The sequence below is a fragment of the Urocitellus parryii genome, chromosome 1, assembly GCF_045843805.1.
Source record: "Urocitellus parryii isolate mUroPar1 chromosome 1, mUroPar1.hap1, whole genome shotgun sequence".
NCBI classification, from domain to species: Eukaryota; Metazoa; Chordata; class Mammalia; order Rodentia; family Sciuridae; genus Urocitellus; species Urocitellus parryii.
Window position 1 is genome coordinate 166,567,005 of NC_135531.1, and position 72,089 is coordinate 166,639,093.

General features: G+C 43.3%; 1 pseudogene across 1 annotated transcript; it reads right to left on the reverse strand.

Annotated features, from left to right (window-relative positions):
• Positions 1-20,715: 20,715 nt before the first annotated feature.
• LOC113177577 (uncharacterized) lies at positions 20,716-52,467 on the reverse strand (annotated as a pseudogene). The gene is made up of 5 exons (XR_013343552.1): positions 52,321-52,467; positions 25,761-25,900; positions 22,591-22,717; positions 22,068-22,113; positions 20,716-21,545 (listed from the first exon to the last, which is right to left on the reverse strand). The product of XR_013343552.1 is annotated as an uncharacterized LOC113177577 (transcript).
• Between the last annotated feature and the right edge of the window lie 19,622 nt (positions 52,468-72,089).

Below are 72,089 nucleotides of genomic sequence, written 5' to 3' on the forward strand. Positions count from 1 at the left end.
AAGCCTTGCCTTCTTTACTTTAACCTTATTTTTAAGCCTTGATCTTAATCATCCAGCAAGCCAGTCTCATCAGTAAAAGTACTGGGTTTTAACTTCAATGTCTATAACTTTATTGTCTTTTATCCCTTTTATTTAATTGGGGTCTGCCCTGTAGGTGATGGCTTATTATCTCAAATTAATCTAGGTTGTGTGTTCTTGAAGTAGTACCTCTGAAAAACCTTAAGAGTCAGCAGTTATTGAGTTTACAAGGAAAATAAAGAATGAAATTACAAGAGAAAAACATGTTCATGGCTGTTAGGGTCTGTAAACAAGTCAGGATGGCGCCTGGCATTTTGCCAGAGGGAGTGGTTTGTGAAGTAACTCCAGTGAGCCATTAAGTGTGGAGATTCCTTATTGGTTGACTGCTGTATCTAGTTTATGTTAATTAAGATAAGCTGTGTGTAATGTATATATACCCCTCCTGTGCTACAATAAACGGCTCCCATTCCTGCTGTATCAATCTACACAAGTTGCTCGTCATCCCCCTGTTATTTTGCTGCAGCTGGACTGCGGCATGCCTGGGCATGGTGGCACACACCAGTAATTCCAGAGGTTTGGGCAGCTGAGACAGGAGGATTGCAAGTTCAAAGCCAGCCTCAGCAACAGGGAGGCACTAGGCAACTCAGTGAGACTGTCTCTAATAATCATTGGGCTGGGAATGTGGCTCAGTGGTTGAGAGTCCCTGAGGTCAATTCTCTGTACCAAAAAAAAGGGTAAAAACATGTTCAGTATATATACTATCTCTCTTGAACTTTGGCTGCCTTATACTTTATATCCCTGTTTGAGACCACGGTAATCTTTGTAAGAAGCATCAATCTTCAGAATGCAACCTTAAATGAACAGAAGTTTGGTCTGTTTTGGAGCCATTGCAACATGTAATAAGGTGGAAGGCAAGGCCTTAACTCAGGTAAGGTATGGCTCTTGATAAATTTTAGGTAAAATGTTTTAGTTCTGAAGCTGATTTTGTCTCTTTCTTAAATGTCATTTTACAAAGTTTGTACATATTGTTTATTGAGTCTATATGACCATTAGTTAGCATAACATTATATTTAAAACATGAATTAGAGAAAGACTAAGAGAGCTTTAACTTTCCTTTTGTGTGGATATGTGCATTAATATTTTCATGTTTTACATTACCTTTAAACAGATTATGCTCTCCATATTATCTTTTAAAAATGCATTTTAATACCAATTCCAGTGTGAAGAGTAACACAAAATTGTGTATATAATGTATTGATAACAGTTTACTTAATCCAGCTATAAAACATTAAATGAGATGAATTAATATCAATCCACTTTGTTTTTTCTATATAAGTGTGAGATTTTTGTTACAGATAATTTTGGTTCGGAGAATATTAATGTGGCAATGTGTTCTCCTAAGCCTTACACTTAATTAAGTTTAACTTTCAAAGCACAATTTAGAATTTAGAGAGTATGGTAACAATAATCATGGGTCTGCATGGATTAACAAAAATCAAAAGATACCCTGAAGTTTCTTATACATTTAGGAAACAGTGTTAATGATTAGAAATTGATTTAGTCAAAGTAAACTGATATAAGACAGATTGTCAAATAACAGTGTGGCCTTTTTATGGCCATGTGTAAAAGAAAGTACTTAGGGTTATCTGGTAAACTTAGTGCCTGACTGTTTAGACTCTGTAACATATAATTGAATAAATATCTGTACACATAGAATTTCTTTCATATATTTTACTTTGGACAGACCAATCTTAATTGTAACATTATATATTTATACAGAGGATTGTTTAAAGATGAGATAGTGAAACATCTTTCTATTAGACAGGTTTTTACTTATAGGTGGCCCATTCAATCAGATATTTAAGAGACTGCTGATAAGATCAATGTAATATAACTCTCATCCAAAAGGGCCAGTAACAGATATGAAAAACAGATAAATAAGAAAGGATTACCAAACCCAGTGCTTACAGGCAAGAGAATGTGAAACAAGAAATTGTACATGATGTTTTCCTTAGCTTAGATAGTGAAGGATACAGGGCATGTGGAGGAGTGGGTGCCACTGCACCTGGCTCAGATACCCCTTGCCCATTGTTGGCATGATTCCAAGTCAGGAGTTCAGGAGTGTTGACCTTCAGGAGCCTAAAGTCTGGTGACATTGGATCCAAATAAAACAGTATCCTATCATCCTGAGAGTATTTTAGAACATGCATGAAAGTAGAATTTTAACCCATGCTTTCAGTGAAGACCAGAAACAAAGCAATCTTAAGCAACAATTTTAAAAACCATACTTATGATGTTTGTCCCATTTATGTTAATCTGATTTATTCACTTTTAACTTAGATTACTCATGAAAACCAAGTTTATCTAACATTTTAAGCCACCTTTTGATTCTGGGAAGGAGCACAGGTATATCTAGAAACCACAGCAGGGAAGTCTAGAGGGATTAAAAGTGGAACTTGTCAACATTAGCCTCCCCATCTCAAGTCTGTGCCTATAACTAGAGTTTCCCTGGGTTCAGACCATGATCTGGAATACTTTAGTTAAGGGACTCAAGTCTTTGATTGCACTAACACTGGTATTGGGCCCATTCTCAAAGGGAGGTCTGGAGCATGCCTCTGTGACTGTCAAACCATATCTTGTACCATGCAGATCTGGTTCTCTGTACATGCCCATGGGATTTCTCCAGAATTCCAACGGACCTGTGGGAAAGCTAAGAGAAAAGTTAGAGATAATAACCCCATTACTGCAGTTCCAAAGGCCACAACCAGTGGGCATCTCCTCACTTCTCCCTGCCTGACACTAGTTTCTTTTCATCCTCAGATATCACCTGTTGGTCTCTGTTGTTACTTAGTGGTATAATCTAAGCCATGGTCCATTTCCTAGGAGTGCTGTTCTATTTCCATTCAGTCTCAATTGTTCAATAGAGCACAAAGACACACATAAACAGGTCATAAGTGGTATGATTCTTTCCTTGCACCCATTCTGTGATCAGTTCTACCATGTCCTAGATGAGATGTCTAATTTCTCAACTTTATGGTCCCTAGACACAGGGAGTCCAAGATGTTCTGTAAACACTTGTAGCCTGTGCTTCATTGAGGCCCTTACTGTATCCCTTGATAAAAGTGCATTCCCTATGGGTACCCAGGTTTCACAACAGTGCAGATCCCAGACTTGTGGATATAGGCTTCTTTGTTTTCTTAAATTATTTATTTATTCAAATTTGTTATATATGATGGCAGAATGTAATTCATTTTATATTACACATATAGAGCACAATTTTTCAAGTCACTGGTTGTACACAAAGTATTTTCACACCATTCATTTCTTCATACATGTACTTAGGGTAATGGTGTCTAACTCATTCCACCATCTTTCCTACCCCATGCCCCCTCCCTTCCCCTCCATCCCCTTTGTCCCATCTAAAGTTCCCCCATTCCTCCCATGCTCCCCCTCACCATTGCCATTGTGAGTCACCATCCTCATATGAAAGAAAACATTCGGCCTTTGGTTTTATGGGATTGGCTAACGTCACTTAGCATTATCTTCTCTAACTCCATCAATTTACCTGCATATGCCATGATTTTATTCTCTTTTAATGCTGAGTAATATTCCATTGTGTATAGATACCAATGTTTCCCTATCCATTCATCTACTGGAGGGCATCTGGGTTGGTTCCACAATTTAGCTAATGTGAATTGTGCTGCTATAAACATTGATGTGACAGTGTCCCTGTAGTATGCTGTTTTTAAGTTTATTTGGTATAAACTGAGGAGAGGGATAGCTGGGTCAAATGGTGGTTCCATTGCAAGTTTTCCAAGGAATCTCCATACTGCTTTTCAGATTGTCTGCACCAATTTTCAATCCCACCAGCATTGTATGAGTGTGCCTTTTCCCCACATCCTCACCAACACTTATTGTTGTTTGTATTCTTGGTAGCTGCCATTCTGACTGGAGTGAGATGAAATCTTAGAGTAGTTTTGATTTGCATTTCTCTAATTGCTAGAGATGTTGAACATTTTTTAATATATTTGTTGATTGCATATCCTCTTCTGAGAAGTGTTCGTTCAGTTCCTTGACCCATTTGTTATTGGGTTTTGGTTTTGGGGTTTTTTTTTTTTTTTTGTGTGTGTGTGTGTGTGTGTGTGTTAAGATATTTGAGTGCTTTATATTTTTGGTGCTCTATCTGATGTGCTTGTGGTAAAGATTTGCTCCCATATTGTAGGCTTTCTATTCACCTCACTGGTTGTTTCTTTTGTCAAGAAGAAATTTTTAGGTAGAATCCATCCAGTTTATTGATTCTTGGTTTTAATTCTTGTGTTATAGGGGTCTATTAAGGAAGTTGGGGCCTAGTCCCACATGATGAAGATTTAGGCCTACTTTTTCTTCTATTAGGAGCAAGGTCTATGGTTTAATTCCTAGGTCCTTGATCCACTTGGAGTTGAGTTTTGTGCATGGTGAGAGATAGAGGTTTGATTTCATTTTGTCACATGGGATTTCCAGTTTTCCCAGCACCATTTGTTAAAGAGGCTACCTTTTCCCCAATATATGTTTTTGGCACCTTTGTCTAATATGAGATACTGAAATTATGGGGTTTGTCTCTGTCCTCTATTCTGTATCATTGGTCTACAGGTCTATTTTGGTGCCAATACCATGCTGTTCTGTTATTGCTCTGTAATATAGTTTAAGGTCTAGTATAGCAATGCCACCAGCTTCACTCTTCTTGCTAAGAATTGCTTTGGCTATTCTGGGTCTCTTGTTTTTCCAGATGAATTTCATGACTGCTTTTTCTATTTCTGTGAGGAATGTCATTGGGATTTTGATTGGGATTGCATTGAATCTGTATAGTGTTTTTGGTAGTATGGTCATTTTGATAATATTAATTCTACCTATCTAAGAACAAGGTAGATATTTCCATTTTCTGAAGCCTTCTTTAATTTCTTTCTTTAGCATTCTGTAGTTTTCATTGTCGAGGTGTTTCATGTAAGGAATAATAATAAAGAGAGACAGAGACAAGATGAAGAGGCAGGGAAGATGGCAGAGTGGCCGGGAGACCAAGCAGCCAAACTTTCTTTACATCAATAGGTTACATTAGGTCATTAGTACCATAACCACATTATTGTTTAGAGTATCAGTAAGGTTGCTTATTTTGTAGTTACATTTCACAGTTATAATATGCAATGTTAGGAGCTTTGTGCAGTTCTCAAGAAAGTCCATTGTCTGAAGTCACTGTTAGGTGGGCAGATCCAGGAGCAGCAGAGCTTGGTGAAACATTGTAATTATCAAGCAAGTAAATTCCTTTATTCCCAGGACCTATGTGCTGAAGATTAAGGTGGAAGCTGATAAGACTCCAGTATAGAGGGCATTACCATAGCAACTGGGCATCCTTTGCCTTTGCACAGAAACTTTCCCAGGCACCAAGCATGCCACAGCCCTAAAGTCATCAGGGACCCCAATCCCAAACACAGAACCCCTATAATTTCACCTCTTTCATTAAGTTGATTCCCAAGTTGTTGTTGTTGTTGTTGTTGAGGCTATTCTAAATAGGGTGGTCTTTCCAGTTTCTCTTTCTGAGGATTTGTCACTAATGGACAGAAATGCCTTTGATTTATGGGTGTTGATTTTGTATCCTGCTACTTTGCTGAATTGATTTATTAGTTCTAGAAGATTTCTGGTGGAATTTTTTGGGTCTTCCATGTATAGAAACTTATCATTGGCAAATAGTGATAATTTGAGTTCTTCTTTTCCTATCTGTATACTTTTAATTTCTTTCATCTAATTTCTCTGGCTAGAGTTTCAATAACTATGTTAAAGAGAAGTGGTGAAAGAGGGCATTCCTGTCTTGTTCCAGTTTTTAGAGGGAATGCTTTCAATTTTTCTCCATTTAGAATGATGTTGGCCTGAGGCTTTGCATAGATAGGTTTTACAATGTTGAGGTAGGTTCCTGTTATCCCTAGTTTTTCTAGCGTTTTGAACATGAAGGGGTGCTGTATGTTTTCAAATGCTTTCTCTGCATCTATTGAGGTGATCGTATGATTTTTATCTTTCAGTCTATTGATGTGATGAATTACATGGATTTCCATATTTTGAACCAAACTTGCATCCCTGGGATTAACTGTACTTGATTATGATGCACTATCTTTTTGAAGTTTTTGTATTCAATTTGCCAGAAATTTATTGAGAATTTTTGCATCTATGTTCATTAATGATATTGGTCTGAAGTTTTATTTCTTTGATGTATCTTTGTTTGGTTTTGGAATCAGGGTAACACTGGCTTCATAGAATGTGTTTGAAAGTATCCCTTTTTTCTATTTCATGAAATAGTTTAAGGAGTATTGGTGTTAGTTCTTCTTTAAAGGTCTTGTGGAACTCAGCTGTGTGTCCATCCAGTCCTGGGCTTTTCTTGGTTGGTAGGCTTCTGATGGCATCTTCTATTACATAACTTGAAATTGATCTGTTTAAATTGTAATATATCATCCTGATTCAATTTGGACGAATCATATGATTCTAGAACTTTGTCGATGCCTTCAATATTTTCTATTTTTTTTGTTTTCAAAAAAAATTCTAATTATCTCCTGTATTTCTGTTTTGTCTGATGTAATATTTCCTTTTTCATCATAAGTGTTATTAATTTGAGTTTTTTCCTCTCTCCTTCTCTTCACTAGCAATGGCTAAGAGTCTATTTTATTTATTTTTTCAAATAACCTCCTTTTTGTTTTGTCATTTTTTTCAATTGTTTCTTTTGTTTCAATTTCATTGATTTCAGCTCTGGTTTTAATTATTTCCTGTTTTCTGTTGCTTTGGGGGTTGATTTGTTCTTATTTATTTAGGTCTTTGGGAGGTGAGGTTAGATCATTTATTGGTTGACTTTTTCTTCTTTGAAGGAATGTACTCCATGCAATGAACTTTCCTCATAGAATGGTCTTCATAGTGTCCCAGAGATTTTGCGATGCTGTATCAGATTAATTCAGGAAGGAATAAAATTCTTTCTGTCTAACAAAAGTCTTATATAAAAATCTTCAAATATTTTTCAATATTTTATTAGACTTAAAAACAGATAAAAATGAGTCCTGGCTCCAAAATCTTCAAGAATAAAATATTTCTTCTGTTTCCTTCTTGTATTTCTGCTGGGTCAAAATGTCTAAATTCACAAATCAAGAAATAGCTTTAGGTCTGGGAATATAGCTCAGTTGATACAGTGCTTGCTTGCCTTGCATGCACAGGCCCTGGGATCAATCCCCAGCACCACCACCCCCCACCCCCCCACACACACATAGTTTTATGTTCTCTTATAAAGGAAAGATTAAATTTATTTATTATAAGGTAAAAGGGAAGGTTTCTCTGCAGAGATTTATAATATTTTCAGACATCTTAAAGCAAATCTGAAGAATTACTCTATACAAGTATAAGATCTTTTCCTACCCACAGATTGCTTTACCAGCCCAGGTCACACTATTTTCTAAGAGTCATTAAAGATGAACAAATTATATTCCATGCTTTCATAATTATGTCAAATTGAGTCCTATTGTTATGTATAACATAAAAAAATTAAACTTACCCCGATCCAGAGAAAGTTCTCTTCATGTCTTACTTCATGCCCACAGTAGAGCCAACAATATGAAAACTGATTCACTGAAGCATTTTCTCTCCGGGGCTGCAGCTCTCATGTTTTCTGTGAAGCACCTCTGTGAATTCTGCTTCTCCTGAACCTTATTCAGGTGAAAATTTTCAGCAGGACTCTTCCTTGAAAATGTGACTTCAGATCAGGGGATGAAACTATCATAAATTGTTACTTGCCAAAAACTCAGATGATAAAAAAAATTACCATTGCCTCGATGACACTGGTTGCAAAGACAGGTGTTCTCCAAACATCAGAGATGGGTGGGGAGGAAATGAAACCAATATCCTTCTTACTGTGGGACCACAGGACTTTCTTTCTACACTGAATTAAAAGGCAGGTTTAGATGAATACATTGAGTGCTTCACTGCCCTGGTCTCAAAGGCTGTGGTGAGAAACAAGTTTAGGATTACAAAACAAATGTAATCTGGGGCATAAGAAAATGCAGGAATTCTGGCCATCAGCCAAGCACTTCCTGGCAAGGTCCCTTCTAGGGGTTCTCACTGACAAAAAATATGAGAATGGAGCCTGGGGAAGAGGTAAAGGAGAAAACAGGGAAAATTTCAAACAGGTTCTTAAAAGGAAAATATTTTGAATGCATGTGTCCACATTCAAAGCAGGTTGAGAATAAGTTTGCGACAGCTGTTTAGTCATAGTTTGGAAGTCAGAACTTCCAGGTCTTTGCCAACATTGGTCTGAGAGTTCAAGCTGTTTGGGTCTGGGGTGGTAGACAGGTGACTACTAGGCTAGTGTGGTCAGTTCTGAAGGGGTCAAGCTAGTCATGTTTCTAAGGCAGGTTAGTCCAACTTGTAAACAGTGGGAATCTGTGTGTAGTGGCACATGCCTGTAATCTCAGCTACTTCCAACTGTGCAGGAGGCCGAGGCAGGGGGATCAAAAGTTGGAGGCCAATTGAGTAACTTAGTAAGACTCTTTCTCAAAACAAAAAATAAAAACCTTTGGGTCTATAACTCAGTGGTAATAAAATGTCTGTCTATCATGTACAAGGCCCTTATCTAATCCCTAGTAATGCAAAGAAAAAGATAAAGCTGCAACAGGAAAAGATGAGGAATCTAGATAGGAGGGGTGGGTGAGGAGAGGAAGACTTAGAGAAGAAGGACAGACCTCAAAGAAAGCCAGTGTCACCTGACACTTAAACCAAAAGGCAGAGCCACTACTTTCGAGTGAACAGCTCGGGCTTGTTCTGAATGAGCACCGACCTGCCACAGGCCTTAGCACCAAACCAGATGCCTCTAAGTCCCCAGTGGATTTTGTTTCTGCCTGGGATTCTTCCAGTGTCCCCCGATGATTAGGGAACATGGTATCATGGCTGGGAGGTGGGAAGAAGTGAAGGAGGCTGAGGGCAGAAGGACCCACCTTTGACACAGGTATTGTTTCTCAGCTGATAGCTCTGAGGGCAGTCACACATCAGGTCCCCAGAAGGGAGAACACTGCTGGCCACTCCCACTGGACACCTGCAGCTTCTACTTCTGTTGGCCTTGGGCAGGCACAGCAGGCTGCAGGGCCTGGACACAAAGGCATTGCCTCCAGGTGAGAAGATACACAGCAGTATGCTGGGTTAGAACACGGCATGCTGTGCCTCCTCTCCCTACAGATGGGCGTCTCCCCTTCTCAGGACCCTGGGTCAGGACCTGACCCACACAGCCCTGGTTTCTCCAGACTTCCCTACCACATCAGCTCCACTGCACTACCCAAGCCATGCATGCAGCACATGTTTCTCCTGGGAAAATGGAATTGGGCCTTTAAAAGCATAGAAAGCCATTAGGCATCCAGAGCTGGAAGAAGGGATACAGAGTAGGTGTCAAAATCTCTCAAGCCAAAGCACTCTGGAGAAGCACTCTGGCCTATAGATAGGAGACTTATGGGGAGAAAAGGGAACACCAGGGCCTCAGGAAAAGAGCATGGCTTTGCCACTCCCAGCTTCGGTTCCTCTAAGGCTCCCCTACATCTCCCATCTTCGGTTCCTTACTGCCTCCCTTGATTCTGCCAATAACATTTTCCACTTGAGCTATGTTGAGTGGGTTCCTTCGGATGCAAAGGCCCTTCATTAGAACAAGCACGTGGGTAATTCTGGGGCCTGGACAGAATTCCAGGTTGCCCTTCTCAACTCCTTTGTGCCAGAGCACAGCTGAGGAACTAAATGAAGAACCAGCCAAAGTACTCATTAGCCACCATCAAACAAACCCACAAAAGGACTAGAGTTGATCTACTTTAATATGTCCAATTTTTCCCCCTGGTTCAGCTTAGCAAATAGAGGGACATTTCACAAAAATTCCATCACTGCACTTGAGAGAGGCTATGTGAATAAACAAAAATGGCAAAGGTATTTTCTGCTCCCTACACCTTTCCAGAAGGTAAAGTAGGGAGACTGCATAACCCACTTTAACAATTGGAAACATGACACAACTATGGGACAACACAGAAGCCAAAGACTTGTGAAATGTATGTTGCTTTATTTTGAGTTTTCATGTTAATAATGAAAACAAGAAAATAAACATTAAAACTTTGATAAAACTCAACTGCCAGTTGTTCCATTGTCAGATCTAGTCAGACACCCCAACACCACCTTTATCATACAACCAAGTAATCTGCTTCCATCCAGTCAAGATATTCCAAATAAGCCCTGCCCAAAGAGTGAATGACAATATGGGTGATGATATGGGTAATGATACATTTGATAGCTTTGGATGTGTTGATTTTAAGTGACATTACAAATAAAAGCAGCAAAGTCACTTTGATTCTAAGACAGTAAGAGACATTGCTAAATAGATAAAATAAGCACATTCAGATAAAGAGAGAGATCCATGTGAAGAAACATTCAAAAAACCTTCAGCAAATAACTGAGTCAATCATAAAAACACAATTACCATAATAGAATATCCAAGTGACCAGAGTAGAAGTACCAGTCAGCAGCTCTCCCTGGTAGTTGGTGAGCATCAACTGCTCTTTAGCTCAAATCACAAACCCATGGCTATAAAGGGGGATTCAAAATTGACTCTGAGCCACTACTAATGAGAAACAACTAAAAAGGGACGTGGAACATGTTCTTTGTATTCAGAGACAACATACCACTCAATTTTCCAAGACAATGAACCACAACAAAATATGATGCTATTTAAACATACTCAATTGTAGGATGATATTTTCATGTGGACTGCATCTCTAAACTAATGTGATTAACATTTTCACATGCAGAGCAAATGTTCCTACGAAAACAAGGAATCGCTAAAAGCACAGAACCCAAAATGGGGTGACCTATTTCAGGAGGCCAATCCCGGCCAAGTTGAATGACACTGCAGGCTGTGAGGCAGTATCCAGAGGCAAATGCCAAACCAAGCCCTGCAAGAGATCAGCAGGGAAGGAGCACCTCAGCTACTATGAACCACAGAATAGAAAATTTGAGTGTGAAATTGGAGAGAATGTGGCAGAGGATGGAAGAATTCAGCAGAGTCCCACTGCAGCCACAGACCCTTCTACAGGATGCCAACTGCCCCAGGTAAGCAAGGTATGCAGTCTGAAAACCCCTGTCCTCATGGGAAGAATGCACAGGTGAGAACTACGATCTTTAACTATGTCCCCATAGGAGACCACACAGCTCCAGGTGTCTTCATGGGCATCTTCAGTACGTTTTCAGATTTCTCTGGTGGAAAATTCCTCCTGAACCAGTTTTGGAGCCAAAAATGCTATTCTCTCACTTAAGTATCTGAACACTTGGCAATTATCAAAATCAAATCTACACCAAATAATGAATATTCACCCTTATTACTAATGCTTAAAAGCCTGTAGTATCTGAAGAATTACAAGGTCTCCAAAATACCATAAGATATTGCAGCATTGATTTAATATATCAAAAATTGTACAAAATAACCTCTTTAAAGAGAAAATTACTTTTTACAAATAATAAATTCCACTGACACTCCTTGAAAATTAATCCAGGATCAAGACAAGAAATGTATTCACTATTAATCAAATATCTCAAGTTAATGAGTGTTCCAAGTCAACAAATATTTTATCACAAACCAGAATCAAGCAAAATGTAGTATTCTAATTTACTGTCACATTGCCAGAGTACTGCTGTTCCAGCCACAGACAGTAGAGGGACAGAGCCTGATGGTTTCAGTGAAGTTCAAGTTTTGAGGTCAACTAGGTCACGGCTCAAATCTTACTGAGGGTGTGACCTGGACAGGTTACTAAACCTGACTTTTATGCCCTCATCTATAAAATGGGAATATTCAGAATACATAAGGACTTGGGGAAGACTGAAAAAGCCCCCAATGAACACCAGTAGGTACATATGAAAGCAGTCCCTTGATGAATGTGTTTATAATTATTTTACACTTGGCTAATAGAAAACCCTATATTAGGAGCAGATACCAAAAATAATATAGAAGGACTGGCGTTGGGGTGACCAGTATGCATCATGAATATGCGGTCAGTCCCCTCTGGGTGTCTGAAAAAGGCAGGCAGGTTAGAGCAAGCAGCTGGAGGCCGAGAGGCACCCCATGTACTCGGCAGCACTGACAGCCAGGGGCTGCTGCAGCAGGTGGCTTCACGCAGACTGCCTGTCTCAGGGCCTAGACACTTGTTTCTCTGGCCTTGTGTGCCGGTGTCCTGGAAGCCTCCTGCTCACAACCAAAGGAAAAGAGAATTGCGAAGGAGGTGAAGACAGGAGTAGAGATGCAGTCACTGGCACTGGGCCAAAGGGACCAGCCTCAGCTGGCACACAGCACCAAATGTGGCCCACCTCCAGCACACATTTCCCTTTGAATCAGTCTTTTCTCGATCCAGGTGCTATCCTAACCCACAGAATTGTTGTGGGGAGTGTAAATGAAGGTGAATCTTGAGGGTCAATCACACCTAAGCTGAGATTCCGACCTGTCTGTCCAGCACCAGGAGATCACATCTGTACCTGCTCAGAGCATACACTCCCTCTCCTGCCACTCCTGGGTGCTGGGTGTGACACATGTCAGCTGGACATAGCTGGGATGAAATGGTCATCAAGAGGGAGGATGGCAGGAACAAACTCCAAGCCAAGCCAATCAGGTCCCTGCCTAAGAGAGGTCAGCAGGCAGGAGCACCCCAGGGACCAGGAACTTCACCTGAACATCGTGCTGCAGAAGCTGCTGTGTCACATCAAACACACGTTTACAAGCCGGTGGAAATGGAGCCTCCTTCTTCTGCACTAGGTGACAACTTAGAGAAATGCAGGCCCGGGAGGCAGAGCAACAGGACTGGCTTCCTCTCTTAGACAGAGGCCCAGAGATTTTAGTCATGGCAACTGAAAAGCAAGATTCCTGCATCTCCTCCAACTCTAAAACTGGTGTTGCTTCCATTTAGCAGCACAAATGTAACAAAGCCCTGCTCCTATACTAGGAGAATGCTTTCAGAAAGCTAATGTTATAGGTAAGGTTTCATTTTCTCACTTACAGACCACCGATTGGGATACCAGCACTCCCCACCTCCCAGGTCGGTTGTGAAGATACACCAGGGAGACAGACGTACATCAGGAGGGCACTTGATAGTCTCCAAAGGGTGTTCCTGTGCAGGCTTCCTTGGTCCCAGAGGGATAATAATAATACCTATAATCTTATTATTTTCCTTGTCAATTTTCTCTTAGTACAGGATAAGCCAAGACCCATAAAACATTAACAATCCAGTTAAAAACAGAAAACCTAGAATTTTGTCCATGAAGGAAAGTCAAGATGTTACTTAATCCTATAGAGCCAAGAGGGATGACTTAAAGGGACTGATATTCTCAGGAATGTCCTGATCTTTATACCCAGCATCATCAGTATGGCTGGAGATAAGCAAAGCTAAAGGGTGGATGAGGAAGGCAAGAGCCTTCATCCTAGGAGTCTCAGCCTCCAGTGCCAGCAGGTGAAAGCTTCATTTAGCAGCTCCTAAAACCCTGACCGACAGGTCATGAAGACAGCAACCATCTCCACCCATGGTAGCTCTCCCCTGTCCTGCTCCTCCTATCTTTCAACAAATGTGAGTTGAGCACCTACTAAGGGCTAGTCACTGCTGCTACACAAAGAAAAAAAAAAAACAGACACAATCTTTTCCTTCATGGGGTTTAGAAGTTGAGGGTGGGGTACAGGGGTGGCAGCAACCCAGAATGACATTTAGCATCACAACAGAGGTAGGGGGCTCAATGGGTATGCGACTGTCTGAGCCCCCAGCCAGCGCTGCTCCCTGGACGTGTGCCAAGTGGGATCAAGCCCACGCTGGCTCTCCCAGCTGCCACAGAAGCCACGCCACCAATCAGTGAGGGGCTGAGGGCAGGAGGAGGGTGTATTTACCCACCAAGCACCAGCACTCTAGGCAGGAAAAGAAATTTGGGGCTGGGGATGTGGCTCAAGCAGTATCGCACTCGCCTGGCATGCGTGCGGCCCCGGTTCGATCCTCAGCACCACATACCAACAAAGATGTTGTGTCCGCCGAATACTGAAAAATAAATATTAAAAAATTCTCTCTCTCTCTCCCTCTGTCTCCCTCTCTCTTTAAAAAAAAAAAGAAATTAAGATGTCATCAGGAAGAAATTAAATAATGTGTATATTGTCATGACAGCAAAGATGCAGGCTGCCAGGTCCTGCTCTGAGTGAGATTGCCCACACATAGGCCCTTTCCTGAGATCAGCGCTGGGGAGACCAAGGAAAAGACTATGCCTGACCAGTGTTCTTCCTCTTGTAGAAAGTCTTCATGTTCCTCCACCCTGTGAGCTGGCTTGCCAGAACCTCCATTTGGGACCTGCTGTCTTTGGAAGTTCAGAATATTCTGAGCTGTAACCAGTTATCCCAGTAAGTTTCATTCTAGAAAGAAAGCCTTTCCCTGTTATTCCAGCTCTTTGGTGTTTATTCTGAAGCCTCTAAAAGGACAGGAGCTCCCCTATCCAAGGAACAGCTAACAGTTATTGTCTGAATGACTGGTCTGATCAAAATTCCACTTGAATGCAAGCATCAGGGTTTTATGCAAACCTCACCAAATCCACAAAAGAAACTCTCAGAGAAGCATTCAAGTTTGGCCATAGCCAATCTGCTCAGTTCCAAACCTGCTTCCCAAGGATAGACAGAACTCTTCTGTCCTCTAGAGTGAAAAGAGACCTGAAAGGCAACATGTGTCAGGGCACTCATCTCCAGTCAGTAGGGAATGAAGTGAGCAAACTAACAAGTCATGGAGAGACAGAGCCAAGCTGAGGATCCCAGCACTGGAGGCCAAGCTTGGAACAGTCCTGAGAAATTACCTAAACTCTCAGCCTTTTGAATTGTGAAGAGTGGTAACGGCCAGGACTCTAGCACCTCTATCTGGTATGAGCTGAAGTAAATTATTTCAAATTTAGGAAAGAACAGACTTCCTAGGAGTCCCCAGCTCTGGACCTTAGTAGGCTCTTTACCCTCTCTGGCAGATTGCCTGACAGTGGAATAAATAAGGTCTCGCCCTGAAGACAGCAATGGCATGTGAGTTGAGCACCTACTAAGGGTGTGGGAGGTGGTCCAGAATGACTGAGTGCTGCTGGCCACTGAAAGTAGTCCATTCAATGCAGTCCAGGTAGGCACCCATCCAGTAGATCCATTCGTCATCCACAGAGATGCTGTGGGGCCACTTCACATCCTCTGAAATGAGACGATGAGCAGCAGAGCCATCCATGTTGCTCTGATAAATCTCAGGCTTCAGGTCCCCCCAGTCAGTCCAGAACATTACCCTGGTCAAATTAAGGATAAACCACATAGCTCATTAAAATGGGAGAGAGGGGAGCTCAAATACTACTCTCCATACAGGTAAGAGCTTCCTCTAGAACAATCATTATTTAGTTATCAGTGATCATAATATTTGAAACCACCTAATTTCTTGACCAAGAAATTCCTCTACTAGAATTCACTTATAGTCAAATTAGGCAAAGATAATGCACAAAGAAATGTACATGTACGTATATTGATCTAAGTGTTGATTGGTGCAGGAAGTGATACAGTACACACTATAGAACACTATGAAACCTGGAAATCTATGTGTTCACACCAAACTATCTTCAGAACATATGCTTTTTAAAAGTCACGAAACAGCAAATATACTGATTCTATTTGGTACACAAATGTGCAGCAGGTGGGGGAGCCTGTGACTTAAGGAAAAAGCTTGTACATGGGTAAAGTTATTCTAAACCATACATAAGAGACTACTAAACATCACCATCCCTAGTAGGTATAAAAGGGCGAGGGATTAAAAAGAACAGAGAAACTAGGTACAGTGCATTCTGACTGGAAATCAAGGCAGGTTTCCCAGATGGCCTAGAACCAGAGTCATGAAGATGCAGAGGGTGCCTCTGTGGGCAGAGGCTGATAGAGGACTTGGCAATGTGGGTCTCCTAAGAAGCTCAGAGCCATTCTAGCACCTCGAAGACTTCTAGCTACACATAAGTAAACAAAGGACAGAAATGGCAATATCAAAACCACTGAGGGGGCTGGGGATGAGGCTCAAGCGGTAGCGCGCTCCCCTGGCATGCGTGCGGCCCAGGTTCGATCCTCAGCACCACGTACAAACAAAGATGTTGTGTCTGCCGAAAACTAAAAAATAAATATTGAAATTCTCTCTCTCTTAAAAAAAAAAAAAAAAAAAAAAACACTGAGGTAGCACTTGGTAGGCTCCAGGCCCTCCGCATCGTGTTTACTTCTGTCAGAGTCCCTATGAGGGACACACTGTAACCATCTCCTCTACAGCCAGGCTGAGCTCAGATGCCACAGCCTTCCTTCCCAGCCATGTAGTCACACCACCTGCACTTACATTCTGTGACACTCATCACAACAGAACTGGTTTCTTTATTTATCACTTTGGTCCTCACGGAAACTTAAGGTCTATCAGAACAGGAACTTGCAGGTCTCGCTCAATGCATATCATTAGAACCTGAGAGCTGCCACATATCATGCACCAAAGCACTTGTCAAATAGCTGAGTTAATAAATTAGTCTTCACTTGACACATGGAGAAACTGAAGCTGAGGAAGAGAGTCCCTTGCACCAGAGCACTTAGCTGGCAGGGTCGAGCTTGAACTTGGAGCTCCTCTCAGGGTTTCTTTGGTCTCATAACTTCACCTGGTTCTGCATCTTTCTGCTTCTACTGTACTTCCCACTCTGAGAGCCTGTGAGCTATACTTCCCATGTAGCACCAGTACGATGAGCGACAGAGGCAGCGCCCTAGCCTCAGCACTTCCTTCAGGAATTGGTGCACCTATGTTCCTCAACCCAATGGTCCATGTCCCCCACTGCTGTGCTGGACCAACAGAGGTGATCCAGCTCCACAACACATGGTGACAATTATTTGCATATTCATGACAACTTGACCTCAAGGGTTATAATCCTCCAAGAGGGCAGGCTCTTTATTCTGTAATCAATGACAAGCCAAATGCCTGCACAGGGGCCTAGTCATGAAGTCCAGCTACTCAGGAGGATGGAGTGAGCCCAGGAGTTCGAGGCCAGTCCTGGAATACCAGTGTCAACCTGGGCAACTTAATGAGAACTTGTAAAGTAAAATAAAATAGCCTGGAGGTGTAGCTCAGTGGCAGAGCACTTTCCTACTTTTCAGTCTCAAACACCTCAAAAAAAATCACTGGACCCCAGGCATGTCACACAGAGGTGTCTCCAGAGAAAGGTCCTAAGAGATCCTTAGTAAAGGGAGAACATGACTCAGGACCAGTAGGGCTCTTGGCACCCAATCAGAGGCACAGAATGAGGTTTATTTAGGAAGTAGAGACACATTCAAGGGAGAATCTGGACTACCTCCAGGGTGAGAGACATGACGTGGGGGTTCCTGGCTCTTCTTTTAAAGAATACTTGGTGAGGGGTGGTGTGTAGAATTGATATTATCATGGCGATCTCGGGACACTGTCTGGTGGTCTGGCCAATCTCAGAATCCTCAGGCTCACAGTGTCTTCATTCTCTCATTAAAGTTCCCTAAATTGTAGGTTCTTCAAGATATGTATCTGACTTTGCTTAATCTGTTTGTTGGAGATTAATCAGTAGTGCACAGAAATTTCCCAGGAATTTGGGAACAACAGGCTTGGAGGAGACAGGCTTAGGGATTACAAGGTTGGGAAAAGGATGCAGAAGTTCTGAATTAAATTCTCATTCTCTTGTCCTTCCTTTTGTCTCCTTTCCACCAATTTCTTGTTTCTTCTATTCTGCCTCATATAACCCTGGGTAATTTAGCAAGAGCCTGTCTCAAATAAAGTTTTTTTTTTTTTTTAAACAAAGGGCTGGGGATGTAGTTCACCTGCAGAGCACTTGCTTAGCAATGCACAAGGCCCTGGTTCAATCACTAGCAAGGCAAAAAAAGAAAAAGAAAAATCATGAAGAGGAATCACCAGTGGCACCCAAAGAGCTCCTGATGCGTTCAAGGAGAAGGAAGCAAGCCATGGGCCAGACATGCACACCTTGTGATGCTGTGAAAGGGTAAACCCGGGCATGTCATGCACACACCCACTAAGGAAGCTGGCAGAGGCTAGCAAGCTGCTCATCTTGTCCACTGCTCTGCTCAGTGCTGTGAACAGAACCATACTCAAAAAAGCACGCCCCCAAAACCCAAACAGAGGCAAAGAATTTATCTAGAAAGATGCACACCAAATTCTGGAGGGGACCAACGATAAGATCATCAACCATTCACCTGTAGTGGAGGGGGCATGTGCACATCAGCAATCAGCACAAGCCTGGTAAGGTTTTGCATCTTGTTTGCTTTCTCAATCCCAACTCAGTACCCAGAGGTGGAAGAAAGAAGAGGAAGAGGGGCCAATCCTGGTGATGTGCACCTGCAATCCAGCAACTCAGGAGACGGAGACATGAGGATCTAAAGTTCTGAGCAACTAGGGAGACCCTGTCTCAAAAAAAACAAAAAGTGATAAGGATTTTGCTCAGTGGTAAAGCAGCCCTGGATTCAATCCCCAGTACAAAGAAAAGGAAGGAAGAGGAGGAGGGGGAGAGGGAGGCAGAGGAAGAGGTGGAGGAAGAGGAGAAAGGGGTCAGATGAGGAGGATGGAGGGGTAGGGAAGAGGGGAAGTGGGGGATGAGGAAGAGCAGAGAGTGGAGGGGGCTGGAGGAGTGCTGGAGGTGGGGGTACCTGAGGAGAGGTGAGGGAGAAGAGAGCCGGGGAGGAGGACAGAGAGAACGGCTGGGTAAGGTACTCCTCCTTCGTTTCTTGCAGGCCAATCCCTTTCTCAGTGTGCAGAAGCCAACTCTCCAGGAGAGAACGCAGGACAGAAGCCTCGGCCTTGCCCAACTGAAATCAGTGCTATACCCCCGAGTGACAGCCAAGCCAGGAGCCCGGCGTGGTCCACCCCCCGCCCCCGTAACCCCAGCGCCCGTGGTTTAACTCCCCCAACTAAATAAACCAATAAAGTCAAGCAAAAGCTGCCCAGTGCCGGGCAGCGCGGTACAGGGATGTTACCGCCACCTGCTGCCACACTGGATGGACTGGCACAGCTGGCGTCCCCAGCAGGTGCCCTGCAATAGGCACAGGGAGGACCAGGAGCCATGGGGTGGGGCGCTGGGCGATCAGGGTTGGGCGAGCAGACCTCAGACTAGGAGCGCATGGACTGGGCCCTGGGTGAGTGTCGGGGGGCTGGACTTCCCAGCCAGACACCTTGAGAGGGAACGGGAGGCAGGGGAAGCCAATGTGGGCTCGAGGGTCACCATGGCGTGGGCCTCGCCGCCCTCTGGGGGTGATAGCCACCTAGCACGGGTGGGAAATGCCCCTGCCCTGAATTCCGCGTCGTTGGAGAGGAGCGCAGGGGCCTCTTGGAGGAAAATACATGGCCTGGGATAAGTCTGCACTCTTATCGCTCTCAGGTCGCTTCATCACAGAATCTGCTGGTTCCCTTTCATCACTGTGATGGACGCATCTTGGAAACCCCTGCGGGGCATGGACACCTCTGGAGTCCGGAGCCCGGTCTAGGCACATGGAACCGTCTGTCTCACTGGGTTCCCGCCACCACTTCTAGGACCTCTGCAGGAGCAGCCCCAGCACCCTCCTACCTTTTAGCCCTGGATTTCTTCAGTCAACCTTTAGAAAAAAAATCTAGACATGGTGGTTTAACTGGGATCCTCACAAAATCCCTCTTTCACAATTCATGTTCCATAAATGCTCTGCAAGACCTCTGAGGCTTCATGACCTGTTTAAATCTGCAACTTGCTACTTATGCCGGAAGTTTTGCCCTGTATGCCTCTGCCCCTCCAGGAACAATCCATCATTCTACATTAGGTTTATGTGGAGATGTAAACACACACACACACACATACACACACACACACACTCTCTCAACAACTTTTCCATGAATACTTTCATGTTATTGAAGGTGACTGAGAATATTAAATTATTTCTCTTTGTCTCTTTATTTATTTATTTATTTATTTATTTATTTGCATTCAATGGGCTTTTCTACAATACAATTACTCTCAGGTTTAAAACAGAACCCCAAAATCAAGTCATTTCATATTTTTTTCTTTAGTAAGGATTTTTTCCTGTATAAGTTGTTTGATGTTTTAAGATGTTACTGTATCAAACAAAGGCTTTCCTACATTGTTTACATTCACAAGGCCTCTCTCCAGCATGAGTTCTTTCAAGTAAATAAAAGTGACTCAATGTAGTGAAGGATTTCCCACACTGCTTCCATTAGAAAGGCTTCTCTCTAATATGAGTTAATTCACACATTTTAAGGTAAGCAGAAGTATTGAAGGCCTTCCCACATTGTTTATGACCACAAAGCTTTTCTCTTTTATGAAATTGTTCATGTATGTGAAGGCAAGAGGAACTACTGAAGGCTTTCCCACATTGTTTACATCCATCAGGCTTTTCTGAAGAATGAGGTCTTTCATGTCTGTGAAGGTGAGAAGATCTATAGAAGGCTTTCTTCCATTATTTACACGTACCATAGGTTTTTTTTCCTTTATGAGTTCGTTCATGTGAATGAAGCTGACTGGATCTACCAAAGACTTTTTTACATTGTTTACATTCATAGGGTTTTTCTCAAGTTTGAGTTTGTTTCTGTATTTAAATGTAAAGGAAGTAGTGAAGGCTTTTCCCAATTATTTACATTAATAGGGCTTCTCGACAGTATCACTTTGTTTACGTCTTTGAAGATAAGAAGATATAGTGAAGGCTTTACCACATTACTTACATTCATAGGGCTTCTATCCAGTATGAGTTCGTTTATGTCTTTGAAGATAACAGGAACGACTGAAGGCTTTCCCACACTGCTTACATTCATAGGGCTTCTCTCCAGTATGAATTCGTTTATGTGTCTGAAGTTGAGAGGACTGAGTAAAGGCTTTTCCACATTGCATACATTCATAAGGCTTCTCTCCAGTATGAATTCGTTTGTTGCCAAAGAGAAGCAGAATAAACAAAGACTTTCCCACATTGTTTACATTCATAGGGCTTCTCTCCAGTATGAATTCGTTTATGTTGCCAAAGAGAAGTAGAATAAACAAAGACTTTCCCACATTGTTTACATTCATAGGGCCTCTCTCCAGTATGAGTTCGTTTATGTCTATGAAGGTAAGAGGAACAACTGAAGGCTTTCCCACATTGTTTACATTCATAGGGCCTCTCTCCAGTATGAATTCGTTTATGTACTTGAAGGTAAGAGGAATGACTGAAGGCTTTCCCACACTGATTACATCTGTAGGTTACCTCTCCAGTATGAGATTGTTGGTATTTTTGAAAATATATGGAACAACTGCATTCTTTTCCACATGTCAGACATTCATAAGATTCATTTACACTGTGCACTGATGCTTGTCTTTGAACACTTGTACAAGAAATTAAAGATGTTTTGTTCAGTTTAAGTTTATATGGCTTCCCTCCATTGTCCTCATTCTTAAATGCTTTCTTTGCACAGTGAGATATAACATGCCTATTGAGGAAAAAGAGATATATAAAGACTTGTCCAAATTCTGGTGATGACTAGGCTTTGGAATCTCACTAAAAGTTCTTCCACAATAAGTACCTGTTTATATTTTTCCAGAACCTACCATATGACTTCTGTAAAAACATTATATGGAAATATTATATGGCTCATTAATGCTTTTATATTCATTAGTTGATTTTCCACTTACACTATTACCAGTGTCAGGAAAAGTATTACTTTTCTGTCATGTCCAAACTGTTTGAAACTAAATGTAATGATGACTTTGTAACATTGATTCTCACAGCTAGTACCAAAATAATGGTATCAGGACAGCATTTTTCAACATTGTCAACAAACTATTTATTTTTGAAAACACTAAACATGTATCTTACATTAAAGTTCATATTTATGGTTAAATAAAAATAACTATAATTCATATCATGGGTATTTTATCTACTTGTTTGTAAAATTATAGGACATGTTACAATTCCCTCCAGACACTCTGTTTCCTCTAGCGGACAGAATTACCTTAGATCTCTCCTGGGATTTCTGTTCTCATCTTCCCATTTGTCTCCTAAAATGTAGACATGAAACAATCATTATGAATTATCAAGATTTCAGAAGAAAATTATGAGGTTAAAACTATATACAAACCTAATGCAAAAATGAAAATGAAGAAAAAGGAAAAAGAATATGGGATTTATGCTGCAGAGTGCAAGACATTAGGCCCAATATATTCCCCATGCATTATCATTCCACATTCTAAATTCATGAGAATAGAACTCCCACTTGCCAGGCCCTGGGGCCAATGCCTGTAATTCCAGCAGCTTGGGAGGCAGAGGAAGAAGGGTCTCAAATTCAAAGCCACCCTCAGAAACTGATGGAGGCCTTGTCTCTAAATACAGTGCAAAAAAAGGGATATGGATGTGGGTCAGTGATTGAACACCCATGGGTTCAATCCTTGATTTGGGAAAAAAACAATAACAACAACAAAACAATCTCCCAATTACTCAGTGTTTGGTTATATGATGAAAAAAAAAAACATCCTTACGTATAGAAGCCAGGTTGCTAAGGACTTCCTGCATCACATCTCTGTAGAGATTTTTCTGGGAAGGATCCAGCAAAGCCCACTCCTCCTGGGTGAAGTTCATAGCCACATCCTCAAAGGCCACCGAATTCTAAAGTATTCCAGAAAAGTGTAGTGCAGGCCAGGAGAGATTGACAGCATTAGGGCTCTATTCTCATCATGTAGGATATTCTCACACTTCTGTGGTCTCCAAATATTTATTCCATGATTTTGTCATCAAAACATGTACTCTTATAGTGCACTCACTTGCCCAAACAGAGGGATTCCAATTTAAGGCCTGAACTATACAGAAAAGCATCAGCAGAGCAAACACACCCTTCTTGTTGTAGAGTCCAGTGAGTAAGGCATGCTGCTGGTCACCCCTAAATCCTCTGCAGGTTATCTAATACATGGAATATTGAAGGTCTCCTACTTCATGTGCAGAGAAGATCTAACATTAGTATCCTGAGAGTACCTACCCTAAGAAGTCCCTACTGATAAAGCTGGGCTTTTTTTCTAATAGAGAGAGCTAAGGACGTGGAAGGCATCCCACCAAACTAAGCAGTAACATTGGTCATAGTGCTGAGACTGTAGGTAAACATACTCGTTACTGAACCTCCGCCTTCCTTCAGAAATCTTATTATTTTGTTCCACTGTTACCTTAGAACCTAAAGAATCACCCATCTGAAAATAAACAAGTGAAAAAACAAACCCTATACTCAAGGAGATTTGGAGCTTCCTAGTAGACAATATTTTTTTTTTAAGAGAGAGTGAGAGAAGAGAGAGAAAGAGAGAGAGAGAGAGAGAGAGAATTTTTTTTTCCTACCTTTCCGTCAAGGCCTTTCTAACTAAGCATGCCTTAACATTTTTTCATTTTCACACTGAGGTTTATTATATACCCTTGTTGAAAGCCACAGGTGAAGGGGAGAATTTTTTTTTAATATTTATTTTTTTTAGTTCTCGGCAGATACAACATCTTTGTTGGTATGTGGTGCTGAGGATCAAACCCGGGCCGCACGCATGCCAGGCGAGCGCGCTACCGCTTGAGCCACATCCCCAGCCCTCCTAGTAGACAATATTTAATCCAGGTAGTCACAATGTGTTCACTGGGGACTGAGAAAAATTAGAAGACCGCAACTTGTTTACTCCAGACCAAGTCTAAGCAAGCAGCACACAGAACAATAATTCTTAAACAACAAATTTTTAATAATACTAATAATATCAAAGCAGAATAGGGTAAATAGAAAGATGCATGTGTTGTAGGAATAACTCAGGGTCAACAAAGGTCACCTCTTTCAAATGATAGCCTTACAGAATTTTAGAAATCTCCAAAATAGACTTCATAGTGGTCAAAAAGTAATTTGCCAAGCCTAGTAGGTATAAAAAAATGTGTAACAATTGTCAACATTGTCTGAATCAGAGACTGCTGGTTTTCTAACACACAGTGAGGAGCCACACAAAAATGTTTTCTTCACAAACATGTTTGGTCACATAGGCCACACATACAGGGTTGTCTGTAGTAAGGGGACTCTGTGTGTGCAGTGATGCTGGTATAAAAAACCTAATGCACTGTCAACTGCTGGGGAGGTTTGTGGCCCAGGAACCACTGATACCACAGAGCCTAGGTGTGTAAGAGGCTGTGCCATCCAGGATCATGTGAATAGAGAGATGATTGTGCAATCATGAGGTGGCCTGGTGGAGGTCCACAGCAATCAGCAGAGTGTCTTCTGTGTCCCACCTCTGGAGGGACACAAAGCCAAAGAGTTCTCAATATGTCTCAAAATATAATGAAGTCTAAATTGAAATTCAGCAAGAGTTTTCATCAACTTGGCATGTTTTTACTATAAATAACTCTAATGTCTTTTTTCTTTTTTTGGTACTTGGTGTTGAATCCGGGGAAACTTATCCACTCAGGCACATCCCCAGAACTTTTTAATATTTAGAGAGGAACTGTTGAATAAAATGGAACAAACTATATTATATGCTGTATAAATACATCACAATGAATTCCAATATTGCATTTATCTATAAAGCAGATTATTTTAAAGTGAGAAAAACAGATAGGGTTGGTGCTGAGGGAACACAGACATGTTGGGCTCAAGGGGCAGGTAAGTTTCCTGCAGCTGGGGATCCTCCCACCTGGTCCTGCTCACTGATAGTCTCCATGATCACCCTCCCAGGAGACCTTGATTCCACTGTGTGAAGCTTTTCAGGTTTGCATAGCACTGCACTGGGGTGGGTGATTCAGTTTTTGATCCTTCACAACTTGTGATAGAAATCACTGCTCACCTGGCTCCTCAGTACCAGCATCTACAGGCTGTCTACCTGTCTCCAAGAAAGCAGAACAGGGCTCTGAGGAGACAATGTCCCAAGGAGGCAGCAGTCTAGATGAGGCCTGTTACAGGAGATTCCTCAATTCCAAGGCCCCCAGCTGCTCCTCTGAGAGGCTGCACCCCAAAACTCATGCTGTCCTCTAGGAGGAGCTGACCCAGGCTGAAATTCCCTGCACCTGCAGGACACAGGCCAACTGTGGGCACCTTGTGGCAGCCCCAGGAAAGGCCAGGATAGCGGCTCAGGACACAAGCCTTTGCAAAGTGTCCAAAGAGAACCTGTGCCCAAAGATATTAAGGTATCTGTCCTGGGAAAACCAAGGACAGACCCAAGAATTTCCACAGTTGAGCTCCACAAGACTTTTCTACTTTGCCCTCGTGGCAGATATTCACAAACAAGAAAGAAATTTTCAGTGAAAAATTGATAATTAAAATACTATGCCCACTTGAATGTAGTGAGGGAACAGATGATGATGCTGTGAACTGGAGGAGGAGCTGGAGTCTGGAAAGGCGTAGACAGGGTACAAGATTAGGGGTCTACCACCAGCCCTAAGAGGGGCTAGGCTGTGAGAGGAAAGGGAACTTGAGACCCTGTTTTCCACACATGTGGAAGATGGGGTGGGAAAGGTGAGTGACTCCTGGGGTAAAAGTGGGGACAGTGACCCCCTCGACCAATAACTTTGCACATAGAAAGCCCATCCCCAAGTCAAAATCCCCTGAAAATTGCCTGCCTTCATTGCACACTGACAGAGTCCAGCCCCAGCTGGTTCCCACCAGTTCTAACCAGCCCACCCTCCCTAAGCAGTCCTGGCCCCACACACTCACCATTTCCTGCCTTCTGGGGAGTCCTGACTTCCTTCCTGTGGACCTCATAGCATCTTCAGGTCACAGGGAGACAGATCTGAGCCAGAGCCACTTGGGCCTCACACAGCAGAGAAGACACAGTCCTGGAGATGGATTCTGACCTGCGCAGGGTGAGAGATGAAGGCCTCTGAGACTGTGGAAGGCCCCCTCTCCCACCAGCTGCCTGCTGACTGGCCAGGGCTCCACAAGACCCCTCTCTCACCCCAGCCACATATGCACATATGGGGTTGTGAGTGATAGAAGATGTCGCAGACTCCTGGATAAAGAAACCCAGAAAAACTGAATCTTGGCAAAAGCCCTTTTCAGGAAAATTTCCTCACTGCAAAGGGACCTATCCTAGTGAGGGGCGGGGGAAATATCCTTTTAGGCAGAAGTGACCCTGGCTTTCCAAACCAGGCCCTGTTTTCTCTCTGCTCTCAGGAGGCCCTTTCTGCATCTTGTGATGGACACAGTCACAAGCTTGTGTGAGGAATTACATACTTGGTGTGAAGACAGCCAACCTTACTGACCTAGGAGAAGATGGGTGTCAGGTCAGGCCTGACTGGAAATGAAGCAGAGAGACTTGCATCACTTGGGAAGAGCCTGCAGCTACATGGCCAAGGCTACCTCCCATTTTAACTCTGTCAATTCATTTTTCCATCAAGAAAATTGAAATAGAACAAGGAAATATAATTAAGTGCATGCAAAATTTGGTATATGGCAATAAAAGCAATTAAGATTAAAGAGCAAACGATTAAACTAGCTCAGATAAGGAGCCTGCTTCACCCATAGTTCAGAATAAACCCTACTTGCAGTGGGGTAAACACATTCCCATGTTGGGAGCCAGACTGATTGCTGAAATATGGTCCTGACCGAACACACCAAGGACACTCACTGCCACAGGGCCACGGCACATTCCCCAAATCCAATCCCTCCTCTGTGCTCCTCCTTCACTGATCAGACACCATCACTCAGACTCTAGGGTGAGAACTGTTAGTAAAATGCCCAGGTTCCCTTTATTTGCATAGTAAGCCTTTACTAGCCTGTTTGGGATATCCCCATGACCGTTCCTGTGCTCAATGTATTTTTTTTAAAGCTGTAAGAGGGAGGCATTTTTTTTTTTAATCAACCCCTTCAACAAACTTTTCCAGGAAAAAGGGCATTTTCTACCTAATAACCATTTGATGATGTTCCCTTACCCTCCAGTGATTCTTAAATCCACAGAACAGAGGAGTGTACAGGTGTTTTGTTTTGGTTTGGTTTGGTTTGGTTTTGGGTTTTTTTTTTTCCCATCTTCTTCTTCTTCCACCCCCTTTTGGTCGGTTTTCAGAATTAGAAAATATATAGTGCAGTGAGAAGATCAGTAAATGCCCTTAACTCTGAATTCTCCTGGGTCTCTGGCACAGTGCAACTGAGAACTCTAGGACCTGCCACTCCAGCCACCATGAGGATTGGCAGGTCCAGGTGTTGAGAGTTGATGTGACAGATTGACAGAAGCTCATGGAGAGAGGTCTCCAAAAACCCAGATGGAAGGAAGCTTCGATCTCAACAGTATTGCCAGGTTCATCACTAGTTTGCATCCTGGGAATTAAGATAAGTTTGACCCACAGATGATCAAGAAAAAGGGCTGGGCTGGGGATGTGGTTCAAGCGGTAGGTAGTGCGCTCGCCTGGCATGCTTGCGGCCCAGGTTCAATCCTCAGCACCACATACAAACAAAGATGTTGTGTCTGCCGAAAACTGAAAAATAAATATTAAAAATTTTTTTAAAAGATGGGAGAGAAGATGTCGGCGAATGGAGTGCTTCACCCCAGTGTACCGCATCACTGTGCGGGTGAATGACGAGTTAGAACGGCCAAAAGCTATCTTCTTAGGAATTTCCAGCAAAATTGGGGTGCACTGAAACCTAGAGGAAGGATTTCCATGGCCCAAGGATCGGTTTCTGGGGCTCAACCGCGAGTGAACTGTCCACCCAGAGATTCAAGCTGTTTGTTCAGCGGCCCGCCCCGATGCTGGGAAGCAGCATGCTAGCAACGCAGAGAAACGGTGCTGCAGATTCTATGGGCTCCTGCCAGCTGTGCCCTCACTATGCTCTGGGCTGAGTTCTGGGTTTGAGACGGGGGAAGGAAGCGGTCCAGTTCTGTCCTCCACACAGGTCAGCCCACTGAGGAAGCCAGCAGCCACCATCTTGGAGAGCTGACGTCACCATCGCCAGTTTTCGACAGATTGCAGCTCATTCAGCGATAGAACAGGTTTGTGTCATTTAGACCATCTCCCATAGAGCGGGGAAATCGCATAAAATCTCTCCCCAGCTTTCCAGGGGCATGATTAACAAAGTAAGCGTAAATAGAGGTGTGGGGAAAGGTAAAGGCACCTGACCTCCAACTCCCCCCTCCCACCAGTGGCTAAAAACAAACCTGTCTTGCCAGCTCTAGGAGGAGGGGCTAGCAGAGGGAATCAACACAATAAGGTGCCGGTTCCCAAAAGCTGCGCTCCACGTCCAGAAAACTGCAGGCACAGAGTATAGCTTAAACTGCTGAGAGGTATCACACTGGGAAAGGCCTGGCTGGCAGAAGAAGCCAGGGGACTAGAAACCAGGAATAAACCTAAGCTCAGGTTTTAAGAGACATGGAGTGGGGGGAGCAGCCTCACACGGATTGTTTCCTACAGCCAGAGGGCAAAATCTTGGCCCGGAAGGCACAGCACCACCTACTAGAAGCGAAGAAAATAGAAGCCTAACAGTGTCCCTTTTTTCTTTTCTTTTTTTAAAATTTTTTTTAATTTTTTTAATTTTAATTTTTTTCTTTTCTATAATTATATTATTATTTTTTAAAAGCAATTTTAATTTTACTGCATTTTATTATTATTTTTATTATCATTTCTTTTTCTTCTCTATTCTTTTCTCTTTCTTTCCTCTCTCCCTCTCTCTTTCTAGGTTTGCTTCCTTACCTTTTCCCCATCTTTCCTCTTAAGCATGACTACCCAGATTATGTACAACTTACTAAATGCAAATAGACAAATACTACGAATCAGTCCATAGTCCGCCTAAGCCCTTAACTACCCCCAAGTACTCCTGTCTATTCTCTTGTTAATACCCGCCTGCATTTGAGCAACCCCCCAACGTAGCTAACATATACTAACCTCCATACCATCAAATCACCCGACCTCAACATAAAATCCTAAGTTCAAACCTCAATTCTATACATGCCATCAAATTCTGTAGGCCTCATTAATGAAACTAATGAATTTACTGTAAATCACAATTAAATCCAACATCTCTAAACATTGTCTCCCAACACAAAGCAGAGATATTGGAACTATAAAAACCAAAACAAATTTAAAGAAGAAAACAGAAACACAGCAGTCAAACAGAGTTGGAAAGTAACGTGAGCACCATGAAAAAAACAAGGGAAAAAAGGATTACAAACGATGCAGGACAACTTAAATTCACAGGAGAACCTAGAGGCATCAGAAAAATGGACAGAGAAAGAACTCAAGGCATACCTGACTCAGATGGAATGGAATCTTAGAGAAGACATTAGACAGCAAGTCCAAACAATGAAAGTATACTTTCAAAACGAATTACATAGGCAAATTCAAATGGCAAAGAACAAGCTCTACCAGGAGATAGAGATTTTTAAAAAAATCAAACAGTAATCCTAGAAATGCAGGAAACCATAAACCAAATTAAAAACTCAAATGAGAATATTACAAATATTACAAATAGACTAGAAAATGAAGACAAAGTTTATCAACTTGAAAAGAATATAGTCAACACAGAAAGGAAGCTAAGAAATCACCAGCAATCTATCCAAGATATATGGGATGTCATAAAAAAAAAAAACTTGAGAGTCATCAGGATAGAAGAGGGTATAAAGGTTCAAACCAAAGGAATGAACAATCTATTGAATGAAATAATCCTAGAAAACTTCCCAGATATGAAAGATGGAATGGATTGCCAAATCCTGGAAGCCTACAGGACCCAAACATACAAAACCATAATAGACCAACTCCAAGACACATAGTTATGAAGATATCCAACATACAGAACAAGGAGAGAATATTAAAAGCTATGAGAGAAAGAAGGCATATTACATTCAGGGGTAAACCAATTAGGTTAACGGCTGATTTTACATCACAGACGTTGAAAGCAAGAAGATCCTGGAACAATGTATTTCAAATGCTGAAAAATAATGGATTCCAACCAAGAATACTGTATCCAGCAAAATTAAGCTTCAGATTTGACAATGAAATTAAAATATTTCATGATAAACAAAAGTTAAAGAATTCGCAGCCAGAAAACCAGCACTGCAAGGCATTTTGAGCAAAACACTACAAGAAGAGGAATTGAAAAACAGCACCCAAAACTAACATTAGGAGGTAACTCAGTAAAGGGAAGAAAAAAAAATAACTAAAAAGGAAAAATGAGCCATATTAAAATAAATAAATAAATAAGCATGACTGGAAGTACAAACAATATATCAATAGTAACCTTAAACATTAATGGCTTAAATTCACCAATCAAGAGACAAAGGCTAGTAACCTGGATTCAAAAAAGAAATCCAACAATATGCTGCCTTCAGGAGACTCATATGATAGGAAAAGACATACACAGGTTGAAAGTGAAAGGTTGGGAAAAATCATACTACTCACATGGTCCTCGGAAGCAAGCAGGAGTCGCCATACTCATATCGAATAAAAATCAACTCCATGGGGGCTGGGGATGTGGCTCAAGCAGTAGCGTGCTCGCCTGGCATGCTTGCAGCCCAGGTTCGATCCTCAGCACCACATACCAACAAAGATGTTGTGCCCGCCGAGAACTAAAAAATAAATATTAAAATCTCTCTCTCTCTCTCTCTCTCTTTCTCTCTCTCTCTCTCTCTCTCTCTCTCTCTCTCTCTCTCTCTCCTCTCTCCTCTCTCACTCTGTATTTAAAAAAATATCAACTTCAAATCTAAGTTAATCCAAAGGGATAAAGAAGGACACTATATACTGTTAAAAGAAACCATCCACCAACAAGACATAACAATTATCAATATGTATGCACCAAACACTGGTGCTGCAACATTCATAAAACAAACTCTCCTCAAGTTCAAGAGTTATATAGACCAGAACCTTAGCCATGCTAACGAAGAGAAGAAGAGAGAGAACTCAAATTACCAACATACTGGATGAAAAAGGCAATATCACAACGGACACTACAAAAATACAGAAGATAATTAGAAAGTATTTTGAAACCCTATATTCCAATAAAATAGAAGATAGTGAAGATATCAATAAATTTCTTAAGTCATATGATTTGCCCAGATTGAGTCAGGAAGATACACACAATTTAAACAGACCAATAATGAAGGAGGAAATTGAAGAAGCCATCAAAAGACTACCAACCAAGAAAAGCCCTGGACCGTATGGATATACAGTGAAGTTTTACAAAACCTTCATAGAAGAATTAATACCAAAACTTTTCAAGTTATTTCAAGAAATAGAAAAAGAAGGAGATCTTCCAAATTAATTCTATGAGGCCAACATAACCCTGATCCCGAAACCAGACAAAAACACTTCAAAGAAAGAAAACTAGGGCTGGAGATGTGGCTCAGCGGTAGCGCGCTCGCCTGGCATGCGTGCGGCCCGGGTTCGAGCCTCAGCACCACATACCAACAGGGATGTTGTATCCGCCGAGAACTAAAAAAATAAATATTAAAAAATTCTCTCTCTCTCTCCTCTCTCACTCTCTCCTAAAAAAAAAAAAAAAAAAAAAAGAAAGAAAACTACAGACCAATATCTCTAATGAACATAGATGCAAAAATCCTCAATAAAATCCTGGCGAATCGAATACAAAAGCATATCAAAAAAAAAAAATTGTGCACCATGATCAAGTAGGATTCATCCCTGGGATGCAAGGCTGGTTCAATATACGGAAATCAATAAATATTATTCACCACATCAATAGACTTAACCACATGATCATCTCGATAGATGCAGAAAAAGCATTCGACAAAGTACAACATCCCATTATGTTGAAAACTCTAGAAAAACTAGGGATAACAGGAACTTACCTCAACATCTTAAAAGCTATATATGCTAAGCCTCAGGCTAGCATCATTCTGAATGGAGAAAAACTGAAGGCATTCCCTCTAAAATCTGGAACAAGACAGGGATGCCCTCTCTCACCAATTCTATTCAATTTAGTTCTTGAAATACTATCCAGAGCAATTATACAGACAAAAGAAATTAAAGGCATAAAAATAGGAAAAGAAGAACTTAAATTATCACTATTTGCAGATGATATGATACTATATCTAACAGACCCAAAAGGGTCTACAAAGAAACTACTAGAGTTAATAAATGAATTCAGCAAAGTGGCAGGATATAAAATCAAAACACATAAATCAAAGGCATTCCTGTATATCAGTGACAAATCTTCTGAAATGGAAATGAGGACAACCACCCCATTCACAATATCCTCAAAAAAAATAAAATACTTGGGAATCAACCTAACAAAGGGGGTGAACGATTTATACAATGAAAACTACAGAACCCTAAAGAGAGAAATAGAAGAAGATCTTAGAAGATGGAAAAATATACCCTGTTCATGGATAGGCAGAACTAACATCATCAAAATGGCGATATTACCCAAAGTTCTCTATAGGTTTAATGCAATGCCAATCAAAATCCCAAGGGCATTTCTTGTAGAAATAGATAAAGCAATTATGAAATTCATATGGAAAAACAAAAGACCCAGAATAGCAAAAGCAATTTTAAGCAGGAAGTGTGAGTCAGGCGGTATAGCAATACCAGATTTCGAACTATACTACAGAGCAATAGTAACAAAAACAGCATGGTACTGGTACCAAAACAGGCGCGTGGACCAATGGTACAGAACAGAGGACACAGAGACCAATCCACAAAATTACAACTTTCTTATATTTGATAAAGGGGCTAAAAGCATGCAATGGAGGAAGGATAGCATCTTCAACAAATGGTGTTGGGAAAACTGGAAATCCATATGCAACAAAATGAAACTGAATCCCTTTCTCTCACCATGCACAAAAGTTAACTCAAAATGGATCAAAGAGCTTGATATCAAATCAGAGACTCTGCGCCTGATAGAAGAAAAACTTGGCTCCGATCTACATATTGTTGGGTCAGGCTCCAAATTCCTTAATAGGACACCCATAGCACAAGAGTTAATAACTAGAATCAACAAATGGGACTTACTCAAACTAAAAAGTTTTTCTCAGCAAGAGAAACAATAAGAGAGGTAAATAGGGAGCCTACATCCTGGGAACAAATTTTTACTCCTCACACTTCAGATAGAGCCCTAATATCCAGAGTATACAAAGAACTCAAAAAATTAAACAATAAGAAAACAAATAACCCAATCAACAAATGGGCCAAAGACCTGAACACACACTTCTCAGAGGAGGACATACAATCAATCAACAAGTACATGAAAAAATGCTCACCATCTCTAGGAGTCAGAGAAATGCAAATCAAAACCACCCTAAGATACCATCTCACTCCAGTAAGATTGGCAGCCATTATGAAGTCAAACAACAACAAGTGCTGCAAATTGGTGTAGCCAATTTGGAAAGCAGTATGGAGATTTCTGGGAAAGCTGGGAATGGAACCACCATTTGACCCAGCTATTGCCCTTCTCAGACTATTCTCTGAAGACCTTAAAAGAGCGTACTACAGGGATACTGCCACATCGATGTTCATAGCAGCACAATTCACAATAGTTAGACTGTGGAACCAACCCAGATGCCCTTCAATAGATGAATGGATAAAATAAATGTGGCATTTATACACAATGCAGTATTACACAGCACTAAAAAATGACAAAATCCTGGAATTTGCAGGGAAATGGATGGAGTTAGAGCAGATTATGCTAAGTGAGGCTAGCCAATCCCTAAAAAACAAATGCCAAGTGTCTTCTTTGATATAATGAGAGCAACTAAGAACAGAGCAGGGAGGAAGAGCAGGAGGAAAATATTAACATCAAACAGAGACATGAGGTGGGAGGGAAAGGGAGAGAAAAGGGAAATTGCATGGAAATGGAAGGAGACCCTCATTGTTATATAAAATTACATATAAGAGGTTGTGAGGGGAATGGGAAAAAAAACAAGGAGAGAAATGAATTACAGTAGATGGGGTAGAGAGAGAAGATGGGAGGGGAGGGGAGGGGGGATAGTATAGGATAGGAAAGGTAGCAGAATACAAGAGTCATTAATATGGCATCATGTAAAAATGTGGATGTGTAACCGATGTGATTCTGCAATCTGTATTTGGGGTAAAAAATGGGAGTTCATAACCCACTTGAATCTAATGTATGAAATATGATATGTCAAGAGCTTTGTAATGTTTTGAACAACCAATAAAAATTTTTTTTTAAAAAAAGTGCCTCATTTCCTTATGCTACCAGGACTCACCTCAGTAATCACTGCCATGAAAGGAGAAGGCCTTAAGGAATCACCTACTAAGGGAGAGAAATCAGGGGGACCCACTAAACCTCCATCTCCTGCTGGTATCTATCAGCAGTATCGGCAGTCCTCCTGCCCTCCAAACCCTGGCCCCAAAGGCACATCAAACATACCACCTCTACAGGTGATGGCAAGGGGAGGATTTGGACCAGTTAGAGCACAAGCACCTTTCTCCGTACAAGACTTAAAACAGGTAAGAATAAATCTAGGAAGGTTTTTCAAAGATCCAGAAAAAAAATATATTGAGGCATTTCAGACCAAAGGACAGGTGTTCAACCTCACCTGGAAAGAAATAATGCTATTACTTAACCAAAAGTTAACTTCCAATGAGAAGGAGGTACCCTAAAAGTAGCTAAAGAGATAGGGGATGGCCTTCTTATTCATGACCCAGCAGCACCAACTAGAAACAAACCTAATTATCCATCTCAAGCACAAGCAGCTGCCAGAACAATCTGGACTAAGATCTGAGTGATGAACAGAATGCCTGGAATATTAGTCATTTCCGGATGATCATCACTGATGCCCTCAGGAAAAATCAAAGAAAAGCCCAGTAATGTTTCCAAGGTCAATGAAATTGTACAAGGCCCTCAGGGAAGTCCCCCTATTTGCATGGAGAGACTTGGAGGCAGTAAGTTGCCTCCAAGCTGGCCCTCCGTGGATCCTGAATCCATAGAGGGCCAACTACTTTTAAAGGATACATTTATCATTCAGTTGGCCCCAGACATTTAGAGGAAATTACAAGAACTGGCATATGGCCCTGGTTTATCCTCAGACGATATTGTCTGGCTTGCAACTTCTCTCTCTGATAGCAGAGGTCAGAAGAATAAGAATGAAAGAAAGCATAGAGACAAGAAAAAGCCTGAGAACTGGTCAGAGTCCTAAGAGGAGTGAGCTACCTGGATAAGAAAAATAGAATGGAAAGCACCTGGAGCCACAGAAGGCACTGGTTTTGTTGTGGGTAGGAGAGACATTTCAAACAGAATGCCCCCAGCAAAAACAGCAACTTCTGAACCCTGTCCTAAGTGTCAAGGTAACCATGGGGGAATGAATGTCACTGGGGGCACAAGTCTTCCAGGCTGGACTCCACACAGGTCTGACTGGGCCCCAGGTGTATTCCAAGGGCCCCCTAACTCCTGTCACCCATGAGCTGCATGGGGAGCCAAGAGGTCCGTTTCCTCTCTGACACTGGTGCCAGCTTTTCTACTCACCTCTTGGAATTCCTGCCTGTTCCTTGAACTCACCCTGACCAGAAGACAACCCTCTCTAAAACCTTAGTGGTGCCTCATAAACTCTGATGTTGGGATTCACTCCCAACCCTGACATACCATGCCATGCAGATCATTAACCTACTAACTGCTTTGTATTATGCTTGTCAAAATCCTGTAAGCTGTAAGTTCAAGACATCCCCCTTTGAAACGTTTTGTGCTATAAAACCTTGTTCCTGGAGAGCTGGGATGCTGATCTCTAGCCTGGGGTTTTCAGGTGAGACAGTCCTGGCGGGCAGCAGTGTACACAAATACAAGCTTCCTTCAATTTGATTTAAAATTTGACTTAAAATTGGAGTTGGTGGTCTTTTCTTTGTGTCTTGGTTAAGAGATGGCTAATGCTGTTCAATACACTTGTCTAATATCTTGGGTTTTAAAATTAAATAAACTAGATCTGACATAGATAGGATTTATCATGAATGTGTTCATCAGAGGCATCTAATTAATTTACAAAGTTAAAATGCTAACCATTAAATATCATCAAGTACTCTTAACTCCTTGAATTACATAGTAGGGTCACATAATGTTAAATAACTTAAACATTATTGGTGTTTTCATAAATTTGTTTTTTAAAAAAAGGTTTAACATCGTTTTGTGTGAATTATTTACTCTTTCTCTTAGTAAAGAGTCAAAACTCCCAAAAGGTATGATTCTATATACCAAGGGTCCAAGTTTCAACTGCATTTCAATTAGAGTACTATAAATAAAAAAGTATTTCATCTTATTAAAATGAAGTTATTTCTCTAAATTCATAAATTTACAAGGATTTTAGAGTCTGTATTTTTTAATAGGGAATGAGTTTAATTTTTTTAATATCTTTATTTTATTTATTTATTTTTATATGGTGCTGAGGATCCAACTCAGGGCCACACATGTGCTAAACAAGCGCTCGGCCACTGAGCCACAGACCCAGCCCCTAGAGTCTGTATTTTTAAAAGGGGGTCAATGGATTGGATAGAGGGAAAAAAGAAGTTTCTAGGTATAAAAATATATTAAGTAGAAAAAAATAAAATGTTTTCTTTCTGGAAAAGAAAGTCTCTTTGTAGTAAAGTTGTAATACATCTAAGTAAACAACAAAAGCATCAAAATATGTGATAAAAAGGTCTGTGTGAATTTTGAAGTGCAGGGAAATTTTAAAATGTTCGTGTATAACCGAAGTGGTTTTATATAAATAACACAATCATGGGCTGGGGTTGTGGCTCAGTAGCAGAGTACTCACCTAGCACACGCAAGGTGCTAGGTTCGCTCTTCAGCACAACATAAAAATAAATAAAATAAAGTTGTTGTTTCCAACTATAACTAAAAATACATATATATTTTAAAAATAACACAATCAGTTAAAGCTATTCAAGGTTTTCACTAGGGTCAAATATTAATGTACTCATATAGACCAAAGTTTAATATGTGTTGAAATGACAAGAATTTCTTAAATTAAGAGAAATTAATTTATTCTTAACATTGTGTCTGTTAAGTTTTATTCTTTAGAGCAACTATCTCAGAAGTAGGGTCTGTACAACTCCGATTAAAGAACTGTTATTCTAGTATATTGTATTATGTTACAGAGACTAAATTATTCTTTAAAAGCTAAATTTGGTTGATAGAAAAACATCAATGTAATTGTGGTGCTACTACTCTTATTTGTATATTGAATGTGTTTATACCTTCCAGGTATACAAGTCTTTAAAGTAGAAAGTTTAAAAGACCATGTTGGGCTGGGGATGTGGCTCAAGCGGTAGCGCGCTCGCCTGGCATGCGTGCGGCCCGGGTTCGATCCTCAGCACCACATACCAACAAAGATGTTGTGTCCGCCGAGAACTTATAAATAAATATTAAAAATTCTCTCTCTCTCTCTCTCTCTCTCTCTCTCTCTCTCCTCTCTCACTCTCTCTTTAAAAAAAAAAAAAAAAAAAAAAGACCATGTCATCCAGCTGGTGTTCTCCAACTAAAGTTGTCTGTAGGGCTGGGGATGTGGCTCAAGCGGTAGCGAGCTCGCCTGGCATGCGTGCGACCCGGGTTCGATCCTCAGCACCACATACCAACAAAGATATTGTGTCCGCCGAGAACTAAAAAATAAATGTTAAAAATTCTCTCTCTCTCTCTCTCCTCTCTCACTCTCTCTTTAAAAAAAATAAATAAATAAAGTTGTCTGTAATAGTTATGTTAGACTTATAAGTAGAGCAAATTATGTTGAGGATTTGTTTATATCATTTAATGTTCGGTAATTTGACCTGTTATCAATAAGATGGATGTAAATTTCTTTGTTCCTTTTTTCACTGGGGTAAAAAGATTAAATGCATTTTTCAAAGAAAATGAGAGCCTGATCTACTTAAAGGTTAATATTGTGACACATAAAAGCATTTTGCCATTTTTCCACAAAAAGTTAGAAGCTCTCTTAGCCTTTCTTTGATTCATGTTTTACATGAATGTCACACTGTATCAGCTACTATTCACATAGACTTAAAAAACAATGTTTGCAAACTTCATAAAATGCTATTGAAGAAAGAGGCAAAGATCAGCTTCAGAACTAGAACACATTACTCAAGATTTGTAAAGACTTCCACCATACCAGAGACATGGCTCTATTTCTTATTCAGTACATGTTAGAATTACCCCAAACTAGGCCAGACTCAAGTTCATTTCAACTTGTGTTCAATTGACTTTGGTGTAAAGATTACTGTGATCTCAAACATAGGATATAATGAAAATGTCAGCCAAGGTTCAAGAAATTTGTACAAACTAAACATGTTTTTACTCTTGTTAATTTCATTTTGAATTTTCCTTGGAAACTTTAAATGTTATTTGTTTTAAATGACTTACAGAAGTACAAATTTCAATATAACAACCTAAGTTAATTTGAGATACTAGGCCACCATCTGTAGACAGATAGTATATAATGCTAACTTCCAGTACTAATACAGACCCCAGTTAAATAAACGGGGTAATATGATTGTGAAGTCATAAGCATTTAAGTTAAAGGCCAGCACTGTTACTTTAAGACTGGTGAGACAAGCTTGCTGAATGTTTAAGACCAAGGCTTAAAGATTAAGGTTGAAGTAACAGGGCCAGGAACAACAGTATTTGGCTCTTGCCCTCGGAGTTAGCTTACAACTGTGGAACCCGGGAACTTCCCCAAGAGCTTTCCACTCTAGGCTAAATGAATTCCCAAGGGCGGCGGGGAGTGGGGCGGGTGGTCACTGAAAAAACAAAAAGGCAGCCAGTGCACTTGCTCAAAGAGGAGGGTCACTGGAGAAGAAGGACATCCCTGATGCTTCCAAGGAAGCCACATCATCAAGGGGACCCAGGCACCCAGCAGATGGCACTAAAAGAACTAAAAAGCTGCTCTCAAGTTCCCCAAGAAAGACCCTTTTGAGAACTCAGCTGACCCTAAACAACAGATTGGGAAAAGGTCAATTTGACCAGCTGGATCTTAACTATGTAGCAAAACAGTTAAAGACCAAAGCACAGTCATCTCTGGGTATTTAAAAGAAGAAACAATAGTTACTTTTTTTTTTTTCTTTCTCAGGTGCTGGGATTGAACCCAGGGCCTTATTCATGTAAGGTAGGCACTCTATCAACTGAGGTATACCCTCAGCCCTAACAGTTTATTTGATGGACTTTCACATGTACACCTGTCAGCCACACACCAAGGATAAGCAAGACTGGAGTCTACACACAAGAGGTTCCAGAAGATGTACCTGATAACTGTCAAGTGAAACTCCCAGAGTCAGAAATTTTGTTGTTTGTTGTTGCTGTTCACTCCCTGTCGCGACAGGGAGTGAACTCAGAGGTACTCGATGTGAGCATGGCTTTAGGCGTGAGCCTAAGCAACTCCATCTTAAAAACTCCAGTTTAAAACCTGCAGTCTCACCAGGCACACCTAAGGAGCCCTCCAGTGTGGCCCTTAGGCACAAACAAGTCACTTCCCCTCACCCCATAAGCAGAGCAAAGCCTCTGGCAGGTTGTCCTCCCCTGATAAGAGGGAAAGGTGAGAAGATCAGGGGGAGACCACCAGACCAGGTGTTTCTAACCCCGGGGTAAATGATGTTATGGAGAAATCCAGTTGTAGCTGCCAAGGATTGAAAGGGGAATCAAAGGCCCCCAAATATAGTATAAATAATAGAGCAGATGAATAGACATTCAGCCAGCCAAAACAAGGATGCACTCAAGCTGGAGAGCCTGAAGAGGATCTGGACTGACATCCATCACTTGTCATCGTTTGCCTGATCCTCTGCATGATCCTCACAGCTCTCAGAGTCTACAGCCACATCTTGACTCTGGTGAAAGCCGCAACTTCTCTCTACCTCTCCTCAGCTGGCCATCAGCTCCACCCCAGGAAAAGCCTGGCTTGGCTCCTGACCTGATCACCCTGGTGTGAGTGAGTGTGCATCTGCTGGATTTAAAGCCTAACGCTTGAGTTTTTGACCTGACACTTGAACTTAGCACACAGAGGGAATGTCTGTCATTAGCCTGTCAAGATTAAGTGTGTTTGCAGTGCTTAGAATTAATCTAGAACTGTTTGCTGTGAGTTAATTAATCTAGAATTGTTTGCTATGAATTCTGTATGTCTATGGCAGTGTCTAGCATTAAAAATTGTCATTTTCTTGATTAAAAACCTATAGAGTAAAATGGTATTGAGTCATTTGAGTGAACAAAGTATTGAAAAGGGCAGAAGCATGTGGACATTCTTTATTTCTCCCCTCTACTGCATATGTCACAACTTTGCTCCTCACGACACTCAACCACTGAGCCACACCCCCAGCCCTCTTTTGTATTTTACTTAGAGACAGGGTCTCACTGAGTTGCTTAATGCCTTGGATGTTACTGAGGCTGGTTCTGAACTTGAGATCCTCCTGCCTCAGCCTCCCCAACTGCTGGGATTACATTTGTGTGCCATCTCAGCTGGCAGAAGTTTTTACTCAGTTTAAGGCCTACAGATCTGCCTAATCTCTAACATAGGTAGGTTTATTCGATATTTGCTTGTATAAATACCTAGCCCTAAGTGACAGAAATAAAGGAATCTCTATTAAACACAGAGGTTATGCCAATAAAATGATATCCTACAAAACTCAGATGACATTAAGTAGCTTCAATGTTATATTTAACTTTCTAATTAACTCTGGCAATTTTAAAGATTCCCAGGTAAGGCCTGTCCTGTCTTGCCTTATCTGGGGACAACTTATTAGCTCTTACACCTTCTGGTGAGAGATTTTTTATTTCTATTCTTCATGATATTCATTGATGTGTTCCAGATGCCATAACACTTCCTTTGCCATTAATCTCATTTCAGCACTCATGTTTTTTGTTTCTCCCTCACAGAAGCACCCACCCCAGATGATGTTACAACCTTTGAAAGGGTAAAGTTTCTAAGCTGGAAAGCTTGAATGTAAAAGATTAGGTATTATTAAATTCCTCTGTTACACCCAGATTCCTGAGATAGTTAAAACAATGCCCTACTGGCCATTTAGCCTAGGGCAGTTCCTCACAGGGCCCCGAACCAATCAGTTTGAATGTGTAACCCGCTTACGAATGACCAATCACGGCCGGTTCCCGCCAATGAATGTGCCAATCACATCTCAGAGTTGTTGTAAGCTCTGCTTGACCTTTGCTCTGGGCTCTGAGCTGCGCTCCCTTCTTGAGTGGGCACAGAGTCCCAGCGCGCTGGAATGGATCCCCAATAAATCCCCTTTTGCCAATTGCATGGAGTAAGTCTCTTGTGTGTGGTCTCTCCCTCCGACGCTCCGCAGGACCCCCCCTTACACCTTTTCTTCCTGAACCAGATTTTTGCCACAGACCTCAAACCAACCTAATTTTCCAAAGGGAACTGCTTTCCCCACCCCATGAACTGCCCTCTCAGCTCAAAGCACCAAGAGCCATCATCACCAGTTTCCTCACAGCAATAAAAATTGCCTAAAAATGAGAGGGGGGAATCAACCAGGAATTAAAGACAGGCTGTCAGTGTAGATAGGTGATTAGGAGGGACAGAGAAGATGGAGGCTTGTGGTCTGGAAAGTTAGACTTTGACCAAAAGACAGCTCCCATTTTGACAAAAACAGTGAAAATATTGGGGACAGAAGGAACTGACCTCAGCATCATAAAGACCATCCCATGCAACACCACAGCGAATGGAGGAACACTGAAAGTATTTCCTCTAAAATCTGGACAAGGATATCCACTCACACATTCTTATTCTTTTTTTAAAAAAAAAAAAAAAAAGAGAGAGTGAGAGAGAGGAGAGAGAGAGAGAGAATTTTTAATATTTATTCTTTAGTTCTCGGCAGACACAACATCTTTGTTTGTTTGTGGTGCTGAGGATCGAACCCGGGCCGCACGCATGCCAGGCAAGCGCGCTACCGCTTGAGCCACATCCCCAGCCCACACATTCTTATTCAATAAGAGCCAGAGTAATTAAGCAAGAGAAGGAAATAGGAAAGAAGTCAAATCACCACAGTTTATAAGTGACAGGATCTTAACTGACAAGGTCCACAAAGCTGCACCAGAAGACTGTTAGAGCTAATAAAAAAATTCACCAAACTAGTGGGTTACAAAATAAACATGGGCACACTGCCAAAGGCGCCCCACGGATTCAATGAAATCTCATCAAAATACTAAATACTTCAGCAACAAAAACGGCTTGGTGGGCTGGGGATGTGGCTCAAGCAGTAGCGCGCTTGCCTGGCATGCGTGTGGCCCGGGTTCGATCCTCAGCACCACATACAAACAAAGATGTTGTGTCCACCGAGAACTAAAAAATAAATATTAAAAATTCTCTCTCTCTCTCTCTCTCTCTCTCTCTCTCTCTCTCTCTCTTAAAAAAAAAAAAAAGAAATGGCTTGGTGCTAGTTTTAGTCAGCTTTTTCACTGCTGTGACTAAATTTAGCACCCGACCAGAAAAACTCTAGGAGGAAAAGTTTATTTGAGGGCTTGGTTTCAGAGGTCTTAGTCCACAGAAGGCTGACCAACTCCTGGGGGCACCAGGTAAAGCAGAACACCATGGAAGGAGATGTGGCAGGGAGCAGCCTATATTTGATCAGGAAGCAGAGAAAGAGTCTCCGTTGGCCAGATACAAACGTATACCCACGTGTGGCTGGGATCTAGCTCAGTTGGCAGAGTGCCTGCCTTGCATGCACAAGGCCCTGGGTTGGATCCCCAGCACCACACATACACAAAAAAAATCTACAAAACAAATATATATCCACAGCCACACCTGAATTTCTACCTAATCTGTCCCGACCGGCAGGACATCAACGAGGGCGAACCTAGGCGGGGAGGAATGAAGGGACAAGAGACACAAGGGATGACAGCAAGACAGGAGTTCTGATCAAGGTGCAAATTTTTATTCACACAGCGGTATTTATATCCTGGGGATAGGGAAGCTCTCCTATTGGCAGTTGCTGGGCATAGGTTGTGAAACTGCAGGATCCACCCTAAACCTGGAGCCACCCTAATCCCTGAGCAAGGTCACCTTTCAACCCTAAATGCCATGAGTTATTCCTACTTGGCTATGCTCTCAGAACTAATCCAGTTACACCCTACCACTTTAGTTACCACTCAATTAACCACTATCAGGGGATTAAATCACTTATTGGGTCAAGACTCTTATAATCCAATTGTTTCTCCTCCGAACCTTCATGCACTGGCTCAGATGTGAGCTTTCAGGGGACATTTCACATCCAAACCATAACAGTACTGACATAAAAACAGGCACATGGACCAATGGTACACATTAGAAGACACAGAAACACATTTAGATACAGTTATCTGATCCTTGCAAATGTCCAAAACCAGACACTGGAGAAAACACAGCCTCTATAACCAATGGTGCTGGGGATTCAGATTACCCATATGTAGAAGAACCAAACGAGACCCTCATTCTTCATCCTGCACAAATGTCAACTACAAATGGACCAAAGACCTGGGAATCAAACCAGAAGCAATGAAATTCCTAGAAGAAAAATATAGTGTCCAGGGCACAGGGTAGCAGTGGGCATGATATGGGAGCCCCAGGCAGTGAGGACATGCAACGCCAGGAGACGGGACAGTGGACGAGGACACAGCATCCAGTACAGTTTCCAAAGGGCAATCTCTGCTCAGAGACACTGATACAGTGTTTGTGCCTAGGGAAGAAAGGCATAAGGACTGCTTTAAAAAAGAAATCAATATTTTCTTCATCATGTTCTGTCTCTTTTCCTTCCTTCTGGTGGAAATACTGTTATGCTCCAATTCAGGACCCCCAAAGACCACCAGAGACCCAAGATCGATGTAAGCAGCAAAGAGGTGTTTATTGCGAGCTACCTCGGTCCTCCGCGTGCACACACAGCAACTGGTGACGCTGAGAGGCCCCGAGCCCAGGGTTTGCAGTATTTTTATACATTTTTTTGGAGAGGGCAGGGACTTCACATAAATCATAGCAAATCATCACACACCGCGGGAAAATCAAATAACAACTCTAAAACATGATTAGCCCATTCACTGGAGGGAACAAGTTGGGGAGGGGTGATTGGTCAGAACAAAAGGGGTATTGGTTTGAACTGATTGGTTTGAGCCAAGGGGGTGTACGTGCTGAACTACATGGTTTCCCAATATGTTATCAACCACCATAAACTACTGGGAGGGTCACCTGGCATCCCAGGTATTTCCCTGTCTCATGCTGATTGGTGGCTGCTAGGGGGTTGCTATGGATTTGCACCTAGCCTGACTGAGTCAGGGACACCTGGCACAGCAGATCTCTCCTGTTATTTGTAGATAAACAACTTAACAGGGTGGGAATGTGCTTAGGAGTGCTCTGTGGGTTTTTCCAAGGACAAAGGTCATGACCCTTTCTTGGATAGGCTTTGCTCTGAGATAGAGGCTGGTTTTTCAATACCAGGCTGTTCTGAGGGATCACACGGGCACTCGGAGGTAGCTGGGCAGGCAAACATGACTTCTGCAGAGGAGCATGCTACTGAACAAAGTCTGGCAAGCGAGATTACCTGGGTGGGAAGGAAATCCACCTGCTTTGACCCTAGTGCAGCACTGACCCTTGCTCTGACTGGAGGAACTCAGGTCAAGATCCACACAATTGGCTAATTTAAAATTGTGGAGGGCAAAGGGAAGGTGTATAGGTAAGACTGGATCACTTGGGATGCTACAGTGATCCATAGGAAAAAGGAGGATTATATGTGGGGGTGTGACCAGGGCCAGGATCAGGGTCAGCATTACTGCCCACATGTGGACAAGCTGTTCATATTGGGCAGCTCAAGATGGCTACATTTTAGCCATAAGGTTTTATAACCCAAACTGGTACCACCTAACCATACATTGTAAAATTTAACTTTTTGGTTACAATAGACAAGTTTTTTGTTACATATTATAAAAATCACCACACTAAAGGGTAACTTTCTGGGCTGGGGATGTGGCTCAAGTGGTAGTGTGCTCATCTGGCTTGCATGCGGCCCGGGTTCAATCCTCAGCACCACATACAAACAAAGATGTTGTGTCCGCCGAAAACTAAAAAATAAATATTAAAATTCTCTCTCTCTCTCTCTCTCTCTCTCTCTCTCTCTCTCTCTCTCTCTCTCTCAAGAAAAAAAAATATAAAATAAAGGGTAACTTTCTTTCTTGTTTTGTTTTGGTGGTGTTGGGGATTCAACCTAGGGCTTCCGGCTCACTAGATAAGAGTTCTACCACTAAGCTACTACCCTGGAAGGTAGTCAGGTTTAACACTGACAAAAAAGAGAACACTGACCTGACACTTTCTTCCTTCCTTTTGCATTTCATAAGTACTTTATGGTGAACTTCCAGTCATTCGTGTTTCCACTCACAAGAAATCTGCACTCACAATTACTAAAAACAAAAGAACTCTAGCTCATCTTGCACAAACATGCTCACAAATATTTCAAGTCAAATTGGAAAAACATACCGTTTATTCAAAGCCAGTTTTGAAGGTACATAAAGATTTGTTTCTATTTTTCATCCCCAGATAACTCAAGTGACAGAAACTTACATAAGAGAAAAGGCAGCAAAGTGAGAAAGAACAGGCAACACACACGTGCAGATTTACTTCCCTGTGCTAGACAGAGCCCAAGTCAGTGACACTCAGCACATGGAGGAGGAGCAGCCCTCTCAGGCCCAAAGAAGTTCAGAGGCAGAGCAACCTGAGGATGCAGGAGTCACCTCAATTTCAGCCTGTTTCAGGAACTGGAATGTTAGGGGATTGCTGCCAGCCCTGAGGAGTTGCCAGGCACCAAATGGAAAATGGGTTGGAGACCCTGCTTCCTGCACATTTGGAAGAGTGTGAACAGGTAAATTCACTACTCCTGGGAGAAATGAGGGACAGGGACTCTGCATGCCACTGCTGCTTCACACAGACCCCAACTGCGTCCAGATTCCCTGAAAACGTCCTGCACTCCTGTACACTGGGAGACCTGGGCTGTGGAAGCTGAGCTGGCCCTGAAGTGCACTGCATGCTTGAGACACAGGAGATCCAGACAGTGCTGACTCAACCCCAGAAGGCAGGCTAGAGGCTGAGGACAATTGGCCCTGTCAGTTCCCAAAGGGACACTTGACCCAAAGTCACTGAAGAGGGAGGGGTCCATGTCTAGGGAAGATAAGAACCAGAAGCACAAGCCCACCCCTTCCTCATGTAATGTGGGTCCACTTTATGCTTCAAAATAACCCTTCATACTCTGCCATTGAAGCATTTTTAAAAACTAATTTCTTTTCCCTTTCTCTTTTCTCTCTCTATCCCTAACCTTGGAGAAGCAAGGCTACTCTTATGCTCAGCCTAGGCCACGTTACCTGTCCTTGAGTACACACACCACAGGTCTACAGGGATGGTGCCAGAAGAATTGAGAAACAGCCATCTACCAAGTCTATGAGTGACTTATGACCCCAACAGGGCACCCTGGGAGGTAGTCTTTGAAACACCCCTTTAAAAGTCTGCTGCCCCCGCCCCCAGTGGACAGAATCACAGCCTCTAGAACAGTAGTCTCCTGTGTTTTTCCTTTAAAACAAAACAAAACCTTCTTTTTTCCTTTCTTAAAAAAATGTCCTCATTACTAGACTGGCATTTGGGACAAGAAGAAACAAGCTTCATTAACAAATTGGAGCCCAAAAAGGGCCCAGCAGTGGCTCTTGCTTCAGTTTCTTGGGAAGATCTGGTCCTTCAGGCAACCCCCTTCCATGCTAAAGAGACAAAGCCCCTCATGCCTGACAACAGCCAATGCTGTGCTTTTCCTCTTGCCAGTGATTTCAGCCCTGGCTGCTGCCCACAGAGCTGAGGTACAAGGATCTCCTGGAGTCCCCAGGTATGCAGGCACCTGCCCCATGGCCCTGCTGGTTTCTGTAGACTGAGGTCCCCAACAATGTCAGTATGGTCATTGTGACTTTCATGGGGCCTTTAGTAGATGCCTGATGAGAACAGAAATTAAAACCAACTCTGTTTTGTTGGCCGACCTTGGAAAGGAATCTTCAAGGTAGCCTAAAGAAAAGGATGAAAAGGGCCCTCTCCATGGAATATCAATATGCCTGTTAGAAGGAAAAGATCCAGAAAGCACCTCTAGGTACACCTGATAGTGGGGAACCAATTAAAGTCGATGGCTGATTATCTTATACTCAAACCCTTGAAAGCTACTTAAAAAATAAAAAGGATTATGTAAAAATGTGGATGTGTAACCAATGTGATTCTGCAATCTATATTTGGGGTAAAAATGGGAGTTCATAACTCACTTGAAGCTAATGTATGAAATATGATATGTCAAGAGCTTTGTAAGGTTTTGAACAACCAATAAAAAAAATAAAAAAATAAAAATAAAATAAAAAGGATTTAGGTACACTTTTTTCATTTGATTTTTGGTACTGCAGATAAAACCAAGGGTCACTTAAACACTGAGCTACATTCTTGGTCTTTGTAAGATGAATTTTGAGACAGGGCCTCAGGAAGCTGCTTAGGGCCTGGCCAGATTGCAGAGAATGGCCTTGAACTTTGCACCTTCCTGGATTATCTTGCCTGGCTGGGATTACAGGCATGTGCCACCACACCCAGTTTAGCTCAGTTATCCAGTGTGTGGATTGTCCAATGTCTTCTAGAAGAAGACTGGCTTTGTGAATTTAATTCTTTTTTGGGGAGATGGTTATCATACCCAAAAAGCAGTGATTCCATATACAAGTGCTTCCAGTTTTGATCAAGGAAAAGGAAATTGCCTGATCTACTGAAGGCCTAGGAAAAAAGCCATTCAGGCTGAAGGGACTTGGAAAGTGCAATCAATGTTATCCCAACCAGGCTTTGGCTCCCATGCACAATGCCCTGGGTTCAATCCCCAGCACCACAAAAAAGAAAAAAAAAGAATACAATAATAATAAATAAAATAAATAAACAAATACAGTAAAGGCATTTTATCCATGTACAAATACAAAACAATCAAAAAAATAAAGACTACAGGCAGCAATAAATGTTGGCGAGGATGTGGGAAAAAAGTTACATTCATACATTGCTGGTGAGACTGCAAATTGGTACAAACATTATGGAAAGCAGTATGCTGATTCCTCAGAAAACTCAGAATGGAACCACCATTTGACCCAACTATCCCACTCCTTGGTTTATACCCCAAAGACTTAAAATCAACATAACATATTACAATGATGCAGGCACATCAATGTTTCAATGTTTATAGCAGCCCAACTCACAATGGCTAACTTATGGAACCAACCTAAGTGAGATATATATATATATATATATATATATATATATATATATATATATATATATACACACCCCCCAGTGGAATATTACTCAGCTTTAAGAATGAAATTATGGCATTTGCTGGTAAATGCATGGAGTTGGAGAATATCATGCTAAGCAAAACAAGCCAACCTCAAAAAAACAAACACCGAATATTTTCTCTAATATGCATATGCTAATTGACAATAAGGTGGGGGGAGGAGGAGATGCAGGAGAGGAAGGATAGTAGAATGCAACAGACATTATTGCTTTATGTATATACGTGACTGCAGGATCAATGTGATTCCACAACATGTACACTCAGAAAAATGAGAAATCATATCCCATCTATGTATGATATACCATAGTGCATAAATGCAGTCTACTGTCATATATGACTAATTAAAACAAATTTTAAAAATTATTCTTGAAAATCTCCAAACCAAAATGAAACTGTCAAAAGGAATCCTAGGGAAAAAAACTATAAATAAAGAAAACCCCCTCCTCTGCATGCTGCTAGAGCAGTACCTGCACAGGAGACCCCCTTCCTATTAAGACTCAGAAGATGCTCCCTTTTTAACCTGGGCAGACACACCCTGATTCTGAAAATCCCAACCCTCTTTTTCTCCTCATAGGGATTTAGCTGAACAGATTTCTCTTCAGAGCTCAGAAAAAAACCCTCGTGAATCAAACCGCAAACTCTGACTTTCTGGTAGCTAGAGACAACATAGGACCCCCACTCCCTCACCCCTCCATAGAACAGGCTCCCATTGGGTGAAACATCCTCTGACCTGGCATCTGACCCTGCCCCCCTCCTCGATGCCCTCCCCAACTGTGTTTGCCCCTCCCTAGGAAAGCAGCCCTTTTCTCCATGAGCAGTGGGTGCTTGCAAAGCTCACCTGTGGTTCTCCCCGCTCCTTTAGCATAAAGTTACTTCTCACCTGAATCTGTTTCATTGCACACTCTGGAAACAGCCCTGGGCAATATCAACTGCATCCTCAGAAATGGCTTCTCCTTATCCTTCCCATCTGGTCATGATCACATCTGCCTGAGGACCCAGCTTTCCAGAGCTCTGGAGCTTTTCAATCTAAAGGGATCCTTCCAGGGTTGGTGTGAGCAGCTGGGCCTCCGCAGGGGAGGCTGCCCAGGAAGCTCTGACTGGACCTTCAGTGACCTCCTTTTCAGGATCCAGTCTGACCTTGGATTATACTTACTGGGATTAAGGATCTCAGCTTCTCAGTCAACTTTTCAACAGAACAGACTTGAATTTAAAGAACCCAGTAAAAACACTCAAATTCAGTATTTATGTTTATAGGAGGAAAAAATTTAATTCACTTAAATTTAATACTTCAGTAGGAAAATCAAAATTACCCATCTCACTTAGAAAATGAACATGTTATTTAATTACTATTTCCAAGATGATTTGGTAACAATCATCTCAGGTGACTAGAACTACAAGTTTCTCAGTCTCTGAAGAATCAGTGTTAAACATTCACCTGAGATAACAGGACACAGAACACAGCCATCCACTGCTTCAACCCTGCAACTTAGGATTTGGTGATGATATACCTAGCCTAGTTCTCTCATTAGATCAGAAGCCAGCTTGTCACAAGTTATGAAGGATTCATTTCTGTTTTCTGTAAAAATATCAGGATGTCTGTATGGCCTGGCCATTAGTTGATGTTGTAAAGCTGCTTGGAATGCCTGCCCGTGCCCTGAACTCACCCATGTCGGGTTTTCCCTGACCAGATAACAACCCTTTCCTAAACCTTAGTGACGCCTCATAAATTCTGGCCTTCCCTGGCCAGATAACGACCCTCTCTGAGTCTCTAAGATCTCCATAAATTCTGATGCCGGGGCCAGCAAAAATGTAAACTTGTGTTATGCTCTTCAGAGTGTTGTTATCTGTAACCTCCCTTTGTGTAACTTTTTGGGCTATAAAACTGGGCTGCAAGGAAGCCTCGCCGCTGTCCTTGGTTCCCACGATTTTGATGGGCAAGGCAGCCCGGCCAGTCAAAATAATAAGCTTGCTTTAATTTGATTTTAATTGGAGTCAGTGGTCTTTTCTTGCATCGCGGTCTAACAGTGAATCTCTGTAATAAGGAAACTATCTTATGTACTTTCTTCTGGAAATGCATTAATTTCTGCAGCCACACTGAAACAGAGGTTTTCTTCATTTCTATTCCCAGGAAGCATTACCAAAGAAAAGCCATGGAATTCTATTTTAAATTAGCAACATCCCCCAAAGGGAAAGGAGGGGGGGGAGGGAGAGAGATAGATAAGAAAGAAAAAAGGAAAGAAGAAAGAGAAAGAAAAAAAAAGTATCCGAGAAACATAGTAAACTCACTCTGGGGAAGAAAAACAGTACAAAAGAAGTTTCAATTAATGGTATACAAGACCAAATGATTCTTTGTTTCTTGTCCATTTCTTTCTTTTTTAACCTGACTTATTCCTCTAACTTGCCCTTTATGAATATTTTCTAATCTTTCATCTCATTACATTTTACAATTAATTTAAAAAACAAACCCAGGAAGGTCAGCACCACTGGACACAGAGAGGTCACACTTCAGCTTCAGGTCAGTCACCTGTCACCAGGCACATCCTCCCATCCCCCTCCTGCTGCTGAAGAGCTTTGTAGGGTTTTGCTCCACCTTGCTGGGGGTCAGTTTCCCCTGCTCTTTAGGATAACTGTTCTTCCTTCACAGCTCTTGGGCACATCCAGAGGGCACTCTCCACATGAATGCAGCCTTGGGAACAAATGTTGACACCCACAGTGCCCTGGTGTGTGTGAGACACATGCTCACCTGTGCAAACCCAAACTAGGCTCTGCAATATGCGGTAGAGCAGGAAGCGAGGTATTTGCAAGATGTGGCACAGCCACAGCTGTGACAATCAGCATTTCATCCCCAGGGCAGAAGGCCCCTCCCCCACCCCTTCCTCATTAGCTGAGGACTTGGGGCCGGCAGTGTCCTTTGAATGTCAGCTAGGTTTTACTGTCTCCCACCTGGAACATCGCATTTAACAGAGGCTGGTCAGGTGCATGGACTTTGATCTGCCCATCCACAGGCTGTGGTGCTGTTGTGTGTCAACTGCTTAGAACCTTTCCTTCTACTGCTTCCCCTCAGGATGCCTTTCTTCATCCCAATTTTACATTGAAGGATAAATACTGTATTCTGAAAATGAAGCCCTGGATTTTCCATTTCTCACATGGTGCGGTTGGCCTCTGGGAATGCTGGGAGAGAACTGTAATTTTAGGGGCTTGCTGCCAGTTCTGAAAGAAGCGAGGCTCCAGAATGGTAAACTGATTTGAGACCCTGCTTGGTGCACATTAGGATTCATGTGTCTTTGAGGAGTGCAGGTCATTCCTGTAGAGAAATCAAGGACAATGGGACCCCACTGGGCCACCACTGCCACACTGAGGACACACCTGGGGATCCCTTGACACTCTCCCGGGCTTAGAATAGGTCACAATAGAAACCTGGCAGCCTGAGAGATCACAGGCTATGGTGTAGCACTTGTCAACAGCAGCTCTGGGAGGGGACATTTTAACCTCAGGATCGTGAAGAACCTCTGCAGCAAAAGCCAGGAACAAAAGGAACTGGGACTGAAGAACTCCCCTTTGGTCTTAGTGCAGTAAAAGTCCCTAACTGTATGAGCTAAGGGTCCCTAGGTTGAGGACAAGCTCCAGCCCATACAAGGACTGTAAAATGCATCCTCCAATAGAACTACACCAACTCCTTGGCCTCCATGTACTCTGAACTTGTTGATGTATAACAGGAAAGGCCTGCGAGCTGGAGGCTCAGACTGCAGGGTTGTCCCTCAGGCACCTGGAGCCACTAACGCTCGCTGCTTCCAGATCTCAGGTCCTCGCCCTCATTTCCGCAACTTGCTCACCACACAGTCTGGGAACGGCTACCTAGAGATGTCGCCAACAGGGAAGGGATAGGATGCCAGGGACCAGCCCCGTGGGCCCAGGGGTCAGGGGTCAGGGGCCCAGAGCCACCTGACACCGGGACTCTGCCCCACGCAGCAGCTCCCCGCACTCCAGGTCCCCCGGGCTCGTGCTGACTGGTCACGCTGTCTTCTCTGCACACTCACCATTTGAGGCCTTCAGCGTGACCCGCCATTCTCCGGAGGGACTTCTCGGGACTCGCGGGACACAGGCAGCGCGGACTCACCTGGGACTGGTGGGCAGGGGACGCCCAACCAGAGGAGGAAGGAGCAGACGAGGTTGAGAAAGACAAGCCTGCGAGTTTACAGACGCCCGCCCTTCCTCTCCCCTGCACACCTGATTGGACAGTTCCACCCTGTGCACCCCCCTGGTCGGGCACAAGCACTGCTGAGTGACAGTGATGCCATCCTATCCCTGGCTGAAGTCAGCCCAAGCGACAGTCACGTGGCCCAGGCCTTTTCAGGCAGGACTTCCGGGCTTTGTTGGAGCCTGGCCTTGGCAGGAAGTTGTCCTGTTGGCCCGGCATAGAAGGTGGTGTCTAAATAGGACTAGCGAGTGTCGTTGCTTGCGAAATAGAAAATCCGGTGATCCATTTTCAGAATACAGTTTTTGCGTTAAATGTAAAATGACAGGATGTTGAAAATGCAGCTGGAGAGCTGGGTGTGAGGAGACAAGCAGGCAACAAGAGTGGTTTTCATAGTCCCTGACGTTCACTGGTGGGAACGTCTCCAGCCAGCTCCTTTGTCATATAGAATATATATGTCCAAATACATTTTTCTCATACCCACATAGGAAAATTATGTTCTAAGTTGTTTCCTCTTCTCTTCTCCCTTCCCTTCCCCACATTCCCCCGGAATGCCTTTTCAATAACCACTTTGGAAAGATTTTGTTCCATTCTCTGCCCAGAACCGTATATAAACTACTAAGCTCACAAACTAAATGAGTTTTTCTGCTATCAGGCCCCCTCCTGAACGGTAGAAGTTCTATTTCTTGTTACTTAAATAAACCCAGCTCCTTTAACACTTCCCGTCAGTGATTGTCTTTGGATTTTTTTTTCATGGATTTTATTCTTCAAAATTTGCAACACAAGAACCCAAAATATGTCTGGGGAGACTGAGGCAAGAGGATCAAGAGGTCAAAGCCTGCCTCAGCAATGGTGAGGGGCTGAGCAATTCAGTGAGACCCTGTCTCTAAATAAAATACTAAAAAGAGCTCAGGATGTGGCTCAGTGGGCGAGTGCCCTTGAGTTAAATCCCCAGTACAAAAAAAAAAAAAAAAAAAAAGAATCCAAAAAAAATTGGCAAAGTGGGGAATCTACACTCATTTCAAAACTACTTTTCACTACCACCTGACCAACAGAGATGAACTGATGTGCCAAAATGCACTCAAGCTGAGATTGGGATTCAGAATACATTGAGAGAAATAAGCAATCTTGAAGGAATCTGTTAGTGCAAAAAAGACTGGAATGAACTCAGACTTGACAAGTCAGCTCAGCTCTCCATTCAGGAATGAAGTTTCATGCAAGAACAGGGGATGCAGGGATGATGCCCTGGGACCCACTTTCCTGGTGGAAAATGAGCCCCCGGAACAAAGAAAGGCCCTGGGCTTATATAGGTTATCCTATGAGGTGACTATCATGAGCAGCGCTATTGATAATTACTCAGAGGCAGACTGTCTTTGAATGCAAGTCGATCAAGAGGTCAAAGCCAGCCTCAGCAATGGTGAGGGGCTGAGCAATTATAAATTGCTCAATATCAAATATAAACAATTAATACAAAAATTGTTGGGTGTGCTGGGGCACCCCAACTAACCATCAACACACACTAATTAAACAGTATAAGCAAATCACACCATACTAGGGCAATTAAACAATACAAGCAAATCACAGGATCCTAGGGCAACCACAAGCCCCAAAGTACCTCCGATGCCGTGTGACTTCTCTTAGAGGAAGAGCAGAAGATGTTGTTGTCTGGTGGTAATCTCCAGCTGATGATTGGATATCAGGGAACACCATTTCCTAGATCTGGGGATGAAAATGAGGCAGCCAGTCTCAGTGATGTCATCAAAGTAAAACTCTTCAGTGTGGCTGTTGTAGGGACAGATAAGGCAAGGCACCAAATGTAGCAGAAAACAGTTTATTTGGCTGCAGCCAGGTTCAGAGGATACAGCTTTTGCTGTAATCAATTAATCCCCTGGACCCCAAGGTCAGGTAGTTTGGGAAATTTATACCCAGCATGTAAGAGGAGGGGCTCAGAAGTTCACAGTCTGCAGAAGTTCACATAAAATCAGCTTTTCTTTCACCGTTCTGGGCAAGTTAACCCTTCAAGGACAACATCTGGGAAGGAGAGAGCTTCTTCTCCCCTTTCTTTCCCCCCTCCCCCCCCCTGCCAGCTGTTACCATGGAGCCCAATTAGTAACTTCTCTCATCTTAGAAATATAGACATCTCGTGAAGCTCCAGCTCAAGGCCAGAGGCCTTGTTAAAGGATTTGTCTTTTTATTATCACATTTTGCATTTGCAAACACACTTCTAAAAACTACTGTACTGGATAAATGTTTGTGAAAAACTAGTAAAGTGGCATTCTGCACCTGGATTTCTTCCAGATCAGTGGCCAAGTAAAACAGAGCAACGGGAAAATAGGAAGTTTACCTACATTGAACTCTTTTGTAGAGACTCTTCTGCTAATAGTCCTAAGATCAATTATGGTGAAGATTTCTGGAGAAGCTTAGTTAAAATTTTCTGTGGAGGAGGGGGTGCCCACATGGCAGGACAAGCACTTTAAATACCAAGTTGGTGGTGTGTGCTGATGACTTATTACACCCAGTGAAAGTCATTGTCACTGGTTATGTCTAATGAGACAATTGGCATGTTCTTTGCATATTTCCATGGAGCTCTGCTGCCTATCAATTGAAACCAATCATTGCTAAGCATGCCTAAGGCTAGTTCCATTTACAGCTCCTTATCAATTGAAAGCAGACATGAGAAGCATGCCAATGTCTGCTCTTCCTTATGGCCAGCAACTTAGTGAGTCCCAGCATGTCCCAGCATGTCTATGGCAGATGCTCTTTACATGGCCTGGTAAACATATCAGTTCTCTTGGGCACCCAGTAATTTGGGGGTTTTCTTATCAATCATTGTACATGTCAGTGTGAGCTCTTAGGAATTTGGGCTTTTGGGTCAGGGGTCTGTGCTCTGCATCTGGAGAGGACTTACTCCAGAGATCAAAGTGCTCAGAGGTTATCACTTTAGGCCTGATAAGATAACTCCTTCTGGCCTGCAATTAGCATCTAGAAAGCATTTGTCTTGGGAGATGAAAGCTATCAATACATGACTTTCTTTTTTTACTCTTTTTTCTCAGACTACATTATTTTGGAAGTTTTTCATTTCCCATATCTATTAGAAACACCCTCCGGGCTGGGGATGTGGCTCAAGTGGTAGCACACTCGCCTGGCATTCGTACAGCCTGGGTTTGATCCTCAGCTCCACATACAAACAAAGATGTAATGTCTGCCGAAAACTAAAAAAAAAATATTAAAAAATTATTTAAGACAAAAAAAAAAAAGAAACACCCTCAAGACATTGAAATGCAGAATGAAGCCATTGAGATACAGAAAACTCAATTGCAAGCCTTGGCCATTGCCCTTGGCCCTTACCCTTGTAAAATGAGGTAAATACATCGTTCAGGAAAACTGGCAAGAAATTGTGTAGCTCCACCCTAGATCTGCCTCCATTCTGGCCCATCATACAACCTTTTTATAAATATTGGACCCTTACCCCAGTCAGGGCTGTTTCTCACTCTCTCCGCAGCCTGCATTCTCCCTTCAATGTGTATCTGCTGATGAGCCCACCCAAATTCTATCTTAAGATTGGGAGCCATCTCATCACAAAGTTATGAAAAGTTCATTTCTGTTTTAATATAAAATACTAATATTTCTATTTGTTCTGACAACTTGATGTTTAAACTTGTTTGAAATTTCTGCCCATGCTCTGAACTCACCAATACCTGGCTCTCCTTGACCAGAAAACAACCCTTCCTAAATTAAACTTCCTGAATAAGCCTGTCTATGCCTCTGTCTGGCTCCTGCTGACACTCTTTTCCATCAGCCCCACTGTGCTAAGTTGAGATCCCCCTCTCCTCTGGGACTCTTTGAACCATTTTCCAGAGATATCTCTTTGTTGAAGCTGGGGACAAAAGACAGTCTGTACATAACCAATAATTGGGTCTGTACCAATAATTCGGTCTTCCCAGAAGGTGGGAACTGGGTGGAAAGGAAAGGAAATCAAATGCTGCCCTTTTCTCCTCCTCCTTTCAAAGCACTTCCCCCAGCTCCACCTGTTGCTAAGGTAACCTGGCCCAGGAAGTGTCCTCCAGGCATGAGCTGTTAATTAATGCCTCCTGGCCTGCTATCTGCTCAGAGGTTATCACTTTAGGTCTGATAAGATCTGTGGATCACACCATATTTGGCCCTCCCCGTGCCCCCCCCATTTACTTCCCACCTTTTGGCTCACCCTAGCCTCCTATGTCAACTAACCAGGATGGGGAAAGGAAGGGGAAAATAAGGGAGAAGGGGGCAGGACAACGAAGAAAATCTAAGATGTATAAAGAGGCAGGACATTCCTGCTTCTTTGGATTCCCACTCTGGCCCCTTCTTCCTCCTGGGAGAAATTTGTTTATTACTGTTTAAATAAAACTTGCTTTCTAAGCTTGCCTCAGTGTTTCTTCCATGTTCAACCTTCAAAACCTGGGGAAACAGAACTTGTTAGCACAAAAAGACTGGGATGAATGCAAACTTTACAAATCAGCTCAGTGATGTATTCAGGAATGAAGTTTTGCACAGAAGCAGGGGATGCAGGGATGAATGATGCTGTGGTGGGACCCACTGTCCTGGTGGAAAATGAGCCCCCACAGAAAGAAAGAGCCTGTGCTTATATAGCTATCCTGAGAGGTGGTCTAGTGGGCATATCAACTTTCTTTGGGCACCCAGGAATTTGAAGTTTGTTCTATCAATCAGTGAAGTAGTCAATTTTAATGCTTAAGAATTTGGAGTCTATTTTACAGGACAAAATGGGAGGGAGTCTAGGGTCAGTGGTTGGTATCTGGAAATGTTGTAGTGTGAACTGACAAATACATCAAGAGTGTAAGTTATAGGTTATAGATTAGTAAAAAAATATAGATTATAAATATAAGATTTTTATAATTGAGATAAGACAATTATAAAGCAAGAACTGTCATAGCCAGTGTTGGTTGGTTTGAGGTGGCTAAGGAACAAAGCACCAGGCAACCCAATCAGGTGCTGACAGACAAGGAGTGATGGCGCCTCCTAGCCACCTGTCAATCAGCAGGGTCTCTGGCCAATTCTGGAAGGACACAGATCTCAGCAATATCCCCCCACCAACCCCAGAAGGATAAGGGGCTCTAAAAACCTCCCTTTCCTGTCCCAAGCCCTCCCTTCCTGCCCTAAACCCAATAAAATTCCAATCCATCTGAGCCTGGGTGCAATGCTCCTGGACCCGCTCTGTTGGACTGGAAGGTCTCACCAGGGAGTGAATCTCAATAAAGCCTTGTTCAGCTGCTTTTAATTTGCCTCCTTTTGGTCAGCGGTGCCTGACCACACAACTGGTGCCAAAAACCAGGAGGGCTTTTTGAGCCTCCCTCATAGGGGTTGAGGTCCACTCTCCTTCAAATGAACCACGAAATTCCTAAGCTGCTCTTTCTTTCCCTCTCCCTTCATCTAGGCCAATAGGAGTGGGTAAGTTCTCTCGTTTCGCTGACCCTCCAGCCCCCCTCTGTCCTCAGTGCCATAGACCCCCATCTGTTCCACTCAAAGGCCTGGGAACTGTGGTGATGTCCCCAGTACTCCTGTGAGCCCCCACTGGGTTGTAGGGTCACCTCAAGCCCCACCCAGCCCTTACCCATTGGGTGAGTGTGATTAGAATTTGGGACATTTTCTGCTCCCACCCACACCAGAGGGTGCAGGAAGGTCATGGGAAACACGGAGTCCTCCATAGACCCCCAAACTCCCTTTTTTTTCTTTTCTTTTTTTTTTTTTTTAAAGAGAGAGTGAGAGAGGGGAGAGAGAGAGAGAGAGAGAGAATTTTTAATATTTTATTTTTTAGTTCTCGGCGGACACAACATCTTTGTTTGTATGTGGTGCTGAGGATCGAACCCGGGCCGCTCGCATGCCAGGCGAGCGCGCTACCGCTTGAGCCACATCCCCAGCCCCCCCCAAACTCCCTTGGCTTGTCTATATTCAGATTTTCACTAAAGGCCTATGCCTTAACCACCTGGTCTTTTACTCCATTGTGGCCTGGCCCCAGTGTGACTTAGACAATGGGGCACAATGGCCCTCAGAAGGAACTTTTGATTTTCAAATCCTCACTGATTTGGACAATTTTTGGCACCAGACAGGGAAGTGGGCATAAGTCCCTTATGTCAGGCTTTTTGGGATATTTGCTGCCTTCCCACCCTCTGATCTACCTGTTCTACAGCTCAAGTCTTCCTGGCTAGGGGAAATCCCTAACCCCTTCCCATTGTTCTCCCACACCTCCTTCCTCATTCTCAGATCCATCTGAGCTGCTCACAGCCCCACCTTCCTGTCTTCCCCCTCCCTACCTAGACCAACCCTCTCCCTCCTCAACTCCCACACCTGCACCCTCCCCTCCCCCTCCTCCTGCTACCACAGCTTCTCCTCCCCCACTCCAGGACCCTCCTCATCATCCCTCTCCCTCTTCCTCTCCTGCAGCCCTGACTCCTTCATCCACCTCTTCTACTGATACAACCCTTCCCCTCCCCCCACCCCTCCTCTCTTCTCCTGTCAGTGCCCACACCCAGTCCCACCAGGCCCTCTTACCAGCTAACTCAAAGCTTCCTCTCAGGGAAGTGGCTGGAGCCCAAGGGATGGTCGAGTACACTTTCCGTTCTCACTTCAAGATCTCTCCCAGATTGAAAAGTGCCTTGGGTCCTTCTCTGCTGATTCTTCTACTTATACTAAGGGAATTCTGATACTTCTTCCAGACTTAGGATCTTACCTGGCATGATGGCTATGTCATTCTGCCCTCCACCCTTACCCCCAATGAGCAAGCCCGCATCCAGCAGGCTGCACGAACACATGCTGATCATCTAACAGATATGACTCTCCCCACAGGTGAAGCAGCTGTTCCCCTAACCAAACCCAACTGGGACCACCAAGATGGCCAACAAGGTCACCGTCACTGTGTTCGTGTGGTCCAATGTCTTATAGTGGGCCTGCAGGTGGTTTCCAATAAGGCGGTTAACTTTGATAAGCTGAGAGAAATCACCCAGGATCCAGGGGAGAATCCAGCCTGACTTCTCAACTGTATTACAGAAGCCCTCACCAAATATACTAAGCTGGATCCTGAGTCTCCCTCTGGGGCTACAGTGTTAGCAACCCATTTCATTACTCAATCAACCCCTGATATTAGAAAACAGCTCAAATGAGCTGAGGAGGACTCTCAGACCCCCATCTGAGATCTGGTGAAAATGGCCTTTAAGGTCTATAATGCCTGGGAGGAATCAACTGAACTAGCCAAGCAGGTTCCATTACAGAAAAAGGTAACACCTCAAACCCAGGCCTTGGCAGTGGCCCTGAGGCCTAAGGCTCCAGGGAAAGCTTCATGGGGGAGCCAGCATTCCTCTCCACCAGGGGCTTGCTACAAATGTAGATGCAAAGGTCACTGGGTTGCCAATGCCCAACCCCATGGCCCCCCCTCCAGGTCATGCCCCACCTGTAAGCAGACAGGACATTGGGAGAGTGACTGCCCCATAGCTGTGTTAGACCAGGACACAAGAAAAGACCATTGACTCCAATTAAAATCAAATTAAAGCAAGCTTATTATTTCGACCGGCCGGGGCTGCCTTCCCATCAAAATCGTGGGAGCCAAGCACAGTGGCGAGGCTTCTTTTCAGCCCAGCTTTATAGTCCAGAAAGTTACACAAAGGGGGGTTACAGTTAACAAAACTCTGAGGAGCATAACACAAAGGCTAGTTTACATTTTTGCTGGCCCTGACATCAGAATTTATGAAAGTCTTTATAGACTCAGGGAAGGCCAAGATTTATGAGGCGTCACTAAAGTTTCAGAGAAGGCTGCTATCTGGTCAGAGAGAGCCATGCATGTGAATTCAAGGCAGGGACAGTCATTCCAAGCAAGTTCAGAATTTGCAGTAATTTATAGTAAAGCCAAAATTAGCTTTTCATGTCTTTGTGGCGAGATGGCTTCCAATTTTAAGAGGGAATGAGTCTGGGTCTATCAGAGTTCTCCCTGTGTGGCTTCCCAGCAAGCCATTCACACATGAGACCAGAACCATGGTGTAGGGGTGCTGTGAGGGACCTGGCTGCAGGACCCACCTGATGCTTTGAGTCCAGCCTGAGGTGAACCAGACCCCTGGCTTGGATGCAGTCCCTCTGTCCTGGCCGGTTACAAGCCCTTCTTCTGCATAAGCTCCTCCACCCAGTACCAGTGACCCACCTCGCCAGGACCACGACCACACCTCTGCCAGTGAGTGACGCCCCCAGCAAGCCGCATGTTGCCCCCTCTTGTGTCTGCTCCCTCCTCGGGCCAAGCACCTCTGCTCACTCTGGGATCAGGACACTCCCTGGGTACAAACTTAAGGGCTCAGTGAGTTTCCACCCTCTGAAATTCTTGGAACCAGAAGCACTTCAGCGGGGGACGTCTTCAGGTTTGGGCATGTCTGCAGATGTGCGCCTAGGCGGTTCAGGGGTGTCACCGACGCCCGCTGCCTAGGTAGGGCTGCGACCTGGCCCCCCACCCGCGCACTGAGCTGCGCAGGGCAGACCCGGAGCCGCGGGGTGGGGGCGCCGGGCGGCCGAGGTGCCGGCGGAGCAGATCTCGGACTAGGAGCATATGGACTGGGTGCTGGGTGAACTGTAGATGGGGGTCTGGGCTTCCTGGACAGATACTCCGAAAGAGGAAACGGGAGGAAGAGGAAGGACTAAGAGAGATTGCTTTGTAGTCACTCTGGGGTCGCTGGCCGCCATGTCGCGGGCTTCGCCGCCCTCTGGTGGTGACAGCCAAGTACAGCTGATAGGAAAATACCCCTGCGCAAAATTCCGCGGCGCCAGTAGGTGGACATTATTCCCTGGGAGGAAAATGCAGGGCCTTGCGATTGGTTTTTTTATTTTATTTTATTTTTTTAAGCCTGCACTTGAGGCTTTCACGGGTCACCCTTTCGCCGAAGGCTGACTGTTCCAGCTCGTCATGGCGATGGACCCGTCTCCACGACCTCTGCGCTGCTTGCTCGCCACCGCAGCCTGGAGCCCGGCTCCTCACCGCGCGCCGCCTGCTCTCTCCGGTCTGCGCCCCGCCTTCCAGGACCTCCGCACGCGCAGCCCGGAGGCCTTCGGCTTCAGCCTGGGTTTCGTGGTCAACCCTCAGCCTTGTCTGCAGGGAGGTGGGCTTTCCTTTCGCCCCAGGCGAGGGTTGGGGTTCGCCGCACACAAGCTGCGGGACATTCCTAGTCAACCTACTTTTCAGCATTTACCGCACCCAAGAAACTTTGCCTTTAGGCTCCTGTAAGGGCTCGCATGGGGGGAGCCCATTAGAAATCGCGGGTTGAGGGTGCAGCTCAGGTTGGGGCGCTTGTGCTCCTACCTACCAGGCGCGAGACCCTGTGTTCGAACCCAAGTGCTGCAAGGAAAAGAAAAAGAAAACTGCTCCCCACTCCCCCGCGGGACACCTGCGCGCCTTAGCCTTCCTTGCCTAGGGCCCCCATCCCGGCTACTGCCCCTCCCAGCCTGGGCAGTTTTTCTTCTGCTGTCTCTGATGAAGGATGGAGAGTTCCCCGTGAGAAGGGGAGGTCAACTCAGGACCTGCGGGTTCAGGGCGCACCTGCTGCAGGTGCAGGTCCAAGGCCCACACCGTTCATTTAGGAAAGCTGGTACCTATTCAGGGCAGAATGGGGCGGTCTCCAGAGGACAGCAACTTGCGCCAGGGTGTTTATAGCCGAGTAGGGGCGGGGCTAGAGGTGGAGTCACAGGGTTCACAAGGTTCCTTGAGCCTGTGCCTCGCCCTAAAATGAGCCCAGGATTTAAACTTGGCCCTGGTAATGTAAGGAATCGGTTTCTGATCAATACTCCCAATTTTTAGAAAAAAAAAAATCTGGAAATGATTTCGTTTACCTTAGAGGCAACTGGGAGCCTCACAAGATCCCTCCTACACCGTTCCCGTTGCATAAAGGTTTTGCAGCCTCCTCTGAGTTGGTGACCTGTTTACACCCAGGCCTCTCGCCTTGTGCCTGCAGCATTGCCCTGTACCTTCCGCCCCTCCAGGACGGTCCGTCATTCTACCTCAGATTTATTCTGTCTCACAACATTGTGGATTATCAAAAAATGGCTCCAAAATGGAAACCCAGGAGACCCTAGATAAAAATGACTCCTGACCCACAAAACACCCTCCCCTTACAGACCTTTTACCCCTCTCCCTGACTCACTGCTTCCCTGCTGCTTGATTATATTTTTATATCCACACTAGGAATAATTCTGGTTGGTTATTCTGTTTTCCTCAACAACTCATATTTTCATGCTTTTTTTTTATTTTTTTTTATTTTTTTTTATTTTTTTTTTTAAAGAGAGAGTGAGAGAGGAGAGAGAGAGAATTTTTAATATTTATTTTTTAGTTCTCGGCGGACACAACATCTTTGTTGGTATGTGGTGCTGAGGATCGAACCCGGGCCGCACGCATGCCAGGCGAGCGCGCTACCGCTTGAGCCACATCCCCAGCCCTATTTTCATGCTTTTAACAATAGTTTCACGGGCTGGGGATGTGGCTCAAGCGGTAGCATGCTCGCCTGGCATGCGTGCGGCCCGGGTTCGATCCTCAGCACCACATACCAACAAAGATGTTGTGTCCGCCGAGAACTAAAAAATAAATATTAAAAATTCTCTCTCCTCCCTCTCTCTCTCTCTCTTTCTCTCTCTCTCTCTCTCTCCACCCCCCCTCACTCTCTCTAAAAAAAAAAAAAAAAAGAAGTGACATATGGTCAGCCAGACCCTGACCCATCCTGGAAAGTGTCACCACTTAGGAGCCAAGAGGCTTTGCACATGTCCCCAAGAGTGATCTCCAAAGAATCTCAGCTTACTTTTTTTTTTTTTTTTTTTTTTTTTTTTTACTGGGGATTAAACACAGGGGCGCTTGCGACCACTGAGCCACATCCCCAGCTTTATTTTATTTAGAGACAGGATCTCACTGAGTTGCTTAGTGCCTCATTATTGCTGAGGCTGGCTTTAAACTCACAATCCTCCTATCTCAGCTTCCTGGGCTGCTGGGATTACAGGCATAAGCCACTGTGCCTGGCTCTCAGCTGACTCTTAAGAGAAGATAGGAACAAGGTCAGTTTTGACCAACTTGGTCTTAAGCACCTGGCAGGAGAGTATAGCCTAAGCACAGCCCTACTCAGACATTCCAAAGGAAAAACAATGTTTGTTTAATGTACTTAAAATATACACTGTGTCAGCCCTATCAAAAGTAAGTAAGATGGAGGCTACAAAGGAAGGGTTCCTGTGTGCGAATGCCTGACTGTAATGATCACAAAGGACTCTGGAGTGGCAAATTTTACCTGAGTCAATTTAAGCCTAATCCCATAGATCTACAAATCTTCCTAAGCCTCTACATTGGTAAACTTGTTCTGTCTTTTTTTTTTTTTTTTTTAAGACTGGCTGAAATGCTAATTGTTTTGTGCTAATTCTTTACAGAAAAAAAAAAATAAGGCTTTGCTGTCTTTATTGTTGTCTTAACATGATCTCTGCCTTATGTATGTGTTGTCCAGTCACCTGCCATCTGCCCCTGTGGCCCTCTGGACAGCTCTGATGCTGAATGCTCCTAACTGTCTATACCCACCTGATAGAGAACAAGGACTTTAGGTTACTTCCCCCAACTTCACCCCCTTTCAGCAGGAAGCAGTTTGGAGAGGTTGTCACCCATTTTTTTCTATAGGAATGAAATGTAGAAATTGATAATAGGCAATTTTAACAGTGGTCTACTTTATGCTTTAAATATAACACTTGCTGCTCTGCCACTGCAACTTATTTTTAAAATGGACATGATTTTTTCTATTCTTATCTCTCTGCTCCTCCCTTATTGCAAAAGGGGAACAGGATTACCTTCCTTCCCCATTTTATGCAGATTTATTTATCCTTAGTGCACACTCACCACAGGAAAAAAAAAAGTAATCCAGGCTTTGGGGATCATATCAGAAGATCTCAAAAATGACTGTCTCCCAAATTAACAAGTGAATTACAACTCTAGAGGGAACATCTGGAATGAAGCTTCTGAATACCTCTTTAAAGCCTCCTGTTCTCTCCGATAGGCAGAATCACAGCCTCAGGGACAGGATTCCCCTGTGTTTCTCCTTTGCTATCAAAGCAATAAAATTCACTTTCCTTTTTCTCAAAACTATATACTTATTGGATTAGCATAAGGGACAAGGACCTAGCTTTTGGTAACAGTTTTGTTACCAATTTTGTATCGTAAACTGGGTCATTTTTCCCTCTCTTGTTATGGAATCAATAACAAGACTGAGTAGCTATTGATCACCAAAAGAGATGTTATTCTGTCCAAGAACAGAAGTGGGAGATAGACTTGCAAACCAGTTTCTGCATTGCAGGAGGTCTTGGGACTTCTCTGGGAATGGGCAGACTTCCCAGGCACCACCATATCTCTCCACTCCTTATGCTTCTTGCAGCTGTAACCTCAGCAACTGTCCACTATCAGATGCTGAGAGTTTTCCTTTAGTAGGCAGACCCATAACACAGGAGGTTGTCTGGTGGCCAACACAGATCTACCTGGTTTCCACTGACCAGCCTGATGAGAAACTCCTGACCTATTGGCAGCCTGTCCTCCCAGATGAGTGATTAGGGTGGGGTCAAGTTTAGCAAGGCTCTCCGGGCAGCAGCAGCTCAGGGCAGCAGACACCTGAGGAACATCATCCACAGGGATGCTGGAGCAGAGGACAGACCAGGACTGCTGGTGGCAGTGCTCTTGGAGGGGGTCAGGACTCAGCATCTTCTTCCAACCACAACTCAGCTACAAAAAACAACTATTCCACAGACTGTTCTTGAAGAACTCATGGTCTCACATGGTGCTATTCTGATTAGGAAAAGGGGCACCACTGCTTGTTACCCCACTAAACTCAGAGACAGAATGAAGGAAGATATATTTATTCTAAGCCAGCCTTGAAGATAGAGGAGACCTTTTGGTTAGGTCCTTAGGCCAAAGTAACTCCATTTTGAAAATCAACATCTGCCCACCCAGGCATGACCTTCCCATTAGGCCCATCCCCAAAGAGTCCCTAACTACCAAAACCACAACAAAGACACCAAGTAACCATTCCAGGACAGACAGACTACGTACTCCACTGTACGTGACCGTATAGTTAAGAAGTGTTTCCCAGCAGGCTGCACCTTGCAGAAGGCAGCCTGGCAGATACTCTCTGTCAATCAACATTTGCTTCATGCAGAGATGTGTATATCCTGGATATTTGCCCAGCTACCCTAACTTTCTGGTGCCAAAATCAAAAGAGGGTCCATTATCACTTCCTGCTAACTCTCCCTTCCCAGGAATCTGAGCCACCTTGACTGTGCACCATACTCCCTGGCCAGTATCCACAATAGGGCATTTTTGCCTCTTGCCATTTCTGACCTTCTTGCCCACTATGGAATTTGACTCTCAACAGCTTTCCCTCTGCTGGTGGTGAGTTCTTGGAACCCTTCTACGGTGGCCCTGAACTCACTTTCTCTAAATCCCAGTGCTAGGTCAGGGCTTCCCTTGGTTTCTGCCACTGTTGTAGGGACAAACGAGGCAAGGCACCAAAGATAGCAGGAAACAGTTTTATTTGGCTGCAGCTAGGTTCAGAGGGTACAGCCTTTGCTGTAATCAATCAATCCCCTGAACCCCGAGTTCAGGAAGTTTCAGAGTTTTATACCCAGCATGTAAGGGGAGGGGCTCAGAAGTTCACAGTCTGCAGAAGTTCACATAAAAGCAGCTTTTTCTTTCACTATTCTGGGCATGTTAATTCTTCAAGGATAACACCTGAGAAGGGGAGAGCTTCTTCTCCCCTTTCTTTCCTCCCCCTGCCAGCTGTTAGCATGGAACCCAATTGTAACTTATCTTAAAAATGTAGACATCTCTGTGAAGCCCAGCTCAAGGCCAGAGGCCTTGTTTGCACATTTCTTCAAAGTACTATACTGGATGCATTTGTGATAACTATACTGGATGCATTTGTGATAACACCTGGAGTGCTGGTATCTTCTCGGCCAGTGGCCAAGTAAACAGGGTGACATGAAAATAGGAAGTTTATCTACATTAGACTCTTTTGCAGAGACTCTTTTGCTGACAGTCCTAAAATCAGCCATGGTGAAGAGGGCTTTTCTGTGGAGAAAGGGGTGACACTTCACCACAGGCCTGTCAGGAACAGTGATGACCCTCACTGACTGTCTGCTCCTGTATGGGAAATCAGAGAGGTTGTGGGGATGCCCCTTCCTCCTCCGTTTCCCTTCTCTGGACTCCTGAGAATTCTTGGCCATTGGGTCTGCCCAATCCAAGATTCCCTGTGACTCCCTACTCAGCTGTCTCCTCAAAAGCTTTCAGCCTTTCCATTGGGCTCCAGATCTCAAACCTTGCAAGCTCATTTTCTATTGTAACAAAGCCTAGCCCAATATAAATTAGTAATGAATCTGATTGGTCAGGGAATGGGACTTCCAGTTCCACCATTATACAGAACTTACACAACTTCTGTCACCAAAGAAAGTGGACAAAAATCCCCTATGTTTGAACCTTCTCTCTTACCTCTTGCTGGGTCAGTCCTGCTCCCCTGCACAGGTGCTCCTTGCTCAATCTCCCTAACCCCTTCCACCTACCCATCCTAGCCATATTCCCACTTTTGACCCACAAGATCGATCTTCACTTCTTTGACCTCTACTCTATGCTTCTCCATTACCTCACCCAGCCACACCTCCATCACCTCACTTGGACACACCCTCACTAAGTGTGAACCTGCCTGTCCAGTCCTGTCCTTCATCTCCCTTCCCTTCTTGACCTCAACACTTCTTCTCCTACTCCTGCCTCTCCCTCTCCTTCTTTCTCCCCTCCTCATACTTACTCTCACCGGCCCCACCTGAAGGCTCAGCAGCCCCTCACCCCAACTATTGAGGGGTAGCTGGAGCCTAAGGCATTGTAGATGTTTATGTTCCCTTCTTGCTTGCTGACCTCTCCCAGACTGAGAAAGTTTAAAGTTCCTATCCTACTGATCTCGATTTCTATACTAAAGAATTCCAATACCTTATTTCTATACTAAAGAATTCCAATATCAGTCCTATGAACTGATATTGCACAATATCTATATCATTGTCTCTTCTATAGTGGCACCCCCTTCTCCACAGAAAATCTTAACTAGGCTTCCCCAGAAATCTTCACCATAATTGATTTTAGAACTATCAGCAGAAGAGTCTCTACAAAAGAGTTCAATATTTGCCTGTTGCTCTATTTTACTTGGCCACTAACCTGGAAGAGATCAGTACTCCAGTGCTGAATGCCCCTTTACTAGTTTTTCACAAACATTTACCCAGTATAATAATTTGTAGAAGTGTTTTTGCAAATGCAAAATGTGATTTAAAAAAGAGAGGTCCTTTAACAAGGCCTCTGGCCTTGAGCTGGGGCTTCACAGAGATGACTACACTTCTAAGATAAAAGCAGTTACCAATTGGGCTTCATGGTAACAGTTGGCAAGGGGAGGAAAAAATGGGAGAAAAAATTCTCCCCCAGGGCTGGGGATGTGGCTCAAGCGGTAGCTTGCTCGCCTGGCATGCGTATGGCCCGGGTTCGATCCTCAGCACCACATACAAACAAAGATGTTGTGTCTGCCGAAAACTAAAAAATAAATATTAAAAAATTCTCTTCTCTCTCTCTCTCTCTCCCTCTCTCTCTTTAAAAAAAAAAAAAAAAGTTCTCCCCTTCTCAGGTGCTGTCCTTGAAGGGTTAAAGCTGCTTTTGTGTGAACTTTTGAAAACTGTGAACTTCTGAGCCCCTCCCTTTACATGCTGGGTATAAAGTTCTGAAATTACCTGAACTTGGGGTTCAGGGGGATTGATTGATTACAGCAAAAGTTTTGCCCTCTGAACCTGGCTATCACCAAATAAAAGTCTGCTTCCTGTTCCTACTTGGTGTCTTGCCTCACCTGTCCCTGCAACACTTCTACCCTCCTCCCAGAGCAGAGCAGAAGATTTGGGCCACTTCCCAAGCACATGCAAATGACACAAATAAAACCAATACCACCCATCCTGTTGGAGCTACCACAGTCCCCTCAGAAGAGCCTAACTGGGATTATCAAACCAATGGCTGCACACTAAGAGATAAGATGATTATTTGTCTCCTGGCAGGTCTCAGAAAGGCTGCCCAGAAGGTGGTTAATTTTGAGCAGCTTAGGGATATTACCAAGAAACCTCATGAGAATTTATCCCTATTCCTCTCCCACCTTACAGAGGCTCTTCAATGCTATACTAAAGTAGACCCACAATCCCCAGATGGTACTGTCATTCTAATGACTCATTTTATTTCCCAACCTGACCCAGGTATTCAGAAAAAAAAACTTAGAAGTTTAGAGGAAGGCCCCTAAATGCCCCCCAAAAAACCATTCTTAATGGTGCCTTTAATATTTTAAATTATAGAGAAGAGCAACAAAAAATAGATAAAGCAAAAAGAGATAAAGCCAAATTCCAGCTTTTGGCACAGGCCCTGCAAGACAAACCCAAGGGTACAGCTCACTACAAGTCACCTCCTGGACCTTGTTTCAAGTGTAAACAAGAAGGACACTGGGTCTATGAACTCTAATCCCTGACCACCACCTGCCCCTTGCCCTAAATGCAAAAGGAACAGACTCTAGGGAGTTGACTGTCGCTTCACCCAACAAAATGAGAGGCCAAACTTTCCCTCTTCACCCTCCCTAACTAACCTCACAAGGCTGGCTTTTGAGGATTGGAGGTGCCCAGGACTTTCTGCCCCCCAAACTATCATGCACCAAAAACCCACTGTAACTGCCCATTGTAGGTAGGCCCATCTCTTTCCTCATCCATATGGAACAACTTTTTAAGCTTTGCCTGAATTCTGGGGACCAACTCAGCTTCCAAATTGTCTATAGACAAGGTAGAGGAAATAACTTCCAAACCATGCATAAAAAATCCTCTTCTATGCAACATTGAAGGAACTCCCTTTTTTTTTTCTTTTTTTAATTTTTATTGGTTGTTCACAACATTACAAAGCTCTTGACATATCATATTTCATACATTAGATTGAAGTGGGTTATGAACTCCCAATTTTACCCCAAATGCAGATTGCCGAATCACGTCGGTTACACATCCACAATTTTACATAATGCCCAATTAGTAATTGTTGTATTCTGCTACCTTTCCTTTTTTTATTAATATTGCTTAGATGTAGATGTACACAGCATCATTATTTTATTAACTTATTTATTTTTATGTGATGCTGAGGATCAGACCTAGGGCCTCACATGTGTGAAGCAAGTGCTCTACTCCTGAGCTACAACCCAGCCCCAAGTGTACTCCTTTTACCCATTTCTTTTTAATTATACCTCATTGCCCAACTCCCTTGATGGAAGAGATCTGCTCTCAAAAACTCAAGCCTCCCTCACCATTCATCTTCTTTCTATAAGTCCTAATACGGAACAACTGACCCTGGTAGCCACAGATCTCTCTCTCCTCTTCTTGTCAATTCTGTTTTTTCTTCTACACACACACACACACACACACACACACACACACACACACACGTTTTCTTTCTTTGCCCCAAGCAATCCACACCTAGACCCCCTCTGCTCACATTTCTCAACAAAACCTTACAACTCCTCAACAATTCTAATCCATTTTACACTTCTGACTGCTGGCTCTGTGTCCCTCTTAGCCATGGCTCATCGATAGCAAATCCTATCTCCATGGACTCAAATCTAACCTCTCTCTGCACTTCCTTGTGTAATTCCTTGGGACCAGTTTATTCCAATGTCTCCTACTTTGCTGCACCCTCCCCCCATCTCTGTTCCACCATGCTATGTAACAGTTCCCTAGGCAACACAACTTACAATGTCAATCTGCCATTCCAGTACCAACCTGGCATCTTCTTCCTCTTCCTCCATTCTTCACTGCCTGACACACCCTATTCCCACCTCTGCATCCCTGTTCTCCTCACACATGATATAAACATATACTCTGAGGGAGAGGTTGAACTGACCCCTCTCCTGCCCTTCCTGGACTCTACTTCAATGTCCCGGATGCAAAACAGCTATCCTTGCCCAGTCCTCATTGGATTAGGCATATTGGCAACAGTTGGCACAGCGGTAGTAGCAATAGGTACAGCCACTGTGATAGTAGAAGCAAAAGTGACTCCATTTTGTTTTATGACTTCATCCTGTAAAACAACCATGCCAAGTAGAAGAGTCATGACTGGAGCAAGATGTTCTTTTCCTTTTGCTATAGAAACCTTTAAGAACACAGAACTGCCTAATGGGGCATTGTTTCTGTAACTAGGGTAATGGGGCTCTGTTTCTGTAACTGGGGTGACTGGGCTAACTGTGATTGGTTAGGCTTCCCGCTGCTTGACTGAACTCCCCTGCTTCTGTAACCTGGCTTGCTTGCATTGGCTGGACCCCCGAACATCCCTTTTGCAGTTTTCAGGATTATAAGGAGCGCCCTTGCAATTGTTCGGGGCTGATCACAGGAATAGCTTTATGTTCTGGTCAGCCACCACCAGTGTACTTTAATAAAGGCTTGATTCGATTATACGTGAGTGGTCTGGAAGTCAGTTTAGCAAACCCCGGGATGAAGCTTTAACTATAACATCCACCAATCTTTACTTTAAACTATCCCAATAATTGAATGAGGACTTTGAGTGAGTGGCAGACTCCCTAGAATCTCTTCAAATCCAAGTCACCTCCTTAGCCAATGAAGTTCTCCAAAACAGGAGAGCCATTGACTTACTAACAGCAGAGAAGGGAGGCACTTGTGCTTTTTTAGGAGAAGAATGCTGTTATTTCACCAACAAATCTAGAACAGTCCAAGGAAACATAGCTGAGCTCCAGGAGAGCATCAGAAACCCCATCAGGAATAGCACCAGTCATCTCCCTGGAACCTTGTGGGCCAGACTCTCCCCTGGCTGCTCCTGTTGATGGGTCCTCTCCTTACATTTATCATAGTGCTCTTAATAGGACCTTGTCTGGTAAATGTGTTGGGAAAAGTATAAATGGCAGCCGTACCCCAGAGAAAAAAACCCAACATGGCGCCTAAGGACTTCTTCTTCCTACCTTCTTCTTTTCTGCAGTGGCTCGAAAAGTTCCCGCCTGTGTGAACTCTCCCGCCGGCGCCAATTTCAAATCTCGCTGGCGGAAAACCTTAGCCCCAATGAGAACTAATTCCTGGGCTCCAGAGCTGATATCTGGAAGAACTTGCCAATAAACGGGTGGCCTGCCATTTATCTAAGCCCTACCATCTCCCCTTTAGTTCTATATAAGCACACAGCTTTTTGCAATAAAATTGGAATTCTCCTGGTGAAGTGGCTTTGCGTGGGGAATTCTTTCAAAATGACCTAAATTTTTTTTTACAAGATCAAGTAAAGGCATTCACTAATCAGACTGTAAGCCAGCTCTTTATGAGTCAATATTGCCCCCTCCCCAAAGTTCTGGCCTAAATCCTTCTTTGCCCCTATTCAGCTCAAAGAAGCCAGAAGGAACAACCCCCCTTGTCATCATAAGACAAAGTCCTGTGGTGGAGAATGGGGAAAAGGGTGGGAGTGGACATTTATCTCAGTTGGTACAGTGACTGCTTTGCATGTACAAGGCCCTGGGTTCAATCCTTAACACACACACACACACACACACA